Consider the following 72089-nt stretch of genomic DNA (forward strand, 5'->3'; position numbering starts at 1 on the left):
TCAGTGGTGAACTGAAGGCGTGGCTTCTTCTATAGTGGTTTTTTTGACTAGGCTGGATCGAGAAGGTTTGTCTCTTCTGAAAGAGTTTTGTTCCCCAGAAGTGATCTTTTCATGTAACCTCTGCTTCAGTGGGTTCTTTAATGGTCTTTCATTTGGACCCTCTCCAGTGGGATTTTCTTCAGTGGCTTCTTCTTCTTCTTCTTCTGTGACATCTCCATTTGCATTACAGATGCCTCTTCTTTAGGGCGCTGTTGCGTGGCTTGGCATTTTTAGTAACTTCTTCTTCGGTGGCTTTTTCCGAGGCCTCGTTTCAGTGATTTCTTCAGTGGGCTCTTCATTGGCCTTGTCAGAGATTTCTTATGCAGTGGATTCCTCAGAGACCTCTTCTTAGACGAGTTTTTCAGGGGTTTCTTCGTTAGTTTCTTCAGTGGTCCATGAAGACGCTTCTTTTTCTGTCTGCTTTAAAGCGTTTATCAGTCGATGGAAAGCGCATGGAAGACGGACTGAATGAGTCATTTAATACCATTGGCTCGCATTACAAACAAAGAAAAAATAATGAATTTAGTGGCCCAACTCACCAGACGCCCTTATACCCTTATACGATGAACACTTGATACCACGATTCAGCAATGGTTTTTTTGGACACGTTTCCCCACTGAGACCCTTGGATCCGATTTTGGAAACAGAATGAAAACATACGCTCACCACACTAAGCTGCAACTGGGGTTAGGAGGGTTGGTGGTTCAGCGTTGAATCTTCTTCCTGCATTCTAAATATATTAGAGAATAGAGATTTGAACATCTCATTGCTTAGTGGAATTATTCATCCTCATGATATTGCAAGCTCCTAAATGAACTTCGTTAAGGTTGCTCTAGTAAACAATGTCTTGGAAAAATCTCCTTAATGAAACAATGAAAAGACCTGTTATGCGTTAAAAAGAACAATCATAGATCCTGTTTCACTAGAGAAAATGAAAGAACGTCATCTTTGAACATCGGAGCTTTCATGCAGACTGTCGATGAAAGATAGTGCAGCCAAAGTGAAAGATGATAAATTGTGAATTAAAGAGATAAATCTACATACAACCAGGAAAAGATAAAATGGTTGACTTTCACTAAAGTTTAAAGAAAAAATCTAAGGCTAAATGATATGCGAGCAAGTAATGTGTCTTCCCCTTCTTAGAAAAAACTACTCTAAGTTTCTCTTCAGGCAACTTAAAAAAACGAAGTCTTACATCAAGAGATAAAAAAAAAAAAAAAAATGAAATGTCCTTTTTTCCAACATCGGGAATGTAACCCAGTTTGTCTTATAAAAAAAATGTCTTTGCATCCGAAAATGATTTAATTTCGTTCCTTATATAAGGAATCTCCATTTAATTTTTCCTTCGGGTTTTTTTTATTCACAAGTCCACTGCCATAGTTTTCCTTTTTCCTTGTGAAGAGAAAGAATCGCTTTCATTTCACACAACAGAATGTTATCTTAAATTTCAATTTACATGTATATCTTTTAATTGAGGAAAATTCCTTTTCTTTCCTTACATGGTGAAAATATACAGAAAAGTTTCAGTACACAAAATATAATATGCTTTTGGTGAGCTCAAGCAGGCGGAAGCCTGCTTATAATATGTTCTCAGGATGCAAATCCTGTAAAAGGCAGACTGCAAAATCCTGTTGTTGTTCTCCTGATCGCCTTTTGTTTTGGACACTTCCCTCAACCCCACTCCCCCCTCCCTTCCCCAACCACCTTTCCATCTTTCTTAGCGCTCTATGGAAGACTCGCTAGCTGGTGATATTTTGCCTCGAGTTATTGCTTGTGATTGCGTGGCTTAATCATGTGCGTGTATTTTACATATATACATACATACGTAGCCTACATACACACACACACATACATTACACATATATGTGATATATATATACTGTATATATATATATATATATATATATATATATATATATATATATATATATATATATATATATAGTGTATATATCTGTATTTGTAAGACGTGTAAGTATGCCATATATGCTTGCAAAAATAATTTTGGTTCCTATTAAGTTGTGAGTGAGAGAGAGAGAGAGAGAGAGAGAGAGAGAGAGAGAGAGAGAGAGAGAGAGAGAGAGAGAGAATTTGGCAAGGGATACATTTTTTTTCTATGACATAACAGCTTTTACTAGTAGTGAATACACGCAGTCATGGTGCATAGAAAATTAACTGAATTTTCAATTTTATCCTCGATATACAATTCTGAATTTTAGGGAATCATCCGGTAATTAGTTAAAAGCCTCTCTCTCTCTCTCCTACACACGCGCACTCTTGTTTTTGTCTCAATTATGCGCGCGCACGCACGTCCAGGCTTTATTGTTTTATGCTTCACAAGAGCCACAGACACTTTTTCTTTATGTTTTCTCTTTCTCTCTCTCTCTCTTTATCGCTTAACTTTTGACTGAAAATTTTATTTACAGTTATTTCCATTAACAGAAATGGTGTTGGTAGCAAAAAGAAAAAAAAAAATAATAGATTTGAACAACGTAACACGGTTCAAAGGTGGAATAATTTTTCCACTCGATGCTTTTTGTTTACAAGCTGGACGAGTCAAAACAAACTTCAGAAACATACAAAAATGGGCCACTGACACTTCAGCCACCTGGAAGGTACCGTAACCCTAAGCTGCGGATGAAACAACTTGCGGTTAACTATATTGGACACAGCCACCAACCCAAATTGTCTTCTAGAAACTGGCGCAAAAAAGAAAAAAGATCCCTCGTAAAAGATATTAAATTGCATTATACACCTGTTTGTTTTTTTGATCATACACATATATCGATCTTCACTTTCATTTTGCAAATCATTCGTCACAAAGTCCACTTGGTTGCACTCTGTAACTATGTTCATTTTCATTATATATCGCATTTATTTTCTTCGTTATTTCCACTATAAAAATGATTAGTGTCAAGATATTTTCATTGTAACCACATATGTTGAATTAAAGTAAAACTTTTCCATCACATATTCTATTGTCGTCATCATTTGAATAATTTTATTATGACTCATACATTTCACTAAATACAACTAACACGCCATTCTGCATATTTGTTTGCATAATTTTCACAAACAGTTATATTACACATTTCTATTATTCATTTGCGTCGCATAGTCTTTGTTTATATTTAATACATAATATTTGTAACACCTTTTTTCTTATACACGTAATGTTCATACACAAGTAATTCTTTTCATAAAATGTAACTAAAGAGTCGTACGGCAAAAACATATACACAATAATATTCTTACTCGCCACATATTTCACAGTTCATTAGGAACTTTTGTAATATTCATTGTATCAAATATTATATTCACTGGCTTAATACACGGTGCCATTGGCTTCACGTATATTTCCTCATTACAGTAATTTCATCGTTGCGCTCTCTCTTCTTTTGCAACATTGACAAGATTCACTCAATTCCTCATGTATAATATTCATTCATACCATGATACTCTTATTCCTCTTCTGTTTAATCAGCTGTACATCATATGTTAATAGCGTATTTAACATGACATGGATCATATCGCTTGTAATTAGCATGAACTTGATGTTCATTTACAAAGGTTTTCATCCCTTGCATAATATCCACCAAAGAAATTCAAAATGTTGTACATCATATCCATCTGTCTCATCAGATATTTATGCCACAGGATTTAAGTGGTATGAATGATGTCTATTTGAATCCTTAATCCATTTATATCAAATCTATTTAACACGTCAAAAATTACATAATTTTACCTTATGTTTCATTTTCACTAATAAAAAACGCAACGAGATATATTCATATACGTCATGTCTTCTTTAACAAATAGCTTACATGTCATGATTTCTGCTATCTATATGTTTGTGAGGTGCAGAGCTGTCGCCGAGACCCTAGGGGCATCCTCGCTTCAAAACAAAAATCTACACGACGCTCCGACACTCTCAGGAAACAATCCAGCGCTCCTGATTCAAACGATCTTTTCTGCATTCTTCAAAAGATACTTTATGTCCTTCTCAGAACTGTTTTTACTTATGTATGAAAGGCACTGCAAGCTTTCTAACCATATGTATTTGAAATCTCTTCCTAATTTGCATGTAGACTGTTAACCATTCTTCATGAGTGAGAAAACACATCTGATTGTATATGTTACAGGCAGATATGAAAAGCAAAGCAAAAATTTCTCAGGAAACAATGAACTGCCTGGAATTCTCAGGAAAAATTTGCGAAATGTTAACCATTTAGGGACATTTGATCCCCCAGGGGCTAGTATTAAACACTGCGAAATACATCTGACCCACCGGGGCCTAGTACTAAACACGGCGAAACAGTGTAGGTAAGTCACGGTTTTGGCGTGTTAAGTACTAGCCCCTTGGGGGGTCAAATGTGCCTAAGTGCATTTCGCTATCTGCCTGAAATTTCAGGCAGTTCGCGAAATGCCTGGTTTCGCTATCTGCCTGTAACATATAGACGCCCCTCTGTCTTCCCCTAATGTCAAATGCTACTTTTCCGCTCGCAAGAGTTCTTGACCTGTCAGAGATTCTGTCAATAAATTAGAATACCTTGAACCTGCCTCTTACTTGTCGCCTCGTTATATGTTCACCATGACATGACAAACGTCATATATCAAATATACCTCGTATATAATTTTCACAACATCAAAACAGTCCCAACGAAATTCATTCGCACTGAATATAGATATGCATTAAACATGCATTTCCATCTCACTTGCAACGAAACATCAAAGAAACTCAAGAAAGAATATGCAAATATATATATATATATATATATATATATATATATATATATATATATAATACTAGCTGACCAACCCGGTGCTGCCCGGGAAAACTCTAAATGACAGTCTACGGGTAGGGGGAGGGAAAAGGGAAGGGGAAGAGGGAGGGGAGGGGAAGGGAAGAGGGAAAGGAGATGGGAGGGAGACGGGAGAGGGGGATGGGGAAGGTGGAAAGGGAGGAAAAAGAGGAGGGGATGGAAGGGGGAATGGGAGGAGGGGAAGGTTGAATGAATGGAAGGCTAAGGTAAGGGTGCGCGGGGAGCAGAGGGTAAGGGGTAAGGGGGGAGCAGAGGGTAAGGGGAAGAAACAGGGGAAGGGAAGGGGGAGGGGAAGTTACGTTCCTGTATTAGAAGAGAATAAAAGGCATCTCTAGCGAACAAAGACAATAAATAAAAATATTGTATTTCTACAATACCTGCTCAGGTGTGTCTGTGTGTGTGTGGCGGGGGGGGGGGGAGAAGGTCTGTTTACCTTGCAACAATTGACGGACCTTTCATCAATTACGTGAAATGCACTGCGCGGCAAATCGGAGGAGAGTCGTGCAAGTATCCGACTTCATCAAAACGCACGAATTCGTAGTGGCTGAACGTACTGCTCACTCGTTACTGTACGAAACCTCAGACACTCAACGAAGAAATGGAAGTGTGATCATTAGGCCTAGTAGTTGAAATCGAAATGGTGGACCTATTTTCTTTTTCCAGGATTCTCCGAACAAATTTACTTTCAAGGATGCTCTAAAAATACTCCTCTTTCCAGGATATTCTGGAAAAACTTCTTTCTAAGGCACTCCGAAAAAACTGTTTCCCAAAATACACTAAAAATTCTTCTTTTTCCGGAATACTCTGAACAAACTTCTCTTTCCAGGATATTCTGGAATCAGCGACATCGATGACAAGAAGTTCACTTCCCTGAGCTATGGAAATGGCCCTGGCTTCAGACTTGCTTCAGACGGCCGGTATGAGCCCACCGAGGAAGGCATACTTAAGGTTTAATTTTATGTTATGTCGTTGATTTAATCTATTAGGTTTTTTGTTGATTTATCTTTGTTTGCTTGCTTTTTGTTAGGATTTGGTTCTGTGTTCACGCTTTCACCTTTGGACATTCAATACTATGAGTTCTTTATCTTGTATTCTTTTTACACGTGAACGTGTGAATATTTCGTATAATAATAATAATAATAATAATAATAATAATAATAATAATAATAATAATAATAAGAGACAAAGACAGACAAGGATGTCAAAAGCAAAGTTTGGTTTATGGAAGGAAGGAGTGTGTTAATGTCCTTATCTTACGAAATGACTGTCTGACAAAAAGGACATAAAACATGTAAATTCACTTAAATAATTCAGGAACGACAAAGGGAACAGAGAATTCCACTTCCTCAGAGTAAATAGTAAGAGGGAATGCTTAAACTAGTTTATCCTGAAGGATGTAAGATTTTGGGTAAAGACCCCACAGCTTCATCTACACAAGAGGTAATTATATCAATCTACACAAGAGGTACTTATATCACCCATTTCATGTTTCACAAGCGCTTGGACAACAGACAGAGAGAGAGAGAGAGAGAGAGAGAGAGAGAGAGAGAGACTAACTCCTCCACTCATTCTTGCAGAGGACTCCCGAATTCCAGTACACTTCAGGGATCCCAAGGGACTCTTCTGCACATGATGGCACCGATGTAGGAATCTGGGTTCACGGGCCATTTGCCCATCTACTCACAGGTGTCTACGAGATCTACACCCCTCACGCCCTGGCCTATGCCGCTTGCGTCGGCAACGGTGGCAAATTCTGCGTCAAGAAATGAGTTTCTGAAGGTTTTTAAAGTAGTTTGAGAACTCCCCTTCGCCATTTCTGTTTCCTCCGTAGGCTAAGATGCAATGATGATCGTTTAATCACATGAAGTCGTTTGTAGGTTTTTTAATGCGTAATATTAAGGAATTTCTGGATTCTAGCTTAAGAGTTACAGAGTGTTTTCTTAATCTGTTGAAATCTGAAGTTTATTCGTTCTTTTTTTTATGAAATGTGGAGTTTCTACACCGTATTGCACGCGCTTTGTAACTATATAAATTCAGAGATTATTATTCTTAGTATAAAGCATAAATGCTATACTTAAATCTTTTAAGAAAACGACCTTCAACGTTTCTGTAAAACACACGACGAGAATGATTTTCGACTGAGAAATTTGATTCTAAACTCGAACCTACTCAGAAGATCGTTAGTTAAGGCATTTCATAAGAAAACAAATATATCAGATTTTCACTAAATCTCCTTATCTTGTTTCAGTCATACATTTTGCAGGACGTTCTACAGTAGACATAAGATTACATGCTGTGCAGCGAGCTTTCACATCATATGATCAACGATGTTTGAATGTATCAGGATGCAAGACTCTGAATGTATCAGGATACAAGACTAAACTTGACATCTTACACGCTAAGCAATTTCCAGTCGTAAGCCCTAAGATAAGAGATCATCTATGAATTGAATTCCTTCGCGGGTTTATCTGTCCATTATGATTACCTTTTGTCATACTTTCATAGTTAATATTCCCTAATGTGAAACAGTTACTGAAATTGGGAGCCACGAGAATATTGTTGAAATTCTTTATAACACCAGCATTACATAACAGTAGGTTTTTTAATTGTACTACGTTGTTTTCGGCACATATTAAAAAGGAGTTGATTAACCAAGTACCAATATTTGATTTTCCAGTTATTGGTATTTTGTGATATGCTGGGTTTAAATATGTTGGTGAACAGCAGAATCCCGTCCTAACACAAATGCAAGACCTCAATTTTGACATGGATAGTGGCTGCCTGGGGATAAACCCAAGAAGCTATTTCTGAGAGAGAGAAGAGGTGGGAAAGATGGTGGAAAACACAGCACAGTAGATGAATAGAAGAGCTGATGAAAGAAGTTATGAAACCAAAGAATGTTGAAAGAAGTAAATTCTCGACCGCGTGACGGCACTGTTGAGTACAACCATCTATGGCGTTAAACTAGCAAAAAGAGGAAAGATTGGTGGATCTTGGGACCAGAGGTCTACACTAGGTTCTTGTTCCGCTTCTACAACAACTAAATTAGCTCCCACGGATCACGTTTGTGGAATGGAATGGAATGGAATGGAACGTAGAATTTAGGCCAAAGGCCAAGCACTGGGACCTATGATGAGGTCATTCAGCGCTAAAACGGACATTGAGAGTAGAAAGGCTTGACAGGTGTAACAGGGGGGAAACCTCGCAGTTGCACTATGAATTAACTGTCAAGAGAGGGTGGAAAGTAAGATGGAAGGAGAATATGAAAGGAGGTGCAGTAAAGGAACTAAAGGGGTTGCAGTTAGGGGCCGAAGGCACTGCAAAGAACATTAAGTCATGCCTACAGTGCACCGCACGAGGTGCACTAACGGCACTACCTCCCTTCGGGGTGGGGGTCACGTTTGTGCAATGCTTCGTGCTGGCATAAAGCCAGCCTAATCTAAACCAACGAAGGAAGAGGAAAAGAGCTAAATGGACAGGCTCATAAATACAATTAAATGCGCAGAAATAAATTCTTGGTAATTAAGATAAAGTAACAAATGAAAACCAGCTCTCAGATAACTTAATTTTTCAAAGCGTTATTCTATGACTATTTCACGAAGGTTTGCGTTCGTGTTTTTTATTCTTCGCAATGAACAAAAATCAGAAAGTTCAGGTAACTTTCTTACTGCACTACTTATCGTCTCAAAGCAAAACCGCATTTGCAAAAAAAACCTTCAATTCACATGGCGCAGAAATGCGAAAGCCTTACAGCTGTCAAAAAAGTGTTTATTTTAATTTTTTTCACAGAAACATTGTCACGTTGCTTTGCTCTCAAGGAACTTCATTTCACGAAAGGTTTTTTGCGAAGCAGAAACATACAATCCCCAGAGTTATAAAAAACTATTCCACACGTGTTTTCTGCCACAGACAAGGGAAAAACAAGAACTCTGAAATATCTTTTGTTTCACAAGTTTTTTTTTTTTTTTAAAGGCACGAAATTAAAAGAAGGACGCTCTAAAATCTCTTTATTTCGCCAAATGTAATTTGTTGACGCAGGTGCGAAAAGTCAAACGGGTGCAAAATTCTTTTATTCTGTAATGAGTTTTTTTTTTTTACAGAAACGATGAAACCAAAAAGCTGTATCTAGAGAAAGCTTCATGTCACTAAGGTAATTTTCTGACGAAGTCATGAAAAAAAACGTTCTAAACAAAGCTTTATTTTCAGAAATAACTTATGATGATTTTTTTTCCTACGCAAAAAAAGCCAGGTTAAAAGAACTTTACTTCATAAAAGGGCATAATTAAAAAAAAATAATAATTTCACGAACGCTTATTTGTCTTTCTCGTCGTCGTCGTCGTCGCAGAAAGTACGCCCGTGACCGACGCAAGCGGCGTAGGCCAGGGCGTGGGGGATGTAGTTTTGCTCGTAGACGCCCGTGAAGAGGTGCGCAAAAGGACCGTGGGCCCAGATTCCTACGTCAGTGCCATCATGCGTGGAGGAGTCCTTGGGGATTCCGGAGGGGTAGGAGAAATACTTGTCGTCTACAAAAGGAGAAGAGTAGTTTTTTTCTATCTTAGAGATTGGTAAATGGCAGGGAAAGAGCACTGGGTGTTTTTTCCATCTAGAAAGAATGGGTGTTTTATATTCTCCCTAAAGAGAGACATACAAACTTATTAAGCGGAAGAAACGTGTTTTTTTCTATTGACAGATATTTATATGGTTTAACAAGCATGGAATAAAGTAGTGTTTTCTAAAGAAGATATTTATAAAGGGCTTCTGGAAAGGATGGACTTATAGTAGTCTTCAACGAGAAATAGGCAGAAATTTCTACTCAGGGGCAGAGATTCACAAGTGTCTCTTGAAAGGAATAAAGTAGTAGTCAAATTGAAAGCAGGAATTTATAAATTTCTTCTTAGAAGGTGAATAAACGTAATATCTTTCTTATGGGAGACTCAAAAATGGAATAGTACTGGTGTAAACAAACAAACAACCACACGCAGAATCAAAAACATTCGAGTCAATCCAATTAACATTTCATGACACACACACACAATATATATGTATAAATATACACATATATATAAATATATATACAATAATATATATATATATATATATATATTATATAAATATATATATATACAATATATATATATATATATATATATATATATATATATATATATATATATATATATATATATATATATATATTTATATAAATATATTAATTATATCACACCAACACTGCTCACTAATTTTACAACCTATATATACATTTTTGCTTTATTTCATTTGCAAATCTCAAGCAAAAAGGAACAGGAGAGGTTGGAAAATAAAATGGAGTTTACCCCAAAAGAAGCTTTAGAAGATTGTCAGTCTTTTCTTGTTAATCTTTAAGCATGTAATTCTTCGTACTAAATTATTACGTTTACACACACACACACACACACACACACACACATACACACATACATATATATATATATATATATATATATATATATATATATATATATATATATATTATATAAAAATAAAAGATATATATATATGACCGGTTATTATTTTAGCCACTGAAAAATAAAAGATCGAAACCTGTCAGAACCTAAAAATGGTCTTACTTTTTTGGTAATTTGATTCAAGTCACTGACGAAGGAAATAATATCGAAACCTGTCAGACCTAAATATATATATCATTTTTCACCTGTGTATAATATATATATATGATAAACGAATCTCGTACAAAGTGATTATAAACATATGTATATGTATATATATATATATGATTCTTACTCAAGTCCTCCTCTGTAGGTTCATATCGACCATCTGGGGTTAGCTGGAATCCTGGTCCACTTCCGTAGCTCAGGGTCGTGTATCTCTTGTCGTCGATGTCACTGATACCGCCGTACCCTTAAGGCCAATAATCATACTTGTGTTATATTTGTTTGTGCACATACACACACATACATATTTGCATATATATAATATATATATATATATATATATATATATATATATATATATTTTATATATATATATATATATATATATATATATATATATATATATATATATATATATATATATATATATATATATATATATATAGAGAGAGAGAGAGAGAGAGAGAGAGAGAGAGAGATACAGAGAGAGTAAAAGCTAGATATAGAGAGAGATATATAGATATATATATAATATATATATATATATATATATATATATATATATATATATATATATATATATATATATATATATATATATATATATATATATATATATATATATATATATATATATAATATATTTTTTTTACCGAAAATATCCTCGTGCCTCTCCGCGTAACCGTTGATGTTGAGCGTGTGACCGTGATCGGCGGTCACAAGGATGATGGTTTTCTTTGGGTCCGTCAGGGAAAGGGCCATGCTGACGGCTTCTTCGAAGTCCAGGGCCTCGTACAGGGACTGACGAACCTCATTCCGGTGGTGCATGAGGTCAATGCTTCCTCCTGGAAATGTTTGAGGGAAGCTGAGTGGACCTCGTGTGAGGCTTTTTCGTGTTTCGTACAAGTCATTTCGTTCATTTTAATTTCTGTAAAAGAAAGCTATTGAGATGGCTATTTGTCAGTCCGTCTGCACTTTTTCTGTCCTCCCTCAGATCTTAAAAACTGCTGATGCTAGAGGGCTGCAAATTGGTATGTTGATCATCAACCCTCCAATCATCAAACTTACCAGATTGCAGCCCTTTAGCCTCACTAGTTTTTATTTTATTTAAGGTTAAAGTTAGCCATGATCGTGTTAGCCGTGGCTGAATGTTTCATGGGCTGCGGCTCATACAGCATTATACTTAGTACAGAAAACTCGATTGCGCCAAAGAAACATCGGGGCATTTTTTCCTTGTTTTATTCTTTACAGTCTTGTTTGTGTCGAGGCAGTGGTTGGTCACTCGTTGGTCTTGCTAAGACTCGTAAGTTCGTTCGTTCATCTGGCAAGCTCGTTGCCTTCTGATAGATATTAGTGATCAGGTTTTTCTTAATATCGTTAAGAGCAGAATTCACAAGGTTTCTTTTGCCCCTAATGATTCATTACTGGTATAACTCCAAACAGGTTTTGAGCGCCTGCGAAGCTCTCCATACCCGACTGATAAAATATATTTGGTCATATAAAATATTACAATGATTAACTATAAAACTTGATAAAAAGCTGACCACAGCTTAGAGTTAATGATCCTGCTCTGAAAATAACCTTCGTTTTTGTCAAAAAATCCTTTGGTAATTTTTTAACAAAACGAGGAAAGACCCTTTGTCAAAGTGGCTAATTCTTTTTATTTACTTTTCTGATATCATCCACATAATGAGATCAGGACTGCCAGCCAGTCTCTGAATCAGCGCTTCCTGTTGAATAAAATGCCTATCTATATTCTCTGACAGGTTTCCTATACCTTATTATTAAGTTTTCGGATATTCTTTTTATGAGTATACATACAGGGCGTAAATCATGGTCATTTTGTTTTTATAATGGATTCTACAAAGTAATGGCAACTCTCGCTCACTTTCTACTAAGCGCACACATTTACCATAAGTTATTATTACTTGTATTATAATGCCATTCACTCTTTTACAGTACTCGTCACCTTTACGTAAATTTTCCTCCTTTCCCTGAGGCCTCCCACAATTTCTCTTGGATACCAGAACATTACAAATTCATCATGTTTTCTAAACTGGACTATCTTGGAACTGTCTACTTACTTACCTTCAACTAAGAGGAAATATCCATTTGGATCTTTGGAGAGCATTTCGATGGCAAACTTAGTCATCTCCGGCAATGTCGGATCCATGGACACGTTTCTCGTGAGGACGGTGTCCATGTGAGAGTGGTCAAACAGGCCTAAAATGAAGGAAGTAAAGTAATGATAATTTTTTTTCTGCCAAGTTTTCATAACTATACCGACACATACGACAGGGTTACGGTTTTTTAGCAGGACAAACTTCCCGAAAAAATAGCCATTTTAGAATAACATGTATTTAATGTTCTAAACATTAAGAATAAAGCTTTCTATCAACTAATAATTATTAGCAGATACATAACCTGACCCATAAGACAGTCTGTTTTCTGTACGTCAACGTTTATGACGTCATCAGTGTTTCAGCAGCCAATTGGGTTAAAAAGAGTGCCTTTGACCTCTTTCCTCGATCTTCAAGGGCATCAAGATCCTTGACTTCCCAAGGAGATAGTCTGAAGATATACAGCGACGAGGTTTTTTTTTTTCAGCCAATTAACTAGTACCTACCACATTCATCCCGATGGCCCCTCGGGTCTCATTGTGACCAATTGTCATCCACACCAAGCCCCCGAGGTCTAAATGGGATGAGGTTGTTAGCCTAATGGCCAATCCAACACCATCTCGAGTTCTTAAAGAATAGAAAAATACAACCGAAAGGTGATCTTATTTTGGCAACTTGACCTACCCATGACATAATCCGTGTTCTGGAGGTCAATAGCCATGAGGTCCTCTTTGTTCCAGACGTAGGCGGCAGAGACTCCCATCTTCTCCTTCTCCTCCAGCCAGGCGTTGATGAGGTTCCTGCCATCCTGTCGGTATCCTGCTGAGCCATCTTCCACGTCGGGTTCCTCTTGGGGCGTGAAGCTGCGACGACCACCTCCCAGAACGACCTGCAGTTGGTTCAAAGAAAGGTTGACATTTTTTCTTTACTGAAGTCACGGATGAGTTGGAAAAAGAAAAGTGTGCTTATGTAGGGTAAGAGCATAAACACAATGCAAAGGAAGTTTATAACTGTCAAAGGGAAACTATTAAGAAGAAAAAGGAGAAGAAGACGAAGAGGAAGAAGAAGACCAAGACCGTTAATTACACAGATTTTCCTGAAGATGACCAAGTTAACATGTCTAGAGAAAAACAAAACAAACCGAGGGAAATGTATAAAGATAGGGGCAACAAAAGAATAAACAGAAAAAAAAACAAGGACAAAAAGGTGAAGCGGATAAGCCGTCAATTAAATTCCGAACATTATCAACCAAAATAATTCTCAGTATCCTACCTTCAGATGTCTTCCAGGTTTTCCGTACACCAGCTGTTCAGCGATGTCGTCACAGGTATTTGGGTCTACGTAATCGTCTAAAATCTAGGAGAAAGACAGGTGGAAGAAGTCAAAAGCAGCAGAATACAATTAAAGCTATAATAAAATGGACATAGTTTTTTTAAAGTGCATGTTTACTTACGAGCATGTTTAATATTTTGTTTGCTTGATATAACTGTATTCGCAGTCAGATTACATGCTGCTCTTGTTAGCCTTTGCTAATGAAATGCATGGATCATCTATGCCAGCAACAACAACAACAAAAACAACAACAGTATAACATCTGTCACTAATTATGAGTGCATAAATTTGCTCATTTTCAAAAGCTGAACTTATCTCACTTTTTCCAGATATAAGAAGTGAGGAAATTCTCTAATTCTCTTGGGGATGGCTCTCTATCTTCCACTGTTCTATAGTGTGGTTATGAACCTAAAAATAACAGCAATAATAATATTTACGTGTTTGTCATCTTCCCATTTTCTATCGGCCACATGAGCGTAAAGCCCGGCGGGAGTGGCGTGGGTCACCCTCGTTGTAGTGACCAGACCTGCTGACCTCCCGGCCTCCTGTGGATTGGAGTAATTGAAAATAGTTGGGTAATGGCATTTACATGTAGCCGTATGTGCTCTTTTTTAAATATTTACGTAATATTTCTTATTTATATTACCAGGAACCACTCGGCGATGGATGAGGTGTGGGTGGACTTGTCATTCTGGCTGGAACAGTTTTCATAGGTGGCGGTGGCGTCGAGTCCAATGATGGCCTGATTAGTTTTCACTCCCGACAGGTAGGCTGTGGCACTGGCTGCGCTGTCTGTGACTATGTCTTCCGTGTTGTAGGTCTGTCAAAGCAGTTGAAAATATGTTACTATTATTGCTATTAATAATACTGCTATTGGTGATAATAACTGCAAACGAGAAACTAAATGTATTCAAGTTGTTATTATTCTTGATATGGGCACAAGACCTCCCCCTCACCTTGCTGAGGGCAGCGAAGTCGAACTGCTCCCAGGAGAGAGTCTCCCTCTCGAACTTGCCCGTCTTGCTGCCCTTCAGAATCCTGGCTGCCGTGACGGTGCTGAGGGACATGCCGTCCCCGAGGAAGAAGATGACATTCTTGGCCTGCCTCTTCAACGGCCGGATCCTCAGCTGCCTTGTTAGGGCGTCCTGCGCGTCTCGCTTCCAGTACTGCTTGTCTGGGAAAGGTAACAAAAAACCTAGGTATTGGTGCCTTAGCCTTTTTGTAAAGCTGTATATAGAAAGGCCAGTAATCAATGATGGCAGTGTAATTTTTTCAACAAAGTGCAGAGTTACTGATGATGCACCGTGCCAGTATTAGAATATGAAGCATAAAAATCATATAGATCAAACGTATTATATTAAGAATGAAATAACAATTAGCGATTTCTAGCTTGTAAAACACACAAACACATAAACTATCCATGAAACATTTCGAACGGATTATTAATTCAAGCTAGACTGTGTTGTTCAGGGACAAGGTGATTTCCACAAGGTTTTCATGGAAATATACTAAAATAGCAAGGCATTTAATATATAAATAATATTTCTCATAGGCCCATATGGTGCGCATGTTTTATCAACAAGAATGATATAACTTCAGTACAACTGTAATTCTCAGTACCGAAAGGAAAACGACGTTGTTTGTGTTATACTAATAGAAAATGTCCTATTTTCTTTACACTTACGTGCAAAAGTACGCACGTTCGACCTTATATACTAACGTATGTACATCCCCATACTCTAGCATATTTTTTACAGATCCTTCAAAAGTAACACAGAAATGATGAAAAGTGTATGGGCGAATGTATTGTATACAGATTTCCAAATATTCTTGAACGTAGCCTAAGTTAATGAGAATAGCACAAGAACACAAGAATACGTTCCTTTGTAACATCTACATATGCCATCCTCCCGCCTTCTTCTCTCTCTCTCTCTCCAGGACTGACCTTCTCCCCTCATAACAATGGAAGGACGAGACCTGGGATGATAGTCATCTGGAAAATTGAAAGGTATGTCGAATATAGATACATGCAAAACGAATATTAGCAATTTATTTATCCAAATTCTCAATAAATTACCTTTACGTTTTATTAACTGTGAAAATGTTTACAGAATGTCAGCAGGAGAATAAATAAGCATTTCGTCTTTTATTTTCACTGAGAGGATTTAATAATAATAATAATAATAATAATAATAATAATAATAATAATAATAATAATAATAACAACCATAATAATAATAATACATTTTGTTGTTCTTCAATGAGAATCGGCGTGTTCTCTCATCTGACTGTTTTATATATAAAGCTTCCTTTTAAATCGATAACATTAAAGATTAAAATATTATTATGATCTCTACATTTGCTGTGAGAGGAAAACACTGTACTGTAAGTCACTTATTAATTATTTCTCAGTGATTCTTTTATGAAGACTTTGTTTTACCTTCATGGTATCTTGACGGCGCCCTCGCTTCCCCCTGAAGGCCTAGGGTCAACAATGTGCCGACAAGGCAGATTACGAGCTGCATTTTGTCCTCAAGCAATGAGTCACCCTGTTTAGAAACAACCTGGTGGGAAGATAATCCAAACGATTTTGTTTCTAAACACAAATTAAAAATGTATACTTGATATCCGTGTGAGCTTGAATGTACGCGAATAAATGTATGATATTTTAAAGCGATTACTCATATTAATACACAGTATATATATATATATATATATATATATATATATATATATATATATATATATATATATATATATATACATATATACACATATAATAATATATATATATATATGCCAGTAATACTTTTAACATTTACTTACTCTGCCCCTACTGTGGAAGGTAGCTGAACCTTCCAATATATAAGTCCCGTGCAAGATAAAAACCAAATTACTCGAAAAGTTGCCTTAAAGCTTAAGCACTGTAAAATGAATCTTTCTGTCACTGTCCACAATGAACTATTAACACGAACGAAAAATCCTGCATTTTCATCCGTTCTTTTGGAATAAGTACAGAGAAATTATTAAGAACGACAACAGATTGCGATTTAACATTTTTTCTTATATCTATGCTTTTTTCGTATTTGCTTGCTTTAAAATGAAAATATAACACGATAAACGTAACTGATAAGGGGCAGGACGCCCTAAGAATCTGGAGAGGTAAAGAGGGGAAAGGGGCTGGTGCTCGGGGGAAACCAACGACTTTTCAGAAGGGATGATCTGCTCACTCTCTCACGGACTCCAGTAATAAAATTTGGGAGAGTGCAATATAACCTCTTTTCCCAAAACACCCATGAAGTTTAAAAAATGTGACGACGCAGGCAAATGCACGTTTTGTTGTTGCGCAACTTACCGCAACAGTGTCGTAACACACAGCAACAACACCATGAAGATGGTAAGAACAGAAAACATCATAGAAGTATAAAGATTTCGAAAGCATTATTAAAAGGATTGTAAGAGGAAAATCTACATTTATTATTAAAATAATGCTTTCAGAGATCAAAATATTACGTAGTTTCATAATAAACCTTCACGTCTATGTGGCGACGTCTGGGATTTTTTGCAAATGTTTTGGCATTATTTCATTGTATTTAACTTTATTCAAAATAGAAATATGCAAATAGTCTTCTTTATTTATTCATTAAGTAATGATTAAAACAAAGGATTTTGGTAATGTAAACCATATTGTTTTCATACTCTTAAAATTAATAATGAATAAAACGTTCAAGTCACAAACGTGTATCCAAATCTATGAACACCAAGAATATGTCTGTGTAATATTTTTTAAATATACTGTATATAAATAATTACATGCATATATTTTCATGATGTTGCCTTGTACTATGTATATCATCCCAGTTTTGATATATTTACTTTTCTATTTCTCATGTATTATGTGTAATGATAATGATTGTTGAAATATCATATGTAGTGTAGTATCAGATCTCAAAAGAGTTAGTGATTTAGATAACCTAACAGCGCAATTTAGAATTAATAATATCTTTCTTGATAATAGCGTAGTAGCGGAAGAGAGAGATTCGAGTTTTAGACCAGATGTGCCATCTGTCACCAGTTAAGATCAAGCGATGACAGGTTGGGAATAACAATTTTTGATCCGTTCTGGAAACCAACTTAGGTTTTTTGTTTTGTTTTTAAAACATGCCAATCATAGTTACCAGTTGTTGTCTGTTTGATTGTGTAAAGATTTCCATAAAAGCTTTGTCCCATACGAGAAGAATACAAAGGTTTCGCAATGTTACAGACATTGCTTTGATCATGTATGTCCTTTTGAGAGTAGACATGTCTCAATCGATTACATCATCTTCCTTCTAGAAATTTTCTCTTGTATCTCGTTCCCAAAATGCCTTTATGACGTCATATGACTATTTCATTTCATACTGGAATCCTCAGATCTATTGATTCTAATTTGAGAGACTGTTAGAATTGGTTCCCCTCTCCCTCCCCTCTCTCTCTCTCTCTCTCTCTCTCTCTTCAAAAGAGAGCAATTTTAACACAATATATTTGTGGTCACTGGTGTTAATCTTAGCTTTTGAGATCTGACCTTAGGAAAACTTAACAAAAACTGTAACAGTGACTGATAAAAAAGTGTTTTGTGAATCTTAAGCAGCTGCAAGCGATTTTACAAAGGTTTTCACAAGCTTGTGTAAGGTAAAGTGAATTTTACTTATTATTACTATGGTATAATAAGGTGTGTTAAAAAATTTTTTGCCTGAGTAACATTATTATTGATAAACCTTTTGTGTATTTTTGTGTTCTTGTATTTGCAATCTCTTGATTTTTCACATTTTATATATTTGTGATTTAACATTTATTTAATTAGTATCTTAAATATTTCTTGGTAATTTAACCTTGCATACTTGATTTAATTTTCATTTATTAAGATTTTTGTTTTCAATCTTGAGTAATTCTTTATAGTTTAAATTTTGCTTGACTAACTTATTTTCTAGATAAATTAAAGTTTTGTGATTTAGTTTTGTTTAATAACTTAACCCAAGAATTAATTAAATTTTGCGTTGTTTTCAAGTAATAGTAAATTCTTCAGATTGTGAATTCTAATTATAAATTTTGAATTTAACAATAAATTTTTGTATTTAATGTTTTTTAAAATAAAAACAGTATTTTAGTGACCACCAGTGAATAGGATTAATTGTGTGCATAAGGCAAAGTGATAAATATGCTTTGCTCCTTTTGTTTTGCTAAAGTGAATTAAGACCAGGGAAACAGTTACAGTTGTTTGATGGAGTGATGCCCTTTTACTCTAGTATATTTCTTGTTTAACTGTTGCTACCTCACACTAGTCTTGATAAACTTAGTTTGATTTTTCATGTGATTATGATCTTTTGTAAGGGATCACTGTTACCTTTAGAGTACTCAGTCGTAATCCTTATTGTTATGAGAGTTCATGTAACTGGCTGAAGTGAGGTAAACTTTAGAATTTTGTGATTAGTTTTGTAATAACCAGGTACTTGGAACACATCATGACAATATATTATATATATATGTGTGTGTGTATTACATATATGTATAAATAAACAGCCACAAATCTTGTTTAATATCCAATTTGCACTACTTCGGGAATACCATCGAAGGGGAATTATAAGAGATAAATGGATTGGTACTTCTGTGACTCAAACCAACAACTTCCAGTAGACGTCGCTCACCATTAGGCTGGAGGGTGCAAGAGTCGGTGTTTGAGTCCTTAGGAATTAACCATATATCACTACTGTATAATTCCTCGGTGATATTCCTGAAGTAACTAGCGAAAATGATATTAAAATGACATTCACCACTTAATGTTTGTATATAAAACATTCTAACGGGGTGATGTAATAAAAATTCATTATAATATATATATATATATATATATTATATATACATATATATATATATATATATATATATATATATATATATACATTATATATCTATATATGTATATATACATATATGCATGTATGTGTGTGTGTGTGTGTGTACCGAGCGAATCTTCATTTCAAGGGAAGACACCTCAAGTTTTTTTTCCCAGATAAAACTTTATTATAAATTAACTTCGTGATATAAAAGTGATGAAACATAAATATAAACCCAAAGATATGATGGGTTATGTGGTTTGTGAGATTCAAGATGACAGGTCTGGGTTTAACTGATTTATTTTTTGGAAGCCAGGTATACAGTGAGGAATGCGGACAGAAGGGTGGTCACTGACCTGCGGATCCCATGTCACACATTTGGGCAAGAATTTGTGTTTGTCAGATGAGAGATATATGAGAATAATTTGAGTTTACATACAAACGTACAAAAGTGGTTACATACACTGGCGGAAAGGCGCAGTAATTAGATGGAGATATATAAAAATATGAAATAATAACAGGCATGGAGTATATGATATGATTAATGCATAAATGAAGTGGCGCTTGACGCTTTACAAGGTACCTCCCATAGACAATGATTACAGAGATAATTATTGGATGACATGAAAATTAATCACGTAGGTGCTGAGGACCAGGAGATGACCCCTTTTCTTCGAGAACTGTGGGTATCAAACGTCGACTGGTTAATCTGCGCCGGCCTCTGGGGCTTAAAGCCCCTCCTTGGGGGCGGCAGGTATGTCTGGGGTGCGTTTTGGTGGGACCTGGGATGTCTGCCTGCCTCAACCTCCTCGGATTTCGCTGTCTAACAGGAATGCTGGTTTCATTGTCGATGGAAACCCAATGCTCCCGGACGGGATGTCGATGAGATACGCCTTGGGGATCCTGTCGATGACGGTTACGGTAAGGCCCCTGTAGGGCCTGGTCAAGGGCGGAACAATGGGCTCTATCCTTCCACTTTTGTGCAGAATCCAGTTGTCTGCCGGAGCTTAGGTGTTGGTTCTGTCCAAAAAGGTCTTATGGCAGGGCGCAAACTTCTTTGCGAATAGATTCCCTCAACCTTGGGAGGGGGGTGTCTGTTCCAAGGCTTACGGTGGTCTTAATTCCTTGGAACAGCTAGCGTTTCTCTGAGTTTGTTGCGGGGACAAAATTGCCATCTGCCCTCGATTGCAGTTGCGTTGACCCAGCAGGACCCAGGGAGCTGGGCCTTCAAGTTTTCATCGTGCAATGTGCCATTAGAGCTGCCTTCAGTGAGTGGTGTGCCCTCTCTACCATGCCGTTTGCTGTGGGTTGTAGGTCATTGTGCTGATGAAGTGTCGATAAAACCATCAGGACGTTTGGGATTGCGGGAATTCTGACAGGAATGCTGAGCCCCTATCCATAGTGTAATGTCTGGCACCTTTGAAAGCAGCTGATCCAACTGGAGGGCTTCTCTCAGGATGCTCTTGATCTCCTCCATAGGTGTCACCTCCACCCAGTGGTGGAGCATCTATGAATCAGGAGGTACCTGGCACCCCCAGACTATAGTAAGCCCAACGACGTTTGTGGATGGCCGAAGTGCCGACGAGGTTGGGGAAAATCACCAATGCCTGATTCTGTGTGCCTTCTGATCTTGCTGGTTTCACACGGGATACAGCTCCTCGCCCACTGGCGGGCGTCCTTCCTGACGCCGTACTGCACGAACTTTTCTGTCACGCCCTGATGGATGGGAAAGGCCGTGAATGATGTCGAACGTCTTCTTCCTCCTCGAGGTGGGAACCAGAGGCGGGGACGGCCAGTGCTTGTGTGGAGAGCGTTGCACCTATTTTTAGGGCACGCCCTTCCAATTGAGTGCTGTCAATGCCGTCCTGTAGGCTGCGTTTTTCCGGTCTGAAGCTTACTCCTCACCAGGTCCTCGTAGTCTGCGCGAGGTGGAGGAATTGATTTCAACCGTGACAGGCGTCGGCCGCTAGTTCTTCCTGCTCGGAACGGAGGGATTGAGTGCAACTGGCCGGAGATGTTGACTGTCATGCCTGCTGCCCCTTGCTAACCACGCGTGCCTGCCTTCCCAACACACAGTGTTCAGGTCCATCGGATGGTGAACTGAGTACCGCCAAGCAGGTATTTGAAATGCCTGACAGCCTGGTAGATTGCAAGCATACTCTCTGTCGGGCGCTGTAGTTGGTCTCTGCTGGCAACAACTTGTGACTGTCTTGAGGTCGGGGCGCTGTCGACTATTTGCTCCAGCACTGCCACGCAGGCGATGTTGATGGCGTTGGTGGTGAGTCTCAGGCAGCGCGAGGGCTGTCTCCACTTTGAATGCCTGCTGCTGTATCCAAACGTCAGCTGTTTTTGGCTTGCCCTTCAAGACTACTGTCGGGAAATGATGGCAATGCCTGGGATGAAACAGCCATAGTAGTTCACCATGCTGAGAACTCTTGAAGGGCCTTGATTGTCTGGCGGCATCGGGAACTTTTCTATTGCTTTCCATTTTTGATATATGTTTTATTCCTGCTACGGAGATTATGTCCAAAATCTATTTTTTTGCCCGACAAACACATTTGTCGAACCTGACAACTAATCCATTCTCCTGCAGGCGTTTCACAATGGTCTTGGGATCGCCACACACACGCCAATAAGGTCTTCTCTGGGGACCTGGAGAAGATAGGATGTCACTTTGCAACAGATGCTAACATAGGTCCCAAGGATGGTGTCCATCAGGCCTTCCCCTGGCCCCATGTTCCTGAGCCGAAAGTGAGTGGAGAAGGTGTCAGTGTTTGAAACCATGATGATGGCTGTCTGCGAACGTCATACGAGATGCACAGGAACATGAAAGGGTATGATTTAAGCAAGTCCATCTTAGTGAAGAGCCTGACCCAGTGAAGGGCACTCGTCAGGTCTTGCATGTTTGGCAGGGCATAGTGGTCTGGTTGGTAGCTAAACAAACCCCTCCAAAGACAGCTCCAGGGTATCAACTTTACCATATCAGGGAGATGCCCACGGGCTGATGCACAGAACAGATGCCCATTTGTTCCAAATTGGAGAAAGCCCATTTGGAGTCCATTTAGTTTTTGGGGGCAGGCGACAGAACATGCAAGTTGGAAACAGTTGAGATGTGGTGGAAGAAACCAGGTGCTTGGCCTGGCCCCGTCAACTGGCGGAGCTCTGGTTTAAAATATGGTGGAACTCCTGGAGGAGGGTGGCGTGGTGAAATTGTTCCAGGCTGTGAAGCAGATGGAGGGCATCCCCGGTCAGTGGAGAGTGGTTGGGATTTTGTGGCAGGTTCTGGTGTCGAGGAGGTGTTGCCTGCCGACGTCAACCAGGAGGGTGTGGTGTCCCAGGAAATCGGCGCTCAGGAGTTATCAACACACCGCGATGACAAAGGTCAGTGGTACCTATTGGCCCAAGATGGAGATTGTCTGGGTCGTAAAAGGAAAGTTCCAGCAGCTCCAGGATCAGGGGTTCCATTCGCGGCTAACAGGGAGGGCATGGAGTCAGCTGTCGGGTGTAGTCCTCATAATCAACAGGAACACTGACACATAGAGCAAGTCAACCAGCAGGCGCCACTTTGATATTTCGTCCTGATGAACAATCCAGCTGGTATGCAGACGTCTTTCACGGCCACTGCTGTTCCTACAGGCCGCATCTTCTCAGTTTTGTACAGGAACAGGGGACTGCAGAGAGAATGGCACTGGGGCCAAATCTCCTGTGGAAACAGGCGCCATGCTGGGTACATCAGCCCTTGGCTCCTTCCTTGGCGGTGCCTCCTGTAGGTCAAGTTTGTTTTTCTGGCAGTCGTCCTCCGTCGTCGGCCTTCAGTCTGCGAGGGCAGCGGCGGCATGTTTGGAGGCTTTACTGGCCTCTTGGATTTTATGTGTAACGTCGACCAGCCTGTCCATGGGAAAGGCGTCTGGGCGCTTTAATTTGCAACCCTCACACCTCAAAAAGCGGAAGCGCGCCGAGGAATATTGCTTTGTCAGGCTGATTTCCTTCCAGACATCTGTCTGCGTCGACGGTCTTCCATGTTACCAGACCTCAGATTCGTCCCAGACGTCCCTGGGTGATGCTTCCTCAGGGGCTGAGTCAATAGGTTCAGTGTGCGCTGTGCTCTTTCGGGATGGGCATGGAATATGTTTTGTATTAGCAATCACGAAGGCCAGAGGACATGACCTTGTCTGGCTGTGATTCATATGGGGAGATTTTGTTGAAAACTCTTCAGGAGCGTCGTCATGGTAACGATCCTGGTCTTCTCATCTGTGATGCACGCCATGTGAAGTGAGCATCAGCGCTCAGGAAACTAAGATACTTGTTCTGGCGCGAAAATGGGGGAGCTTCGCAACATCTGGCAATGGGCGAAAGAAGAGGCACGCAGACGATTTCCGTAAACGAGTTTGCATTGTAATGGGTGACTCTGCCATCTTTACTGGGTACCAAAACGCGAGTACATGAGTATCTATTCCGCTAATGGTGTTATAATAAAGTGGTCGACGTGAGTCGCAAAAATGGCGAGGCAATGCCGTTCGAAATGAAACACTTATTCTCTAAAACAAGGACGCAGTTATTAGTCCGTTAATGGCATGGGGTTCTCTGAGGAAGTAGTTTTCAGAGGCCAGACTGTGTCGCCGTTTTGAGTCCGCTAAACTCTGAAGGTAAATGGAGCCTTATTTAGTCCGTTAATGGCTTGGACAACAATGCCTTAACCTGTCACTCCTCAGGTCACCAGTTGTGAGATTCAAGATGACAGGTCTGGGTTTAACTGATTTATTTTTCGGAAGCCACAGAATTGAGAATGCGGACGGAAAGGTGGTCACCGACCTGCGGAAACCGTGTCACGCATTTGGCAAGAATTTGTGTTTGTTAGATGATATAAATCTAGTAAAATTTGAGTTCACGATAAACGTCCAAAAGTGGTTAATACATCGGCGGAAAAGGCTGGACAATAATACGTAAGGAGAGAGATATATAAAATATGAAATAATAACAGTTAAGATACATGACGTGATTAATGCAGAAATGAAGAGGCGCTTGAGGTCTTTACAGGTTTTCATCTGGTATTATCCGTATTCACATAAATTCCATGTTGTTTACTCGCTTTTATCAATTCAACCTCCCACTAGAGAGATATGCCCTGAGCCATGTTTTATTGCTCACCAATTATCTACGACTTCCAGGTTAATCAATTTATTCATTTACTTTATTAAATATCTTGGACACGATAACTAGTCAACATCATTGAAGAACACTATATAAGTTATTTTACCATAGTCTATCACATAAAAAACACATCTTCATTATTGACCCACTGCTGTAAGATAAAGAAAACGTAATTTTAATGGGGAACTATAACTACTGAGGACTCTTTCCTAAAGTTTCACGAGGTGTGTAATATATTGAATTTCTTACGGATACTATTAACGAAAATCAGAGAATAAAATCATGGCGTAGTTAATAGCAGATAAACATGATTAAATGTAAGTATAAATGAAAGTATACACTATAAAACTTTTAAACACGTAACCTGATTGGAGCATTTCACAGAGTTCCCTTGAACTTTTATCATAAGTCCGATAACTTATGGGGCACTTTATCTAACGATAAGAAATTCCTCAAAAATTCGTCATTTTAAAGCGTAATACACTGCAAAATAGATAAATAAGAGCATTTCTGGAGACTGTATTGGGCGAGCAAACATAAGAATCACGATTAATTTTAGCTCTGAACGGTCTCCAGAAATTATTCATGGGGTACTTTAGAGAAAATGCTGCAAAAATAACAAAGTAACCATTAGGAGGCGAGAGACATTCTTGGACCTGAAGGGGTTTACAGAGAGCTCTACTACAGACCTACCTGACGCACATCTGTCAAAAACTGAAAATTCACTAAAGATTTTGCGAGTGTCGTGTGAACTGATAATTTTTAATTAATTTTGTTGACTTCTGTAAGAGTGAACGGGTCCAAACGAGGTCATAATTTAATGAAATAACACTAGGACACTGACAGATAAGCTATTATGGTTACCAAGATAAAACAAAGAGACAGCAATTTGATTAGTGCAAGGCCCTTCAAGACAGCCAGGTGTTCTTTTACCCAGGTAAGTTTGTTCTGCATTATCTGAAGTGGCTGAATTACAATGCAGAGCATTCATCTTACATTTCTTTTAATAATTTATATATATATATATATATATATATATATATATATATATATATATATATATATCCTATCAAATATACTAGTGTTTCAATTTAGAGCCCCCTCCCTCACAGAACAAATGGAAAGTTATGAAGTTTTCTGCTGAATAAGAAGCTATCTCCAAGTACATTATTTTAAGTTTCTAATAAGCTATTTTCATTTCACATTTCTTGTATTTTCAGACTGAGTGATGGAGTTAGATACAGCCATGGCTAACGACTCGTAGGAAATCAGATGGATTAACCGAATCTGGGCTATAACCTTCAGAGAGGCCAGGGATGATGGTGCATCCTTCATTTCACGTTCCTGGATAGCTAAATACATTAAAAGAGATTAATCCTTTGTTAAAAGAAACTGAACATAAACCCATATGACTGTCATCATCAAAAGAGTGAGAATCCTGGAGGCAGAGCAAGTCCTTTCTCAGCAGTCAAAAGACATCATAGCTGAGGCAGAGGGTAGACCAAGAAATTCTTAATTAAATTGGAGTTGAACTAGAAACAAAAAGGGAAAGAAGAGAAGTTATAGTGCTGTATATCGTGAGTTGAAAAAAATCTGGTATCATGCCATTTCATATTATCAGCAAGCCCAACATCACTCAGCAACAGAGAAGACCGTGCATGGTTTTGTGGTTTTCTTAAAGACCGGGATGAAGCTGACGTTCTCCATGTTGCCGCATCAGATGAATTCTTCATTTACGCAGTTAGGAAGCCAAATCATAAAAGTGACATCTTTTGGGCTGCAAAGTTCATCAGCAATGACGTGTGCTATCGCTAAGGTGTGAAATTTCCTGAATGTTTGAGAATTTTTCTCTGTTTCACAGCCAAACAGTTATATGGCGTATACTTCAGGGAAACTGTGCTTACTGGTGGAGTATTTCCTTTCCTCAAAGATCCTGAAAATGTGTTATCTGTTGAAGAAGTCACATTTTTGCATGATGAGGCACCATGTTTCAAGGCTCCTCAGACATAGGAGCTGCTTCGAAACAGTGGTATCGATTTCTTCTCGTCACGTGAATTTCCAGGCAGCTCCCCTGACATTAATGTGTGAAAACATTGGTAGTATCTTAAAGGATTGTGGTGAAGCGCGCACAATGAACTGTGATGGTATACCAAGCCTCGACGACCTGTGAAGAGAGGTGACTGAAGTGCTCAGGGAAATGAAGTTTGAGTCTCAGTATTTTTGCGATTTGCTGAAATCATACCCCTCAACAATGCAGACTGTGGTAATACAGATGGAGGCCACACAAAATATTAAATACTCAGAGAGAAACTTAAATAAATACCTGTTCTGAATTACTTCTGTGTTTATGTCCATATCAATTTTAGTTTATGCTGTAGATATTGGGGCTCTAATTTAAACACCCTGATATATATATATATATATATATATATATATATATATATATATATATATATAATCAGTAAGCTACAATGCGTCCTTTAATATCCAATTAAATGCTCTACCTCGGAAATAATATAAACAGAAATATATGTTACCGAAGGTGAATTTTTATTGATAATATGTTATGACGTCTCGTGGGTTAGAACCAGCTAGATGACAAGAACTCAGGACTACAGTGGATGCATTTTAACCAACGCGGCCTTCGGTAACATATGAAAATATATTATTTCCGAGGTAGAGCGAATTGATATTAAAGGACGTTTGTAGCTTACTGACTGAATATGAATCACGGTGATGATAAAAAAAGTCATATATATGTATATATATATATATAATAACATATATATATAAATATATATATATATATATATATATGAAGAGTCCTTACAGAGAGACAAAGAGAGAGAGAGAGAGCAGTCCTTCTAATCAATAACACACTGACAATGACAAAGAAAATGGCCTGTCGAATTATCTTCAAGGTGAAAAAAACGTACATATGGCCTCCGCAACAATGGCAGAATCAAACAGACTAAAATTAAGGCGCTCCACCTGCACGGTTTCCTTACTCTCGAAACTAGACAACGTAGGCTTCGACGTTATCAGTCTGAATTAAAAAAAATTTTTTTCCGATATTACTGAGCTTTCGGTATACTGGGTAGTCCAGAAATTCCTCATTTGAAACAGAAAGCCTTTTTTTATGTAAAAATTTCCGCACGTAACTTCCAAATATATTCCTTAATGATGGCACAAAATTCCTTAGGTTTATAACTTTTAAATAAATTAAAATGGTTATACTTATTATTATTACTCCACTACATATTGGTGAATGTGTGTGTGTGTGTGTGTGAGAGAGAGAGAGAGAGAGAGAGAGAGAGAGAGAGAGACTTCCAACTTTTTTTATTGCTTCTTCAAACGCTATAAATCACAAAATGGACAATGTACAGCAGACCTTCCCGCAATCCCAAACATCTATGGTTTATCGAGAGGCTGTTTATCTTCCTTTAATTTTTACAATGCTTTAGTGGCTCGACCCATTGAATTCCATCTATATAAGAGATGTTGCTTAATTCATCATGGAAAAAGAGGCTTCTGAGTTAAAATCAACGCAATGATGAAAATATTAATTTTTGTTATCAACATTCAATCATGTGTTCAAGGAATTAAAGACGATGATAAGCTTGAAGATATACGGGGATATTAATATATATCCAAAAATAGTAATGGTACTGAATTGTTATTTTGATTGAAGAACAATTTTAAAGTATTCATTTAACTCTTGCAGACAACTAAAGACATAAACATGGAAGGATAAAAGATATCTGTTCCCTCATGTAATATTTTAGCCTCTCCGGCCTCAGCGTAACCCGTTTCCGCTAACATCAAAACCCTACGAGATCGAGTCAAGTACCTCTAAGCACTGGACTTTTAGAATGAGTTTGCTGACCCAATGTGCAATTCCATGCTCCCACAGATGTGTAAGGGAGGTTATATTTTGTCCAGGATAACCCATTCAAGAATGACCGCATCCAATTGGTGAGCATATGTACCTTTGATAATTTATAAAAAAAAAAATTCCCCCGTTAACTGGTAAATTTGATAGCAATTTATGCTTTCTCTAAGTAAAATGGCTACAACGTAATTCCATTCGTGACAGATTGTGATACTATAATGAGTACATATATCTATCTATATGTATGTATGTATGTATGTATGTATGTATGTATGTATGTATGTATGTATATATATATATATATATATATATATATATATATATATATATAATATATATTTATGTATATATTATATATATATATATATATATATATATAAGTATATATATATATATATATATAATATATATATATATATATACGCATGTATGCTGCTCACATTGTGCAGTATATTATAACTATATGTATGTGTATATATATATAGAGTTATATATATACATATATATATTATATATATATATATATATATTATATATATATATGTATATATTATATATATATATATATATATATATGTATATATATAGTAATAAAAATAAATTGTGCCTGTATATATGCATATAATCAAGAAAAGGGAATATAAGAAACAAGGGTTTATTAGGGAGCAGATGTATGTATAATGTTTTAATGGGAAACTCATAATGCATAATGTATACTGTATAATATATGACTAATGTATAATGTATACTGATACTACTTAGGGACTGTCATTAAGACGTATGGCTTAATGCAATGAATAAACTCCTGTGCAGAGGAACACTGAGGAAAGATTTATTACAGAGAGAGAGAGAGAGAGAGAGAGAGAGAGAGAGAGAGAGAGAGAGAGAGAGAGAGAGAGAGAGAAAATTTTCATACAACTTACAGAAGTAGTGAAAGTTTCACTGTGCTGATACTAGCAAATGGGACCTAGTTTAGACTAAGTTTATGCAATTAATTGAATTGTTGTTGCTGCTGATTGCATATATATAGATTTACATATATATAGTATATAAATTATATACATATGTGTGTGTTTGTGTATGTATGTATATATGCATGTATATATGTATGGTTGGAGAGATTAAAAAATATGCATGAAATAAATAAACAGCTTAATTTACACACCTGAGCACAAAGTGACATTTAATATACAAGAAAAGTAATAACGCGTTTAAATTAAATCACGTGCATATCCGTGATTTTTAAACACGCAAACACATATCTATATATATATATATATATATATATATATATATATTTATATATACATTGTATGTAAACATATACAGTATATATATATACAGCATATATATAAATATATATGTATGCACGTATATCAATATACATTATATATATATGTATGTATATCTATATAAAAATATACTTATATATGTATATATATGCATATATATATTACATATATGCTTATATATATACATACATACATATTATATATACAGTATATGTATACTGTTTATATATATATATATATATATATATATATATATATATATATATATATATATAAGTTCTGATGTATTACGATATACTTTAAAGATTTTATTATTCCGGTATACAAAATCTTCCGATGTATTCATTGAAAAGATCTTATTATTCCGGTGGACAAAAAAAGGTACAAATGCAGAGTGAGTGAGTGATTTTGATCTTCCTTCCAAGAGGGGGAAAGTAGATGACAGGTGTTGTTGAGAAAATTACACATGTCAATAAGAATAAGCTAAAGATGATATGAGACAAAAGAAAATAAGAACAGAAATCGGAAAATATATAAAGAAGAAAAGACGAAGCAAACAATGGACAACAAGAAAAACAAAATAAATGAGATAAAATAAGAAAGGAAAAACTCCCACCTCCAGACGACTTCCCACAACCGCCGCCAACGACTTTTTACAATCAAAGTCATTAAAACCTCGAGAGTTTAATTACCCTTAGCGTCCCCGGCGTAAGCAAGCAGGTTATGAGGGTTAATTAGACCTGATAAGGACCGGCTTCGAATGGTGATGGTTTCCACGTTCCAAAACCGAATGGCCTCGTCGAAGCTCAAGTATCCTCTTTCAAAGGTCTTACGCCTCAGCGGCCGAGATGGGAACTGCCATATATTTCATTCTGGTTTGTAATAACATCATTAGATTATGAAGTAAAAAATACGTTAGTAACATCTTTCCAGCGGGTTCCTCTTTAGTGTGGGCTCTTCAGTGGTGAACTGAAGGCGTGGCTTCTTCTATAGTGGTTTCTTTTGACTAGGCTGGATCGAGAAGGTTTGTCTCTTCTGAAAGAGTTTTGTAGAAGTGATCTTTTCATGTAACCTCTGCTTCAGTGGGTCCTTTAGTGGTCTTTCGTTTGGACCCTCTCCAGTGGGATTTTCTTCAGTGGCTTCTTCTTCTTCTGTGACATCTCCATTTGTATTTTAGTTGCCTCTTCTTTTGGGAGCTCTTACGTGACTTGGCCTTTTCTGTGACTTCTTCTTCAGTGGCTTCTTCCGAGGCCTCGTTTCCGTGATTTCTTCAGTGGGCTCTTCATTGGCCTTGTCAGAGATTTCTTATGCAGTGGATTCCTCAGAGACCTCTTCTTAAACGAGTTTTTCAGGGATTTCTTCGTTGGTTTCTTCACTGGTCCATTAAGAGGCTTCTTTTTCTGTCAGCTTTAAAGCATTTATCAGTCGATGGAAAGCGTATGGAAGACTGACTGAATGAGTCATTTAATATCATTAGGTCGCGTTACAAACAAAGAAAAAATAATGAATTTACTGGCTCAACTCACCAGATGTCTTTATACCCTTATACGATGAACATTTAATAACATGGTTAAGCAATAATTTTTTGGACACGTTTCCCCCACTAAGACCCTTGGATCTGAATTTGTAAAGAGAATGAAAACATACGCTCACCACACCTGGTTTCGACTGGCGTTAGGAGGGTTGGTGGTTCAGCATTGAATCTTGTTCCTTCATTCTAAATATATTAGAGAATCGAGATCTAAACAGCTCATTGCTTGGGACACTTGTATTTACAGAGAAGGAAACATATGCTACCATGAAGTGGAATTATTCATCTTCATGATATTGCAAACTCAAAATGAACTTCTGTTAAGTTGCTCTATAAACAATGTCTTGAAAATCTCCTTAATGAAAACAATGAAAAGACCCATTATGCGTTAAAAAGAACAATCATAGATCCTGTTTCATTCAGAGAAAATGAAAGAACGTCATCTTTGAATATCTGAGCTTTATGCAGACGGTCGATGAAAGATAGTACAGCCAAAGTGAAAGATGATAAATTCAGAATTAAAAGAGATAAATCTACATACAACCAGAAAAAGATAAATGGTTGACTTTTCACTAAAGTTTCAAGAAAAACCTAAGGCTAAAAGATATGCGAGCAAGTAATGTGTCTTCCCTTCTTAGAAAAACTACCAAGTTTCTCTTCAGGCAACTTAAAAAAAAACGCAAACAAAAAAACGAAGTCTTACATCAAGAGATAAAAAAAAAAAAAAAGGAAATGTCCGTTTTTCCAACATCGGGAATGTAACCCAGTTTGTCTTATAAAAAATGTCTTTGCATCCGAAAATGATTTAATTTCGTTCCTATATAAGGGACTCCATTTAATTTTTTCCTTCGGTTTTTTTATTTACAAGTCCACTGAGATAGTTTTTTCCTGCGAAGAAAGAATCGCTTTCATTTCACACAGCAGAATGTTATCTTAAATTTCAATTTATATGTATATCTTTTAATTGAGGAAAATTCTTTTCTTTTTTTTCTTTACATGGTGAAAAAGACAGAAAGTTTCAGTACACAAAATATAATATGCTTTCAGAGGCAAAGAAAGTGAAGCCTGCTTATAATATGTTCTCAGGATGCAAATCCTGTAAAAGGTAGACTGCAAAATCCCAAGTTGTTGTCCTGATCACCTTTTGTTTGACACTTCTCAACCCTCCCCGTCCCTTCCCAACCACCTTCCATCTTTCTTAGCGCTCTATGGGAAGACCTGGGCTAGCTGGTGATATTTTTGGCTCCTCGAGTTATTGCTTTTTTCGTGATGGCGTGTGCTTTAACATGCGCGTGTATTTTTTGTTATATATATACATATGTTATTATTAATACATACACACACACACACACACACACACACATATATATATATATATATATATATAGCAGTTATATATATATATATATATGTATGTAAGTGATATATATTATATATATATATATATATATATATGAGTATATATATATATATATATATATATATATATATATATATATATTATATATATATATGTATATACGTGTATATATCTGTATTTGTAAGACGTAAGTATGCTATATATGCTAGCAAAAATAATTTTGGTTCCTAGTATGGAGAGAGAGAGAGAGAGAGAGAGAGAGAGAGAGAGAGAGAGAGAGAGAGAGAGAGAGAGAGAGAGAGAGAGAATTGAATTTGGCAAGGGATACATTTTTTCTATGATATAACAGCCTTTACTAGTAGTGAATACACGTAGGCACGGTGCATAGGAAATTAACTGAATTTTCAATTTTATCCTCGATACACAATTCTGAATTTTAGGGCATCATCCGGTAATTAGTTAAAAGCTTCTCTCTCTCTTTCTCTCCTACAAACGCGCACTCTTTTTTTTTTTTGTCTCAGTTGTCCGCGCGCACGCACGTCCAGGCTTTATTGTTTTATGTTTTACTAGAGCCACAGACACTTTTTCTTTCTGTTCTCTCTCTCTCTCTTTATCGCTTAACTTTTGGCTGAAAATTTTATTTACATTTATTTCCTTTAACAGAAATGGTGTTGGCAGCAAAAAAAAAAAAAAAAAAAAAAAAAAAAAAGTTGTTTTGAATAACGTAACACGGTTCAAAGATGGAATAATTTTTCCACTCGATGCCTTTTGTTGACAAACTGGAAGTCAAAACAAACTTCAGAAACATACACAGCTGGGCCATTGACACTTCAATCAGAAGGAAGGTACCGTAACCCTATGTGGTTAATTATATCGAACACAGCCACCAAACCAAACTGTCTTCTAGAAACTGGCGCAAAAAAAAAAAAAAAAATCCCTTGCAGAACCTACGGTAGTTCCAGCTGTGAAGGAGGTCAACTTTGTTTTGGTTATATTGCAGAACTTCTGATGATCTAAGTTGATACACTGATTACTGACCGACATAACGCAAGAGAGAGATTCAACCTGGGCTGGCGGCCACTGGAAATTCATTACCGTCTCCTCTAAAAGATGCACCTTCTGGGCATGCTCTGTGGCGAAGCGCTAGCCCTGGAATGGCATTTAAAAGATACACTTTAGAGTATCAAAGGTCATGAGAATAAAAATAATGACATTATAATTTTAATTCTGTATATGACCTTAGGAGATCTTCCATATCTGTTCACATAGACACACATATACATACATACATACATACATACATACATACATATATATATATATATATATATATATATATATATATATATATATAAAGTATATGTATATAATAGATATGGAAGATCTCCTTAGTGTATATATATATACATATATACATATATATCTATATATATATATATATATATATATATATATATATATATATATATATATATATATATATATATATATATATATGACTCAAGGAGATCTTTCCCATATCTGTTCACATACACACATATATATATGTGCATGAGTTTGTGTAAATCTCTGTATTTTAAAGTGCCCACTAAACGCACGTTTATGTATATATGTATATAGTAATATATATTATATTAAGATATATATTTACACACACACACAAACACACACACAGCTATCACACACACACATATATATATATATATATATATATATATATATATATATATATATATATATATATATATATAGTATATCAAATATAAGGAGCCCTTAAGAACTAAATGTATAAAGTTATTACATACTTCAGAGACCAACTGTCTCTCTCTCAGGCAAGTAATGAATGAGAAGGCTACAGAAAAGCAGTATTTATACCAAGAGGTCCATAGGTCAGCCGTTATATATATATATATATATATATATATATATATATATATATATATATATATATATATATATATATTACATATACACATATATGTGTGTGTGAGTGAGTGGGTACTTTACAATACTACACTACTATATGACAATAACATCCATACAAAGTACACACCACCACATGCGAAACAAAGCCCGTTCTCTTCCGGAAGACGTTATTCGACTTTCTGACAGGCCGAGCGAGCCGGAGCCACAAGATACGGAAACCACCACCGAGTCAAAATAAAAGGAGTAATTTAAATAGAATTGGTTGGCTGAGTTTCCCGTGGAGCTACAAAGAAGGCAAATCCTAAGTAGAATCCTCATTGCATGATAATACGGTCATCCTCTCGAAAAGGAAGAAGAACAGATCTTCGAGCAGAAGAATTATTTTGGCTAGGAAGGAAGGAAAGAGAAGGAGGAGGAGGAGGATTAGGGGAAAGGAGGGTGAGGGTGGGGGAGGGAGGAGGAGGAGGGGGAAGAGTGAAAGAAGAAGTAACAAGAGGCAGAAGAATTATTTTGGCACAGAAGAATGGAAGGCAGAGAAGGAGGAGAGGAATGATGAGGGAGGGAGGGAGGGAGGGAAGAAAACAAGGGAAGGGAAGAGTTGTAGGGGGAAGGGGGAGAGGAGGTGGCCCTCAAAAGAGAGAGAAAAAATGGGGTTGGAGTAGGATGATCTTCATACAAAGGGAAACGAAATAAATGTTCTGATCAAGAGGAACGGCTTGTAAGATCACAGGGTTCATGGCTCTCTGCTACCAAAAGAAATTATCATGAAAATGCCCTCAGAAAGAGAGAGAGAGAGAGAGAGAGAGAGAGAGAGAGAGAGAGAGAGAGAGAGAGAGAGAGAGAGAATTACTTGTAGCAAAGAAACTAGGCATCGTAGCAAAAGAAAGGCTGCAGAATTAATAGACGAGAAGGACCTCGAGATATTCACATGAGCGAAATTCATTTCGTCTTTCTTTTAGGAATTTTCTTTTTTCCCCTTTTCCTTTCTTTTCTTTTCTTTTTCTTACTTTTACTGGTTCGAGGAGAAATCTTCTTCATGCATTATTCATGTCATTTCGATAGCTCGGCTTTTCAAGTTTTTTTTTTTTTTTGAGATTAATGGGGTCGAATCTTCATTTATTATTTGCCTCTCTCTCTCTCTCTATATATATATATGGCTATATATATAATATATATATTTATATATATAATACATATATGTATAAATATACTTTAGAGAGAGCACACATATACATACATACCTCTTACACACACAATATATATATATATATATATATATATATATATATATATATATATATATATATATATGTATATATTAAAGATCAGGACAGTCAGCTAACAGAAAACTGGGCATAACCACAAAAATAGCAATAAACCTTTCACTTAAAGAAAAGTTTGTTGCAAATATTGCAAGTCAGGAAAATCAGGAATTGAAAAAGAATTCCAAAGCTAGGCCATGAGGGAGACGAAAGTTACTAAGAACTGTCATCCTTGTAAGATAACCGATTTCCCCTGACTGAATATTTGATTGGGCTTAGTGAATTCATAAAAAAAAATACAAGAGAGAGAGAGAGAGAGAGAGAGAGAGAGAGAGAGAGAGAGAGAAGCTCCCAAAATATAAGAGCAATACACCAGACATGGACGAAACAATATGAGAAAGTTTTAATGGAGAGAGAGAGAGAGAGAGAGAGAGAGAGAGAGAGAGAGAGAGAGAGAGAGAATTTGCATCATTTAACTAACACCTAATTTTTTCTTTAAGTAGCTTTAGCGACTTAACAATTAAAGTACTAAGCTGAAACAAGAGGTTCTAAACACTCTTCTACAATTAAAAAACAGAGAGGTTCTACTGCCTCTTCATACAGTTCGGAGACAAAAAGGTTCTATTTCCTCTTCATACAATTCAAAAACAAAGAGGTTCTATTTCCCCTTTATACAATTCAAAGACAAAGAGGTTCTATTTCCTCTTCATACAATTCAAAGACAAAGAGGTTCTATTTCCCCTTTATACACTTTAAAGACAAAGAGGTTCTATTTCCTCTTCATACAATTCAAAGACAAAGAGGCTCTATTTCCCCTTTATACAATTCAAAGACAAAGAGGTTCTATTTCCCCTCCATACAGTTCAAAAGAATTGGCTGGTATTGGACCCAGAGAAATAAGCAGAGGCTTTCTCTTGGAGGCACCGAATCTGGTTGAGTTACAGATCACCATTCAGAGTAACTCGCAAGGTTAGATTTACATCGCAAGGACAGGAGAATTCGAGATTAAGATTGGAAGCCAATCAATAAGAAAAATGGAGAACTGAATCATTCAGAGAGCAACACAAATACATAAGTATATCCTTCTAGGTGGCTGAGTGGATAAGTTACCTGCTATCCATGTATCAATCAGAAATAACATTGGTTCGAATCCTTGTCAAGGTGGGTGCAGTTGACATAAAAATTTGCCTTGCGGCTAGGTTATTTTCAAGGTGCAGTGAAAACTTTACTAATGGATCATTTGTGATTTAAAATTTGAAAGTACAAAAAATTCAGTATGCCAAATTAGTGACATTCTCTTTGACACAAAACACACACACACACACAAACAGCATTATATATATATATATATATATATATATATATATATATATATATATATATATACACATAAATATATATATAATCTTTTTATATATATATATATATATATATATATATATATATATATATATATATATATATATATATATTTATATTTATATAATAAAAGTATATATCATTAAGCTACAAATGTCGTTTTAATATCCACTTGACAGTACAACCAGCGACTTCGAGTCACGTTCAAGAATTGGATATTCCACATTTGTACCTTAATGTCTGTATATAAAATGTCACGGTGACGCAATCAAAAATATATAATACATACATATATATATATATATATATATATATACATATATATGTATATATATACATATACATACATACATACATACATACATACATACACACAAACAATGGAAGATTCTCGGTGTTCCTTCTCTCTCTCTAGATCAACTACAGCATCCTGCACCATATAATGTATTCGTTTACACTACAGTCTAATTGCTCATTGCATTTCATATTCATTGTCACTCTATACATACACACACATATGTATGTATATATATATACATACATACATTTATATGTATTACACACACATATATATATACACCGTATATATATCTCATAAAAGATATTAAATTGCATTATACATCTGTTTGTTTTTTATCATACACATATATCACTTTCATTTCCATCATACAAACCACTGGTCACAAAGTCCATTAGATTGCACTGTGTAACTATGTTCATTTTCATTATATATCGCATTCATTTTCTTTGCTATTTCCACTATAAAAATGATTACTTTGTGTCATTGTAACCACATATATTGAATTAAAGTAACACTTTTCCATTGCATATTCTATCGTCGTCATCATTTGACTACTTTTGTCATGATTCATACGTTTTACTATATACTATTAACACGCCATTCTGCATATTTGTTTGCATAATTTTCACAAACAGTTGTAATATACATTTCATTATTCATTTGCGTCACGTGTTCTTTGTTTACATTTAACGTTTCACAAGTATGTGCCATACATCATATTTCTATCTTTTTTCCTTATACAAGTAATGTTCATACATAAGTATTTCCCTTCAGAAAGTGTAACTAAAGAGTCATACAGCAAAAACATTTACACAATAATATTCTTACTCGCCATATATTTCACAGTTCATTAGGAACTTTTGTAATAATCATTTGCATCAAATATTATATTCACTGGCTTAATACACGATGGTACTGGCTTCATGTATATTTCCTCTCTTCTTTTGCAACATTGACAAGATTCACTCAATTCCTCATGTATGATATTTATTCGTATCATGATACTCTTATTCATCTTCTGCTTAATCAGCTGTACATCATATGTTAATAGCGTATTTAACATGACATGGCTCATGTCACCTGTAATTAGCGTAAACTTGATGTTCATTTACGAAGGTTTTCCTCCCTTGCATAATTTCCACCAAAGAAATTTAAAACGTTATACATCATATCCTTTTGTCTCATCAAATATTTATACTACAGGATTTAAGTGGTATTAATGATATCTATTTAAATCCTTAATCAATTTATATCAAACGTATTTAACATGTCAAAAATTATATCAATTTTCCTTACATTTCATTTTCACTAATAAAAATGCAACGAGATATACTCATATACGTAACTTACAAGTCACGATTTTTGCTATCTATATGTTTGTGAGCTGTCGCGCCGAGCCTCGGGGCATCCTCGCTTCAAAACAAAAATCTGCACGACGCACAGAGACTCTCAGGAAACAATCCAGCGCTCCTGATTCAAACGATCTTTCTGCATTCTTCAAAAGATACTTTATGTCCTTCTCAGAACTGTTATTAACTAATGCATGTAAAGGCACTAAAGCTTTCCTAACCATATGTATTTGGAATCTCTTCTAATTTGTATATAGACTGTTAACCATTCTTCCAGGAGTGAAAGCACATCTGATTGTATATGTTACAGGCAGATAGCGGCAGGCATTTACGAACTGCCTGAAATTTCAGGCGGAAAGCAGAAATGCACTTAGGACATTGATCCCTCAGGGCTAGTATTACTACTTACTGCAAATCTGTTCAAACCCACAGAACTAGTATTAAACGACGAAACAGTGTAGGTAAGTCACGGAACGCCGTGTTAAATACTATCCCCTGGGGGGGGGTGGCCGATCAAATGTCCCTAAGTGCATTTCGCTATCTGCCTGAAATTTCAGGCAGTTCGCGAAATGCCTGGTTTCGCTATCTGCCTGTAACATATAGATGTCCCTCTGTGTTCCCCTAACGTCAAATGCTACTTTTCCGCTCGCAAGAGTTCTTGACCTGTCAGAGATTTTGTCAATAAATTAGAATACCTCGAACCTGCCTCTTACTCGTCGCCTCGTTGTATGTTCACCATGAAAACGTCATATCAAATATACCTTGTATATCATTTTCACCACATCAGAATAGTCCCAACGAAATTCATTTGCACTGAATATAGATTTGCATTAAACATACATTTCCGCTTCACTTGCAACGAAACATGAAAGGAACACAAGAAAGAATGTGCAAAAAAAATTCATCAAGAAGGATTGTCACAGAACGCACACAAAAAATGTTAACGAAAAATATTCACCAAGAATGATCGTCGTGAAAACGGAAAAAAAACTGCCAAAATATAAAACGTAACCAAAAGACTTCAAAATAAAGTGTTGGTCGATCTAGAGAAAAGAAATGCCGACTCTGAATGATCAAAGCTTTCAAAAAAAAAGGAAGTGGAAAAAAAAGGAACAGAAAAAAAAATAGTAGAGGAAAAACGAGGGAGTCTTCCATATCTCTCTTCCTATTTCAAAGGGGACAGACAGCCGGGGTATCACAACGCCGCTGCTGCGAGGAATTTCGTATGCACCCAGAGAGAGAGAGAGAGAGAGAGAGAGAGAGAGAGAGAGAGAGAGAGAGAGAGAGAGAGAGAGAGAGAGAGACATGATATATGTAAATATATATATATATATATATATATATATATATATATATATATATATATATATATATATATATATATATATATATATATATATATAATATAAACAGACAGAAAGAAAGTGATGGAGAACCAGGGGCTGTGAGCGACAGACGGACAGACACGCACACAGACAGACAATCGGAGACACTGAAAGTTACAATACGAATAATGGAAAATCTCCGACCAACGCCAAATATATCGGCGGGGGTTGGGGGGCCTTTAAATCCTTTCCGGATTTGCTCCTCCATCCCTATCGTCTCCTGACGGGGCGCCCGGAGCTCTTTTGGTGAATAAACAATAAGCTCCATTAGCTCCGTCTTCAAATCCCTCCCCCGGCGTATCACTCCTTCCTGGAAGGGAGTAACGATACACCTGCCTGTCTTTAATGCCCAAGTAAATTTTGCAGGGGCTCTAAGCTGCATTTCGGCACAGGCTTATTATTATTATTATTATTATTATTATTATTATTATTATTATTATTATTATTATTATTATTAATTCATATGGAAATGGTTATTTTCATGCGGATACTTTTCAATATTATTAACATTATTATTATTAAAAATGTACGGTATTTCGAAAAGGCTACATAAATGGGATTACTTGAGAAACGCTTTTTTTTATTATTTCATATAACTTGATGAGAGAGAGAGAGAGAGAGAGAGAGAGAGAGAGAGAGAGAGAGAGAGAGAGAGAGAGAGAGAGAGAGAGAAATTTCCTTGAAGTAACGTTATATAAAAAACTATTCATACCGCGTTTCATTGCATTTATACAATACGTTTGACCTTTTCTTGTGTGAATCTAATTATTCCTCTGTGACCTTGAGAATTCAGGAAAAAAAGTTAAGTATACCTTAGTTTAACCAGACCACTGAGCTGATTAACATCTCTCCTAGAGCTGGCCCGAAGGATTAGACGTGTTTTACGTGGCTAAGAACCAATTGGTTACCTAGCAACGGGACCTACAGCTTATTGTGGAATCCGAACCACATTATACCGAGAAATGAATTTCTGTCACCAGAAATAAATTCCTCTAATCCTTTACTGGCCGGCCGGAGAATCGAACGCGGGCCTAGGAGAGTGCTAGGAGAGTACGATATCAACCCATCCAGTGAAGGGTTGAGAATTCAGGAGAATTCAGGAGTTTTACTGACTTTCTTTAGAGTATGCTTCCTCTTTCTGTATAAAGTTAACTCAATTACGCATTTTATTTCATATCAGGACGTGTTTATTTACGAGCCTCCATGATTCTCATAATTAAGCAGTCAGCATCTCTATTTGTCTTGCGAAACCTTTGCTTAATGAAGTCTGATTTTTTGTATACTGTCTGCTTTCGTCTATCATAAAATGTTTATTTTGGTTGTGAAATAAATTCTGAAATGTGGTATATTTTCGTAATTTCAGGCTTGCTTCATTTACATTTGAGTGAATTTCCTTTATATGTGATTGATATTCCTGTACATTTGACTGAAATCCCCTTACTTTTGGACAAAAATCCATTACATTTGACTGACAGGCCTTCAAATATGACCGAAATTCCTTCACCTTTGACAGAAATTCCTCGCCAAGCTCTCCTGTCGAGTCTTACCCTCCATGTCCCGTTTAAATCCCTTGATCACGCCTCGGATTTTGGTGTCGATCTCCCGTGGGTGTGACACAAATTGCGTTTCGCCATCTATTGCTCCCTTTTCCGGGGTTTTAGAATAACCGCCGTTCCCTGATGGAAGACACCCTCCCAGGATGACTGGGAAGCGATTCTCCACCTCTATCACAAAATGATTTTGCTCACTTTAAACCTCTCTGTTAAAACATGCCGACCTATACATGACATGGCGACTCTGTCACTCCAATGTATCTTGGCGCTCTGTGCGTCGCGAGGCTTAAAATGGCTGTGCGGAATCACAAAAACATTTCCTACCTATCCCGACACCGAAATATGACTTACCTGTACGTAGCGCGTTGTAGTTGTCAGTTAACTGTACCGGACGGCTGCTGTCCCGTAGCCGAAAGTGCCGTCTTATTAACGCTCGCTTCGTCGAATGTGATTTTCTGAAAAAGGACATTAACACGTTTTAGTTCAGTAAAACATTTTAAGCTGTCACATCGATTTCAGTTTCAGCGTCTGTCTTGCAATATCTAAAGCGTTTCGTCAAAGTATTTTTATCATTAATATTATTATTATTTCTTCATTTCATTAGATAAATAATAAGCAGCTGACCAAAGTTCATTTAGTATCCCGACGTTTCAGGGATGCCTATCATCTAAAAGGGTTAATGGCACCTGGGGATATATATATATATATATATATATATATATATATATATATATATATATATATATATATATATATATATACATATACATATATATATATATATATATACATATATATATATATATATATATATATATATATATATATATATATATGTTATAAATGATCTTCGGTCAGCTGTTTTATTGTAATAATTATTATTAACTACATGAAAATGCCATAACTTTTCTTAAAATTCTTGAACAAACGAATCAATGATATTTTGATTAATACTACCTATTATCTCGCAGTAGCCTTGACACTTTTCGCAAAGGGTCTCACTGAAAGCCACTACCACCCCACCCAGATTCCTGTGGCTCGTTAGAAATGTGAAAACACTGATTTTTGGAAAACGTTTACTACCCCAGGCCCATGTCCGACAAACAGCCACTGGAAGTGGCTTTTGGCTGTCATCGATTGTACATATTTTCTATGTTATGTAATTCTTAAGAAAAGATTTCTTCTCATTCTTACAAAGCGTATTATGGTCTTCAACTTGATTTCGTATTATTCCGCTTCTTTCTTTATTCACATAAACAATCGCGCAAAGGAAACTGGCCGGAGGACTGCGACCGCTTCCTGCCAATCCTCCCACCGCTGGAACTCTCGCTTTGTCTTGTTCCCTCTGGCGTCTCCTCTTCAGATAATTCCAGTGAAAGCAGCGCCGTCCGTACGAGCTTTTAGCCGTCATTCCCCATGCCCTTTGAAACCTAACAATTCAGAGTCAGTGCTTTGAATGCCTTCATGCTTTTGAACTCTCCGCCTGGCATAGCTTGTAAAGCCACGTTAGGTCTCAGTTAACAATTTGACGCTGCTCTCACTCACTTTGGATGCCCAGACCTGCTGTTTTTGATACCAGGTGCTCATGCCAGATTATTGGGGAGCGGTTGCTAGCCTCAAAATCATGCTGCTATTGGTCAGCATGGAGTCTGACAGGTGGTGGTGGTCACTCGTCTAAAGTGATTGAATGAACTTTACATGAGGAAAAAGGCTTACACACAGATACACACACATACACACATACATATATACATATATATATGTGTTGGTAAGGACAAATATATATATATATATATATATATATATATATATATATATATATATATATATAATATTTGTCCCTATACCAACACGTTTATATATATATATATACTTTTTTATAATCACAAATAGTAAATCACAAATGTGGATTGAAATCAAATATACAATACCTTGGGGATAGCTTACACCAAAAGGGAATTATACCTGACTGGTGCTTCTGCCCCCACCGGGATTCGAACCTGGACCTTTGGTTTAGGTACAACGATACACAGTCGACTCTGACTACTCGGCCATAAATTCGTAAGTGTATACTGTTATGAAAATATTGATAATAACAAAGTTTTAAATTCTAACTCTAAACATTCTACATTCTAAATAAACTCCAGTTTTGTACATCTGGTATTCGGTGAAAGAAACAAGAATATAAGCCATTTTTTTAAATCTTTTCTTTTTAAATCTCTAAAACTGCAAATCATTTTACTGCCATATCCATTTGGTTCTCACACGCCTAAGTGAATTTCAATCCGTGTGTAATTTCACTTTTATTCTCTCATCACACGAGAGGAAAAGGAGGAAAGAAAAAAACCTCACTGAGTAAAAAGGAGAGGAATCTTTTCTTCTACTTGGTTCGACAGACAGGCCCTTGTTGTTCGCAGTTTATACAGAGCATTCCAAAAATTTTCGAGAGAAGGGGGGGAACTTTTTCTTCCTCACCCTGTGGCGATCGGAGATGCAATTTTCAGTCATATTTTTAAAGACAGCGAGGTTTTGAGTTACCTGCGGATGAGCTGTTTTCTGTGATGCTTTCAACGGTAGCTGTTTTTAATTTTTTTTTGTTATTTTAAAGCGGCATTTTTTCAGTGACAAGTCTCGAAGGACGCTACAACGTTTACTACACTTTACTAAAGAGACGATATCAGTTATGTCGACAAGGAACAGTGGCTTGTCATGATGCAAGTAAGCTGTTTTCAGTGATGTGTTAAACCACTGCAATGCGTTTTACTGCTTGAGATGAAGCTTTTTCTGTAAAACTCATTCTGTCCTTTAGATTTTTTTCAGTTGAATTAATTTTTTCTTTCACGTATAATTTGTATTTTTACCTTCCGAGTATTTAAAAACTTCCATCATTCATATAATTTTTCTATTTTCTGTAAATTTTTTGTACACCACATTTTTTTCTATTTCGTTGAAGTTCATATCATCCTTCAATTCTCGCTGTGAATTTTACACATTTCATCCATTTTAATTTGAACTGATTCTATATGTTATATAAATTATCTATTTTCAGCGGAATTCATTCTATATTTTTCGTCTATTTTCAATTTCTGTACTTTACACATTTTATCAGTTTCGAGTTAAATGCATTATATGTATTGATGGGTTTTGTTTATGTCCTGTGAAATTGATTTTAGGCTTCATATGTTTTCTATCTTATACGAAACGCACTCAGTCTCTCAAATACTGCAGTCTATCTCTAGTGAAATGTATTCTATCTTTCGTATTTACGATGACGTTCATTCAGTCTTTCCTTTCTATTTCCTTTAGGGTGGGATAATAACCCTACAAGTAGAACAGAATTCCAAATTTCAAGAATCTCTACTAACTTCATCTTAATTCCTTTCAAGATTCTTAATCACTTTCCTTTATAACTTAAATATCCAACGTCCCTTTTAAATTACCAATGCTTGATTTTTACTGATTATTTTACTTGTGCTTTTTCTGTTTATAATTTGGAAGAATCTGAGATAATAATACACTGCTCTTGGCTATATTTCTGTAGTTGCAAGAAAGAAAGAAAAACGATTATTCCAACGAAAATTCATTAAACGTTTGCATGTATGTTTGTATGTATGTGTACACCAATCTATTTTAGATTTAAGTTAGCGTTCCTAGGGAACTGTAACAATATAGGACTCCTTCGTTGATGCAGAGAGAGAGAGAGAGAGAGAGAGAGAGAGAGAGAGAGAGAGAGAGAGAGAGAGAGAGAGAGAGAGAGAGAGAGAGATTCTGGGTGTCCTCAGCTTTGGCGGATTGAAAATTTTTGGTTTCCATTTTCATTTTTGGAAAAATTCATGCGACAAAGATGAGAGAAAATACCACTTGGACGTAGTCGAATTCCCGTGAATGTAAATTTTCCGTCGCTCTGTCTCTTCTTTTCGTTTCCCCCGTTGGACAAAGGGACGGGGAATTCTGTCGGATATCCTGTGGAAGGACGAAGAGAGAGAGAGAGAGAGAGAGAGAGAGAGAGAGAGAGAGAGAGAGAGAGAGAGAGAGAGAGAGAGAGCTGTTAATTGTTTTCAGTTGTTCTGTTGCTAGGCTGTTAACGTTGGCTAAGCCGCCTAAATTCGGCAAGACTAACACTGTTCGAAAACAAGGTTGGGGGAGACGATCGAGGGAAACAGGAACATGTTTGGGACAAAAGCCAATCAATTGTCTGTGTCTCCTTTTCTCAACATGGAATACAGACTTCGCTTGGCACCTGGTTTTTAAAGTATTTTGCAGGGAAGATAGATTTTTCGTTTTTGAGAATAGGTTTTGATTTTCTTTTAACAATTTCTCGAAGCCAAAACGATACGTAGAGTACCGTGACTTAATGTTTTTTTACACTGTAATGGAAAGTTGTCTATTTCCACATCAAAAACCAGTTAAATTTTTTTGCAGTTAATTCCCACATCAAAGAACACGTTAGGTTTTTTTTTCTGTCAATTCCCACATAAAAAATATAACTGTTGAGTTTTTGTATTTTATCAACGTCAATTCCCACATCAAAAAATACATCAACTGAATTTGTGTTTTTTAACGTCATTCCCACATAAAAAAACCATCAGTTGTGTTTTATGTGTGTGTTTCTAAGGTCAGTTCACTTATCAAAAACACGAGGTTTTATGTGCTGTTCTCATGTTAAAAGACAACAGTTGAGTTTTCTGTTTTTTTTAACAGTCGATTCCCACATTAAAAACACATCGGCTCAGTTCGTTTTTGTTATGGTAAAGTGCCACATCTAAACCACAACAGGTCAGTTTTTAGTGTTTTTTTGTTGTTGTTTTGAAGTCAATAACCACCTCAAAAATACAGTTGGATTTTATGTGTGTTAGGGTAAAATTCCCACATCAAAAACACATTACTTGAATTTGTGATTTTTTATGGTTAATTCCAACATCAAAACACATCAGTTGAGTTTGTGTCTTTTCTTTACAGTCAATTCCCACGTCAAAAACACATTGGCTGAGTTAGTGTTTTTTTTTTACTATCAATTTCAACATCAAAACTATGAGTTGAGCTTGTGATGTGTATTTTTTTACGGTCAATTCCCAAACCAAAAAACACATCAGTTAGGTATGTGTGCGTGTTTTTAGTTCCCACACGAGAGAAAAAAAAACCACTTGTTTACGGTCACTTCCAGCATTAACTACGGGAGAGAGCCGCAAGAAATCCGCACCTCTGGATGAAAACCGGGAGCGAGCGAGCGTAATCTGAGCTGATTAGGTCTCATATTGTTTGGCAATCCTCTTTCATAGCTGGTGATGACCTGGGCTTACGTCAAAAGCCGTTTAGGTCAACGTGTCGAGCGCGTAAACAGAGCTTAATGCCGCAGTGTTTTAAGCGTTGTGACGGTAGAGATTTTTTTTTTTTTTTTTGGTGCAGCGGAACTTCTGCTCCGAAGACTAAGATTAGCTGTTGTTTGTGGCCGGAAGTTTCTATTTTGTTGGTGAGTCGGGGTTTGACCGTGGTCGTGATTAAAAGTGGCTAGATGAGGCAGTTAATTGTGGCTTCTGTAGAGGCACTTCAGCGTATTTATTTTATTCTGTTACACTTCGAAAAATCATTATATGTTACTACTACTACTACTACTACTACTACTACTACTACTACTACTACTACTACTACTACTACTACTAATAATAATAATAATAATAATAATAATAATAATAATAATAATAATGATAAATAATAATAATAATAATATTCTTTAACTCTTCTCTCCTCTGATCATACCATCATTCGTCATATTCAGTCTCAAATGATTATACAAATCAACCACTTCCATTCCTCCACCACCTTTACTGACATTCATTGCTCCATCTTCTTGGTTTCCGTTTCCGAACAACTTACAAAAGCCCCTTTTACTCTCAATTCTCCTCTTTCAGACACTTGCAAACTCATTCACTGGTTTCTTCTCAGACCCATTTTTACGCCAAACCCGTCACTCTCCCACCTGCATATTCTAACACGTTTCACTTCTGGTCGGCACATACAGCTTTTCTCTTTTACTTTCAACATGTTTCATAACATTCTGCTATTTTTTTTCCCTCAACCAAAATTATACCATAAACCTTCTCTAGTATACTAGGTAACCTTATGTACTTGTAATATTTACCACCGCCTTCACCTTTATTCAACGGAATAATTATCACTCATCATTTTCATCAGAACCTTTCCTTCATCCTGACGCACTTTACAAACTTTGGTCAGCCACATAATCCCTTTAACACCACCACAGGGCAGCGTCTAACTTGCCCATCAATATCTGGCATCTTTACATTCTTCAACCACTTAATTTCCAAATATACATTCTCAACAAGCTTTCTCAACTTTACACGAAGTTTTTACTCTTTCGTCATTCAAAGTGGCCCCTCTGTATCCTCTACTCTTAATAAATCTTCAACATACTCACTCCATCGACCCAGGACTGCATTAACTTCGGATAGCATTGTTTCATTTGCGTCTTTTGTTCTAGAATCCACTTTTTAAAATTTTTTCAATAACCTTTTCCTCTGCACAAACTTCCCAGTGGAACAGCTTTTTAATATTCTCGTTTACCATCTGCCTCTGTTTCTTTGCCTTACTTTTCTATCTCCGTTTAATCTATCCAGTTGCATTTATGCACATGATATTCTCTTCTGTCATGCAACTGAACCTCCAATAATCTCTTTTTTATTATTTCTTCAATAACTTCTTTTTCCTCATTCCACCACATAATGTTTTCATTCTCTCCTCCTACTCTTTTGTATCCATAAAAACTTTCTGCCGCTCTCCATATAGCCCTGTACACGCACACACACACACATATATATAATATTCTATTTTAGATTCCATTTCACCCTTTAAATACAAGTATTAAATATAACTCAACAAAAAAATGCAAACATATGCGTAGCATTCACCTTTGGAAATTTCCCCTGTCAGTAATTCACGTGCGTCACAAAACCGCAACAACAATTCTGACATCTTACATTCTGCAACACTCTGCAATCATAATCTCTTCACTCCAAAAGGTCAGGAGGTCAAGGCAAAGAGAAATAAGATCAAATAGAATAAAAAAGAAATCCGGCAATATTTTTAACCGTCGCGGATTAAAAGGTATTATGTTTTACGTACTCCCCAAAAATAAATAGAGCGATATTATCGTTTGAAATTACGAAAACACACACACACATATATATATATATATAAATATATATATATATATGTATATATATACATATATATACATATATATATATATAATATATATATATATATATATATATATATATATATATATATATATATATATATATGTATATGTTATATATACATATATTTATATGTTATATAGCCTCGATGGCCAGGTCGGTTAGAGCAGCAGCTCAGACTTCTTAGAGGTCTGTGTCGCGGGTTCAAATCCGCAGCAGACCGGCCAGAGAGGCGGACACTTTGCTATCTGTGTAGACACCTCGGGATTACACATGTAATCAACGGATAGGTTTGCTTAAAGCAAATGGGTGTTACAGACTAATACACACACAAACAAAGCCACTCCAACATCTTCTAACAACATAACAGACACCTCACACGTCTCGACTGTCGACCTAACCATGCAACGACTCCTCGCTGCTGGGAGAAAGGGCGCTGGTGACTGGTGCAATACATGTACATACACTACCGGGATCTAAGCGATGACAGGCAGGGCAGCCGATCGAGACCACAGTCTACCCCAAAAGCCAAATCAAAGTCCTTCAAAAGAGGGCATCGTGCTTAACCCATATATATATATATATATATATATATATATATATATATATATATATATATATATATATATATATATATATATATATATATATATAGGAATGCTGTGATCATATGTTGGAAAAATGGGTAAATGAACGACGTTTATTCAAAATAAAGAAGTTAAATATTCAAATATAAAGCAAATTTAAATTGGAGATGAGTCGAAGACCTAATATAAAGAGGGTGATAATTCTGATACGGTACTGAATAAGAGAAAAAACTGGTTAGGCAGCAAAACATGAAAATGGAATGAAGTGATTAAATTAGAAATGGCCTCTTATATGGAAATTATACCTAAAAAGACTACAGGTGAAATATGAGTCATTTTGATCAACGAAATAATGTAAAGAAATTTCTCTAGAATGACATTTCTTTGGAAGTAAATTTAATTAATTATTTTTCTCCACTACTGAGTACTTGAGATTAATTTGCCATTAAACGAACACCTGTTAAAAAATAAGACTGAAAAATCACTAATTTTTAATTTAGTTCATATTCAATTATTTATTCATATTTGCAAAAAATTAATTGCATGAAATTTTAACAAAAATATGTGACAGGCGTTCCAAATAACTATCACAAAACAATGGAAATAAGAACAAAATTATGCAATGAAAAATAAAAATGATAAAGTGGAATAAAGGAGATCTGAGTTGTTAATCTCAGAGGAACAATATGATGATATACTTGAAATACATTATTAAAGGAAGCATTCACTCAAATGAATTTGCAATGCAGATACTTTCATGATTTAATATGTCAGACGGAAGTTGCAAAGGTTCTCTTTCAATGTTGTTGAATACTCTATAAAGCACTCGTCTGGAAACTACATATTATGTTTCCTAAACAGAATCCTCTTCTAAAAATCAAAGCGTCTGAATTTACATTAACTTTGGCATAGCTGAGGGTAAAGATTTTCATGCTATTTTAAGTGAGGAGAGATGTAAAACCGTCTTCTTGATATTGAAAACAACAAGATCTTTCGATAATTTTTTGGGCAATCACTTACACTTATCTAAGGGTTCTTCACTTTACTTCATGACACGTTTTGTTTTGAGATATTACATGTGTCTTGACAAAACAAGAGATCAGTGTATCTACTGTTCCATTATTATATAAGATACTATGTGATGTTAACACACACACACATAGATATATACATATATATTCTTAAGAATTTATCCCTCCCCCTCTAGCAGCCAGTGAGTAATTTAGTCAGGGAAGCATTTTCACCTTTCATTTGACTGTAGGGCCAAGAAAACATGGCGGACGAGGTAGGACCAAGCGTGTTTTGAACTAGAGAAAAGCGGTTAGCGCCTGTTTTTCACTCATGTAGGGATAACCTCCCACCTCAGCTGACCTGGGGTGGACAATAGTGACCCCCCCCTCACCCCCATCGCGCGATATGGGAGTAGCTAGTCCGTTATGGGCATGGGGACGTAGCCAGGCTGTGAGAGAGATAAGAACTTGACCTCTAAGTACTTAATCTTAAGACCTTTTTTTTTCTTCACTCTTTTGCTGGCTGTATGACTCTTGGCAGGTAAGACGTAAGCTGAGACTTTGAAGCAAACAACTGGGGAAGACACGCTCAGTTTTCCAGGAAAGCACTCCGCAGCTAATGCCAGTTCGAGCAACAAGCTCGGCGCTTCCTTTACGCTGGTGAAACTAACGCACACATTTACGGCCCAGGTACGTTCATCTGCAATTAGTCAATACGTCAGCCCTTTCCCTTCCCCTGCGAAATTCCTTGATTTTTCCATTCCTTCAAACTTTGATTTTCTCCCAAAAAAGCAGTCCCTTTGTTAAGTCTCCCTACTCTGAGCAGCCCGTGAATTGCCCCATGACTTGCTTTGAAATCAACCTAATATGATTCAGTGATAAGTATTCAAATATCCCCACCACAGTGCAAATTAAGGGCAAATTGGTTTAAGTGATTAAAGTGTTTGATTCCTCCCCCGTGCGGAGATTTATTGTTTAATTAATAGCAAGGGAGGTTTCCTTTCTCCCCCATGGTTGTACTAACTCTGACCTCTCTTACAGGAGCCATCTTATCCTGTCAGTCCGCAAATCTATGCCCGACTAGTTGCTGACTGCCATCAACTCTGTAACCATTCTGGTCGCACCCTGATTGCAGAATCTGTTGCCCACACAGAAATCATCTTATTACCTGATTGCCATTACCCTAGAGTTCACCCCTTCCAATGTATTACTGTCTGTGAATTGATGCATTTTTTAACATAAGTCATTTGTTATACCGGGGTATTGTATCTGTGACCCTCATATTTACATTGCTTGTTGCAAATTACTGCATGATTGATCTACTGTAAATTGTTGCATTTTTTTTTTGGTCTCGTATATTTGCCCCATTCTCTGTAAATAAACCCCTTTTTAATTGTAAAAGAATTCAATTCCAAATGGCGACCTTCATTATTTCCGTAAATCAGGAATAGATTCTAATAACTTGTTCCACTTCCCCCTTATACCGGCAGTTTATGAAAAATATATTGTTATATATATATACACCATATATATATATATGACATTATATATATATGTATGTATGTATATATACACTAGCCTATATATTATATAGACTAGAAACGAATATATATATATATATATATTTATATTTTTATACATACAGTACACACACATATATATATGCACATACAATTTGGCATAAACACTCCTTCCAAACTATTTTCTTAAAAAGGCAATTATCATTGATTTAATTACACTGAGGAGGGGAACTTCAGAATGAGCTGGAATATTTTGCCCTTCCTAACAATGCCCATGTATATAAACTACGCTTTCTAGGAAATTTAATCATATCTTCAGCGAAACAGGGACCTTTTCTTTAGGTAAAAACAGAGAGGTAGGCGCGAATTTTGTGTGACAAAATTTCCAGAGAGTAGGACAGTGGAGAGAGAGAAATGAGACATAGGCATTCCTCAATACCAAAATACTCGAACTTCTAGTCTGGTATCCAAATTGCTCGAGAAGAGAGAGATAAATTCTTCAAGACCAAAACGGCCACTAATCGTACGTATTCTCTCTCTCTCTCTCACACACACACATACACTCGTAGGCTAGGAGAAGTTATAGCGATCTCTGGCAGTAAATGGCCAGAAACGCCACTGGTTCTGTTGAGTTGGCGTGTCCGGATCGTCCAGGTTGAGAAATAAAACCTTTCGAGCAGCATTTAACCACCTCCCAGTGTATTAAAAAGTTAGAGTAAAACTTGCAGGTAGGAAGGACCACGAGGGCCTTGAGTAATTCCCAGGAGGGAACCCTGCAATAGTTTATCGAAGATTATTAGAGCGCTTTGTCTTTCCCCAATTTATTAAATCTCATTATCGACAAAGCCAACTAGCGTCACCTGGCCATTTCTGTTGACTCAGTTCCACACCTCTCTCGTTCACTTAATGAACTTGTTTTTCCCTAACGTCACTGTGAAAGATATGAATATTTTTAAACAATTTCGACCTTTTAGTCACGTGTTACTTGAGCTTCTTTTCGAGACAGTTCTCCTCCATGTAAATATAAAAGTTCATTGTAGAAGTTTGTCATATTTTACTAACATTATTTCGAATTTTTTTTATTTGCTCATTTCATTACAATGTCAATTGTGCAATGCATCACAATGTCAATTCTGCAATGCAAAGTTATTCTTCAGCAAGGAGAGAATTCAACCATTGTTCTTCAGCTTTGTCCTTTTATTAACACGGGATTTTCTCTTTTATCTATGATTTTGAAAACCAATACTCCACAAATCATAAAAGCTAAATAATCCCCATTTACTGGTGTAACTATTTTTCTAAACTTTAAACTCGTTACTCATTTATCATACTCAAGTGCGTGAAATTTACTTAATCACCTGTCGACTTAGCATTACATCTCGTATAATTTAACGAGACTTTTTGATCCTTAGCCCAAATCATTTCATACACGTAGAAGGTTTCGCTTATCTGACTTTTTCTTCTGTCGTTGTTCAATCTGTCGAACCAAGATTGGGTTTATCTCAAGGTGTCTCTTATACTCAAGTTCTAAACTGCATATTGAGTGCACTCCCCTCATCCTACCGTCCCCATGTCAGCAGCAGTTCTAGTTCTCTATCTAGCCACCCACTTGTGTCACGCCTCTGTTCTTTCCTCATAGTACCACTCACCTGTGGCACTGCCAAGCACCCAATCACTGAAGCAGCTTATCTTTCTCTGAGCCGTTCCTTTGGCATGAACCTTTCATGAACTGTAGTCTCTCATTTACTAGGTCGAGCTAGTTCTTTCTTGAAGGTGCGTTCTTCAGTCGACACCAGTGCCATAGGTAAATGCACTGTTCATTTTTGCATTTAACTGGTTAAAGCAAAGGGGCACCACAGTGCCAGTCTCAAAATAATCACTGCAAAACTGCAATGTACATTCTTTTGGTTGAGAAACAGAGTGCCATCACCAGTGTTTCCAGCCATAAGAACTTTGTTTTGGCACTCCCCTTAACAGTGCATCCACCCATATGACCTTTATAGAGCCTTAGGAGCAGTTGAAAATTATGTTTCTCCCACAAGGAACTCTAAATTCTGTTTTTAAGCATTTTTGTATGTAAAAGATCCCAAGGTCTCTCTTCTTTGTGCAAGTTCTATTCATACTTGTGAAATCGTTTTCCTTTTAGGCTTTACATAATTTCCACAGTAACCAGCTTAAAAGAATTTTGTACCCTGAAGTGGCAAATAAAAAAAAAACACTTTCATTATTTTATTCAAAACCCTTCTAAAACCTCCAGGCAATCATCTAGCCTTTTATTTTAAGATTTATCAATAAATATTTTGTCAACCTGTTAAGCATTTAAAATATTCTGAACCTATAAACTAGGGTGGGGGCAGGCTTTTTTCAAAAGTTTCTTAAGGAGCAGATTGTTGAAAAAGAATTTTCCAAGAAGACCAGAGTTGCCTTCAAGAAGAAGAAAGAGAAGAACGTAAGACTGAGTCAATTGAGAGAAGAAGAAGAACACTTTTTGTCCAAGATAGCGTTCAAAGAAGAAGAAAGGAGAAGACCAGCATGAACTAAGTGTTCTCCTCAAGGACTCTCTCTCTCTCTCTCTCTGGAGAGAGCTCTCTCTCTCTCTCTCTCAGAGCTTTAAGCACCCAAAATTTAGCCCCACCTCATCTGACTAAATCATCCTATCTGACAGTCAATCCCCTGGGTGTCAAATGGACAGAAGATGAGCCGAACAATGACCAAGTGATTGAACATTTTGAGTCGTCCATCAGCCCGGCTGAGAGGGCCGTTGCTCACTCCTCATCAGCGATGAAGGCTAAGATCGAAACCGACGCATTGGAAAGTTTCTCCTTGAAGTAACAGGGAGAAGACGAAGAGAGGTACGTCGCTAAGGCGCCTTGAGACAACGCGTTGAGAGGATAAATGTTCGATTATACATTCCCGGGATGGCTAAGAACTAGTGTTTTCTGGAAGAATGGGTTTGAAACAAGAGTACATTGGGACCCACTGGTTCGAATCTATGCAGTGCGACAGCTGAGGAGACGTTCAAGTGTAGTCCATGCTGGAGACTCTCTTCCAGTGTGTGCCCAGGAAAATATTTCTTTCCAGTGACAAGCAGCCAGGAAATATGTTCAAGGAAGATTAGTTAGCTGATGCAAATGGGAGACGTACTGCCACCCCATCCCACAGCACCATGCAAACACAGAATAGTGCCAATAGACATTTATATCGGGCTTCATATATATATACGGAAATGGACCACCTAACAAACCTCCATGCACCATATCTGTAATAATCGGTAATCAAATGTTAATCAGTATAAATACAGGGAAAATAATCAACCATTCGACCAACACTCAGCAGCCTACCAATAACCGAAGCTCTTCCTTTTTACTTTTTTTCTTTTTTTTCCAGCACACCATCACTGCCGCTGAGATCATCCTAAACTGGGACCCTTTCGAGACTGTGGAGCTCAGGGTCTGTAGACGCTGGGTTTTTCTCGACATGCCCAAAACATGGTCTCTCTTGTTTTTGTTTTAACCTGATCAGTGCTTCACCCTGTATCTTATTGACACCATTAAGAACTCATGTCTGGAGAATCTGACACTGCCCATCTTTCTTTATTTCATTCTGGATGGTTCAGCCCACCAGTGCACTTCTTTTGTCTGCCGAGGACTGGCTCAGATATTTAGCCTGATTAGGTCAGGAAATCATTTATAAACAGCCAGTGCCAAGTGTAGATCAGTTTATAATGACACTGTTGAGCCTTACTTAACAGTCCTTTGACTAATATCACTTCAAACTTAGCGTGAACACCAATTTGACTCATAAATTCTCTCAATTTTTCCTGCCGATCCGAAACCATCTGGAGTTCCTTTGATCGTATCCTCTGGGATGTTCTCACCCCATTAAATCTGTTGCCTGACTGCTTCTGGTAGTAAATCCTCAGGATCTTCTGAATACACAGACTCTTCATAGTTGGCTCCCTTGTGCCAACTTTCCGTTTATTACGACAATGATGCAACCCACCTATGTTTCATTCCAATAAAAGTTTCAGATCTATAGCACAAATCGGGTTTCAATTAAACTAATCCATCACGTTTGGATCTCGCCAACTACCACTCAGTACATGCAACATAAGAGGGTTTCAAAAGAGTCAGAGTGCCCCAGCAACAAACACAGCAGCCATTTCTAAAAGAAAGAAAGAGGCCCTGCCTCTCCCGATTCGAGACAGAATCGCTGTCCCAATCACACCAGGGATAATAGACGGTCTTGCTCCCGATCCCTCTTCTTCTCTGTCTATTCCAACCCCAATGCCAATCCCACTTCCAGCACTGGTCAGTGCCTAGCTCCACCTAGAAGCAGCTAATCAGCTGAAAACTAATGAAATAAATAGGACCCTGAGTTATGCCAGTGCCGGATCTAGAACCTGACCCAGATCCTCCTACGAGATCCACCAAACTCACAACCATGAACATCCCTGTCATTTTCTGTCTTCCCACACTCTCCGCCTGCCGAGGATTCCCTCTTCCTGTACCCTATTCCCACCACCCAATTCCAGCCAGGATGCAGACACTGGTCCCTTCCCACTCTGCTGTCTTACAGACAGCATCCGAAGTGAAGCCTGAAGGACTGAGGCTTGCCCTGATTCTGCTCTCGGGAAAGAGCCTTGGCCATTCTTCGGGGTCAGACTCATCGGGCACTAGAATCAGCCAGACTCGGAGGCCCTGGCTACGACAAGAGGGGCCGGAAGAAATCCACTGACTAATTACGAGCCATAAGCTTTCTTCTGGCACTCTGTGCCCCATTGGCACATTAGTGCTTCCATCTCAGAAATCCTGCACCTGCCCAAAGGAATGTAGCCTGTGTGGGACCTCTGGTCAGAAGTTTTAACAATTAACCACTTAGGCTTGTACCACTAACCTTTCCTTAACTCGTTCTCCCAACCCAATCTGTTCAAACTTTTCCATTACTAATTGTTTCTGGGATTTCCTATTAATCCGATTGACGAATTTTTGCATGTAAATCATTGCTGCCAATGATAAGCACAGTGCCACATGCCAGGTCGCTCATGCCAGAGTCAGAGGAATCAGATCTAGTTAGGTGGTTGTGCATTTGCCTAGTCACAAAGATTGTCCTGTTTTCGATAACAAAGTGTTAGCAGAAGTGTCGATTTGTGCTAGCTTTTTTGTAGATGTGTCAGGTGTCTTAGAACCCCTTTCTTTAGGAATGCTTTAATTTTTTTGTTAGTTGCTGACGATATTTGTTTTTTATGCTGCTTTGGTGAACATCATGGTGGCAGTAGCATTCTTTCGTCCTTGGGCTGGGTGAGGAGATTTGTTTCCGAGTTGTTCGTGGGACGACAGTTTGTGGGCGATGACTTAGTCCACTGACCAGAACGGATGAACTTTTGGAATTTTTCAAAGTTCATCTGACCAACTGACAGGTGATTGCACATGTGTACAGGTTGTAATTTTTGATTTTATCTTTGTTCACGTGGCAGATATGTTCCTGGGATTTTCTCTCTCAGCCAGTTGCTGGACCACAATTTGAATCAATCCTTGTATAGGCCTAATTCATTTTACTTTTAGACTTTCTGAGGCACTATCTGTAGACAATTTGAATTTTTATTATGATAACAAATTAAAAAATTAACTGTGACTAGGCAATTTATAGGTTTAGTCAGTGTCCTGCCTTTTTTTTAAAAGGTGTTATTAGTGAAAGCAGGCTTCACAACCATTTTTATATAAATAACTGAACCAACCCCCAGGTCCAATTCAACTCAAAGGGTGGGGTATTTTTTGTACTAAAATAAATCAGAAAAGAAAACGAGAATACAAGGATTCTGATGTTGCAAAGAAAAGATAAAAACAATAATTTAAATACATACACACACACACACACACACACACACACACACACACACACACATATATATATATATATAGTTATATATATATATATATATATATATATATATATATAGGTGTGTGTGTGTCAATATATATATAATATATATATATATGTATCCATTCTAGAAGATTTATATATATATATATATATATATATATTATATATATCCCAATTACTTAGTCTTTTCTGAATATACATACATATATATAAATATATGTGAGATACATAAAAATATAGAAAAATATAGCTCTGAGATATCTATACGACTATATATATATATATATATTTGGGAAGTCTTATACAGAAGTTTGTATATATATATATATATATATCAAGAACTATAGATATATATAAATATACGGGTATATGTTGTATATATTTATATATATGTATGTAGGAATATATATATATATATATATATATATATATATTTTGTACTTTGTTTATATTTATATATATCTATATATATATATATATATATTTATATATAGGTTATATATATATATATAGTTTGCTATATATTTATCATATATATGCAATTATATATAAATGGATATACATACATATATATAAATATATATGTATATAATACACCATACGTTATATATATATATATACTATATACTTTATATACTCTGGTAAAGGATATATATTATTCATAGGCCGATATATCCGAGAATACGGCACCTTTTGGAATATATATATATCTCGAATCCATGTATAATATATGATATATATATCTAATATTATATATTTATATATATATATATACACTGATTCAATAAAGTTATATATACATCGTTTGTTTTGAGTCTACATAGGCATATATTCTTAAGTGATATATAACAATAACATATGAACGTTCTTTGAAAAGGATATCTTTTATATATATTTTTCTATGATAGAAAAGGATTTAATGTTTCAAAGGATGATGTAGCGCATCATACATATAGATAGATAGATAGATAGATATCTCCCTCCAAACCCACGAGGGAAAAGTTTTACAAAGCATCTTTTGCTACATTTATATTTATTTCCTTTTAAAAATGCTTTGATTTTCGTGGAAATAAAGCTTTTAGAAAATCTGTACAGTTTCCAGCCGGGCGTTCTGGACAAGATCAACTTGAAATTATTATTATAGATAGATACATATACATAAATATATGAAACATATATATATACATATATTTTATATATATATATATATCCAATGTTGTGTGTGTATGTGTGTATACAGATATTTTTCTGGCGCTCTGTGCGCTTTGGACTCTGTCCCACTAGTTGGAAAATAATGTGGAAGACATTTGTTGTTGTTTTGAAATGGTAATTATCTCTGTCCAGTAATCCAGTCAGACTTTTAGAAAAAGTTCTTTTTTGTTTCATTCAAGGCTGTTGCAAAAGAAATTTTGATCACCTTATTAAGGAGAGAGAGAGAGAGAGAGAGAGAGAGAGAGAAGAGAGAGAGAGAGAGAGAGAGAGAAGAGAGCTGGTCGTGAGCAAGGAATGATAAAGTTTTTAAAAATAGCAGAGTGTTGGGGATATCTAGTTTTTTTATGGTACCAGCATCAATTTATAATAGTAGATCTTTGAAGGATACAGAGTAGTTTAAAGCTTGAAATTTAAAGAAAATTATCTTCGGAAGAAATAATTTTTTAGCTCTCAAGAACACAATTAAAGACGCACGGAAAACTTTTAAACTGAATTCTGGAAACCCAGTCACCATATACTTTGGAGGTTAAAAGGTTTGGATTTCTTTAAATCAAATTACCAGAATAACTGGGCAGAATTGTGTGGCCAATAGTACAAAATATGTGAAGTAGAAAAGAAAATGAAGAAACAAATCCACAGTTGTATATTTGCCTCTAAATATATGTACCTCATATACATAACTGTGGAATTGCTTCTTCATTTTAAGACTCATGCTATTATGCAGCACTTTTTTTTTATTACTAGTATTATTTTTTTTACCAATATGAACCGAAAGACTACGGGACAAGCTCTCATGACCTTATGCTGAAACTATTACTTAAATAGTTTGCAACAGAGTTTAAGGGACGGCTGTTCCATACGAGTCATTAACTGGAAAGAGCCATAGTGTGAAAACATGTTAACTAGTTATCACATTTTATGACCCATAATAATCATAGATGACCTGAGATATATTAGAAAAATACATTCAGCTGGTGTTGACCCTCAGAGTTACAGAATATTATTTTAGGAAAAAGATGAGAGAGAGAGAGAGAATGAGAGAGAGAGAAAATTTTATGAGAGTTTTTTAAGATATGGAGTCCCGCTTTTTCGAGGGGATTCTCCATCTCTATTCACCACATCCCATGCCCCCTTTGGAGGAAGTGGCTCTAGAGGGGTACAGCCTTCTGGTTTCCGCAGTAAATCTTAAGGGATGAGAGTGCTGTCACCACATTTACGGCTATATGGACTGGTGAGCTTCAGGACGAGAGCAGTCCACGGACCTAGCAAATATGAGCCGTGCGCTGTTCCTGCACTGCCACGAAAAATGTAAAACCAGCATTTAATGGAAGTGCAGTCTGTTTTCTATGAACATTGCACAATTCAGCCTTTAGATGATCACGTAGTTCAGGGTCAAGTGAAAGTCACACAGCTCTTTTGTTTGATGCACACGCAATGGGAGTATGTATGTATGTATGTATGTATGGAAGCTTATGTGATTTACAAGCAATATGAATCTACCACGGAAAAATGTATTTGATACACTCAAAATACGAATCTACCACTGAAAAACGTGCGAATGAATGAATGTATGTATTTATGTATGTGCGTATGTATGTAAACATGCCTTTAGCAGACTTCAGCCATCACCTTGGACAACACCTTTCCTATTACTCTATTTTCTACAGAGAGAATAGATGGGTGGTTGGCGGGGAGGGGGTTGAGAGTAAACTTTAGGAGAATCCTTAAACCTGAAGACATCAAAGGAGCCGAAGAAAGCCCCTCTCTAATGGAAAATGTTTTGTAGATGGGAAGCTAATGTACATGACACTCCTGATGCCAGTTTCCGAGGCCTACTATGAAATAAATATATAGCGAGATAAAGTACAGTATGTGTGTGAAAGTATGTGTATATAATATATACAGTCATACGCCAGTGAACTATATAGATGTATTATATATATAATATATATATATATATATATATATATATATATATTCATATATTTGAAATAAATAAACATGCATATGACAGTATGTAGTATGTGTATATAATATATATATATACATATATATATATATATATATATATATATATATATATATATATATATATATATATATATTTATTTATCACATCATGTGACAGTTATATATACAAACGTTAAGCTAAAATTGTCGTTTACTTGGGGAATATCACCGAAGGGGAATGGTAAGTAATAAAATGATTTGGTACCTACAGTAAGTGACTCGAACGCCCGACAGCACCCGTCAACCACTGGATGTCGTTGCTGGGTACTGTCTGGTGTTCGAGCCATTTAGGTATTAAATTTTATCATACCATGATATTCCTGAAGTAGCCCGAATTGGATATTAAACGACATTTATAGCTTAATGTTTTTATATATTATGTATACACACACATATATGTATGTATGTATGTATTTATGTATGTATATCTGCACATGTATCGCATTATTTGGAATATTACTGAAAGGTGCCTGAACGTAAAAAAGGGAAAATATATCCCATGGAAATGTAAGTACAAATACGAATGTATCACTGAGATTGGCACTGAAAGCAAAATATATGCATATACAAAAATGGACATACATTCACATTATTAAGAAGAATTTTACTGAAATAGGCTTATGTGTGAAAAATTCAAATATGCACTTAATAAAAGTATATATAATAAAAATAATCAAAATATTTCGCCTGTTACTTAAAGGCATATTATGTAAAAACATACACACAGAAAAGTATGACAGTACATATTTCTGAAGGTGTTTCGCGTGTATCCTATTTTCCTAAATTAACACCAAACATCTTTTCACTGCGATTCAAAGAAAGAATGGAATTCATCCCCCAAACATGAATATATGTTTTCTCTATTGTACAATATTCCCTGATTTTCCTTGCTTCCAATCGGGGAAATAAAAAAAAAAGAATCAGAAGCGAAGGAAGATAAAGATCTTCTCGTGTAGCACCGTATTTCCCAGAAAGAATCTCTTTTCTTCTTTCACGATTAATTTTCCCTTTTTTCTTTGTCCCCCAAGAGTCACTCGACTTTCTATTGAAAGGATTTCAAAAATGACTCTATTCTTTCGCTCTCCTGTTTTGGAGGAGCGGCGACCCTATAAAAGTTCCACCCAACTTTTCTGATATCTCGGAGCGAAGACTAATTAAAGCACTTCTGATTGTCGAACTCATTCAGGTTTTTTCTTTTACTTTTCACGGAAGAGTATACATGACCAAAAAACAGCTGTATGTACACGCATGAATATATGCATGAAGGCACAAGGCGATAAAGGTGCACTACACATGCACGACCGTATAGTCACAGTCACGAAACTACGTACAAATTATTATCTATCTACCTATCTCTCTCTCTCTCTCTACCTATCTATCTATCTATCTATCTATCTATCTATTATCTATATATATATATCTATCTATCTATCTATCTATATATATATATATATATATATATATATATATATATATATTATATATATATATATATATATATATATATATTCATTGGACCTCAAGAGACAAAGAGTGGGTAATGGGATTAGTTTTCATAAGGACAAGCACAAACGTGCTATTCAAACAAGTCTTTATATACATTTGCATGCATATTTATATAAATTTGAGTACCTTTCGAGTCAAATAAAACTGAGTACCTTTTGGGAAATCCAATATATTTCGACGCAATATCGTTTCAGGAAAGACCCGACGGCCTATCTTCAGGCAGAAGCTTCATCTCGGCGCAACTCGACCTACTGTAGTCTTTGTACGTCCGATCTCCTTTACTTCGACCTTGGGTGTTTTAATAAGGAGGATCTGAATATCTCGCTGTTCAAGCAATAACTTTACCGTGATCGGTATCCTGCAAGCACGGCTCCCTTTAAGGGGGATAGTACAATTTCGGATGAGCGGGAGGTGGATACAAGCTTGGAAGAAGGGAGGAAGAGACAAATGGAATTGAATTTTTCGTTAACAGGACGGGGCATGAAATACTGTTGGTATAAGTATTCCATAAAAATCAAGCCAAGTGAGAATCTGTCACCTTTGTCAGTCATGACGAATTGGCGAAGGTCATATTCAATTATAACAAAAACCATTAAAATCTATATAAAGGACCTTGATAGGAATACGCCTTCCCCAGTGTAATTATTACGCACACTAGTAATTTTAACGTTATCACATTGGTAAAATATCACTTCCCAAGTGAAGTTGCAGTAAAACGAATTACTTACTACCGGTATACTCTTATGAGAAAACCGACCAGTTGTATCACCAATGACAACGCTTAACTCTCCGGAATAATCACCCCATATTTAACGTACTTCAAGGCACCAAACGAGTAAGACTACGTAATACCTAATCCACGTATATCATACATTATGAAAATCATTATCTGACACAATAAGTATGAAATAATTAATGAAAGCAATTTTCTATTGTGTATCGTGAAACACGTCTCCATAGATTCTGACTATGAAATTACAGTTATAGAGTAAATTTCCGGGAGAAAGTTTGAAGAAAAAATACTGAAAACTTGGATAATAATTTATATTTCATTGTAATAATATGAACAACTTATATTTTGAAAAGATATTCAGGAAACTAAGGAAATTAAACAATGTTAAAGAAAACTAGGCAAACTTGAATTTCTTACAATTGAAAAACAAAACTATATTTCAACATAGGTGTCCTGATTCCACTGAGACTCTCTCTCTCTCTCTCTCTCTCTCTCTCTCTCTCTCTCTCTCTCTCCGTAGCTTTGCTGCACTCCCTTGACAGAGATAGGAATACATTTGCATGCGCAGTTTTCCAATATGCTTCTTAATCTACAGAAAGACGGGGTGATATTTATTCCTTCACTTTGTTTATTGTTCATCTCTGTAAAGGTTATCTATGCAAATGAATAATCCTCCTGCCTCATAAATTGTGTTTGTTATTTTGGCCTAAGACTGAAAGGCTTCCCTGTTTTTCCTGAAGTATTCTTGTATTTGTAGAACGGAAGTTGAGCTGCTCTTTGATTACAAACGAGGGACTGAAGCGCAATATTTAAACAGAGGTAAGAGAGAAACTAGGAATAGTCACTGGTAATTACAGATCAGTTGTACCTACTTTATTAACATTTTTGAAATTACAGGTAGAAATCTGAAAAAATATACCAATATATTACCATTTAATGCGAGGGTCTAGGAAGTATTGATCTCTAAATGTTAACTAAGCCCTCATTTGAAAAAGCAGTCTGACATCAGTGACTGAAACAAAATAAACAAAATAGTATTCTGTTAACATTTTCTTAGGTTTCCTATCGCAGTGATTACGCCGAGAGTGTTGCGAATATAAACAAATCACACACATTTATATATGTGTATAATATATATATATATATATATATATATATATATATATATATGTATATATATATGTATATATATATATATATAATATATATATATATATATATATATATATATATATATATATATATATATATATATATATAATATATATATATATATCATTTCATTTGTTGGTGATCAAGGCGAGTCTTCACGTGCTGCTTTTCATCCCTCTCCGGACACAATGACACCTATCCTTTGGTACTCAATTTCCCACGCAAGAGAAAATGATTCATTGCAAAAGGAAGGACAGAGAGAGAGAGAGAGAGAGAGAGAGAGAGAGAGAGAGAGAGAGAGAGAGAGAGAGAGAGAGAGAGCGGACGGGCAAAAGGGAGCGGCGTCCCCTCTAAAAAGGGAACCCCCTGTAAAATCCCGAAAAGGGAAAATGACAATCCCCAGAGAGGAAATGGTATGTTTTACAGCCGTCGCCTATTTCGAAGTGAGAGAGCAACGTTTTCTCTTTGTTCTCGGTAAAGTTCTGAGCGATGCCATTCCCCTACTCAGAGAGAGAGAGAGAGAGAGAGAGAGAGAGAGAGAGAGAGAGAGAGAGAATGTAGCATGCTTAAACTGCTGGCAATGAATAGATAGTAATTTTTGAACATACAGCAATCTCCCATGGGAAATTATCACTTAGTGTTCTCTCTCTCTCTCTCTCTCTCTCTCTCTCTCTCTCTCTCTCTCTATATATATATCTCTATATATATATATATATATATATATATATACATATACAGTATATGTACATATGTAATTATATATATAATTATATATATATATAATTATATATATATGTATATATATATAGTTATGTACACTGTACTGTATATATATATATATATATATATATATATATATATATATATATATATATATAAACTCTTATATATATGTATATATATATATATATATATATAACTCATATATAACTTATATAATATATATATATAATTTAGAGACCATGAAAACAATGCTATGGTATCACCGCATAGCTCTAGCTACAACAATATATCTTCCTCTTTCATTTCTTTTTATGCTGATATTCTCGCATCAAGGGCGAACTGGCCTTAGGCCGTGTAGTAGTTGAGGACGACGTAGATTCTAAAGTTGGTCTCGGTTTTGGAATTCTCACTGGCACTCGTCAGGGTGGGTGGAGAGGTGGGGGTGGGGGGAGGGGGGTTTGGGCCTCTGGAACGATTTGTTCGACGCTTGAAAGGTCTGTTAAAACATTTTGTCTGCGCCGCGTAAATTGGCCTTCACGTTCGAATAAATCGCTGCCGATCGTTGCCCAGTTCTTTGTACTTGCTTTGCAGTAATTGTACTTAAATGGGGTCCGCGGGTCTCTCTTTGACTTAGTAGAAGTGGCCACTACTTCCCTCTGTGTCTCTCCGATGGACGGCCTTCAAATGACGCTGCCGCCGGAAAGATAAGAGATATCGCTGCGCGTGCCAGAGGCGTTTTTTGTTTACTTGATGATGGAATCGAGAATCAGAGAGAGAGAGAGAAACCTTTGCTTCCGTTTGTTTCTTGACTAAAAAACAGATCGTAAAGGTTTTCAAGAAATTAATACAATTCTCTTCTGTTGTCACATCGGAAAGAGGTACCTTTATTTATAGTAATACTTTTAGAATCAAACTTTCATTGTGACTAATATATGAGTTACGTGATATTTTAACCAATTCTGTTTTATGAAATTGGACATAACAATATTTCCGTGCTCAGCGATATGAAGCTTAGCTAACCAAAGGACATAAATCTTTTTAAATTTCAAGCTACTTTCATAATGTTAAGTTTTCCGTAATACTAATGTATGTTATTTCCTGTCTGTCGATATGTTTGTCTGTCTGCCTCTGACTGTCTCAGTGAATAAGAATTTATATTTGTGATAACGTTTATTATTATATGGAGCGTCTAACTGCCAACAAGATTTTTCCCCAGGAATTACGAGGGTTATTTTACCTCCATGGCTGAAAAAAGGGGGAGGGGGTGGGACAAGAGCAAAGGGACAAAGGAGACCAGATATAGGAACTACGGAAACTCGAAACGGCGTCCCTGCTTCTATTTCTGGGCCAAAACGACTCATAATAGCTCGAGTTTGGATGGAAAATTCCGCCAAGGTAGCGGCATTAATTTTCTAATACCCTCCGCCTACCATCGGTCTAGGCTCGACCAACAAATCCAGGAAGGAAAGCCACGCTTTCATCGATCGTAAAGTACTTTAGCTGTGGCATTTAAGGGCATTCTACGGCTTTGTGGCGTCTGTCAGCTGTGGCTCCCTGTACGGCTAACACTGAAAAGGTCCTGGAATGATGGCTATGTGTTTTTCCATTTCCGGGGAAACGTTTGCGCTATTGGTTGCCCCGCTGTTACTTCCTAGGGCAGCAGCTGCTAGATTCTTTGCAGCTGTTTGTTTGACTACACTTCCTACAGTTATCTTTCAATTTTGTTGTTTACTGTTTTTGCCTGGTGTAGTCTCGTGTAACCTTTTGGCTATGGGCTCTTTTCGTCGCTTTTGGAGGTAACACCTTTTGTCGTACGTTCTTTTGATTTTGCGTTCTTGGGTAACTTTTGAGTTATCTTTTATTCAACTCTTTTTTGAGAGACTGGGTTTTTTTTTTTACAAAGTTTTCCCTCTAGGGCAATTTTAAAAAACTGCTACGTGATAATTACTTACCGTATTATCCCTAAACTTATTTTGTAAAATAATAAAACATATTTGGTTTTACTGAATACGGGACTTCCTGTAGTATAGAACAATAATATTCTCTTGTTTTCTGTGTGCAAAAAATAACGGATTTGAAATGTATATAATAAAGTAATCATTGACATTTAGTTAAAACAACTGCGAATAGTTTCGAAATGTCTTCGTAATCTAGTACGATATTATTACAAGGAATTATACTACTGGTATTAGCGTATTTCTGCTGGCCGTCAGATTGAGTAATACAATTTTTTGGTAAGGTTTTAATCTGATCTTGTACTTTTAATTTATTTACTTCTGAACACTCTCTCTTCAATATTGATTTCTACCTGTGAAATTAAGTTTTTCATATTATGAATTAATAAACTATATTCCGGTCAAAGTTATACTCTTTATGCCTTTAGTTTCAATTCTCTCTCAGAGAATATGCAACCGCTGATCCTGCAGCTTTTAATCCAGAAAGGGAGATCCCTAGAGCACTACCAATAATGCGCGAGTAGTATTATGAAGTTTCTCGCTTAGTATTTGTTGAAAACTACACGGAGCTTCTAAATTCATAGCAGATACCAGAATTCATAACACCCTGGAGTTCAGTAACTTCCAATTTAATATGCTTGACTTCCTGCGCCGAAATTCATGGGCTTTTCAATTTTGTTTTTGTCTCGGGTTGATGGAAAATTCCATGAAAAAAATTTATAAGAATTTATGTGCCCTGGCCAGTCCAAAGTTCTGATAAATGATTGAGGGTAGTGTTAACGACCCTGCACTTTAAAACACTAGGCATGAGGAATTTTGACAACAAACCTTCGTGGTTTGCAAGCGGTAGTGAATGACGATGAGACTGAAAGTAATATATATGTACATGAGTATATATATATATATATATATATATATATATATATATATATACACACACACACACACACGTGTAAATTTCACATATAATAATACCACACAAATGTATAAACACAACCGCACACACACACACACACATATATATATATATATATATATATATATATATATATATATATATATATATATATATATATACTATGTCTATGAGAGAGAGAGAGAGAGAGAGAGAGAGAGAGAGAGAGAGAGAGAGAGAGAGAGAGAGAAGTTAAACCCTAAGTTTTCTCTCATTCATGCAAATTAAGGAACAACAGTGACGGAAACAACGTAACATTTCACACACTGTGTGTCAGACAAACCCGAAATAATGAACGCCGGACAATATTATATAATATTTGGGAAGCCGAGTTAATTTGTCGTAGTTCACAGTTTATTGCATCATTTTCCAACCGCTTTGTTGACATTTTCCGCTGTTCGAAACATTTCGCGGGGCCAACTTTGAAAATGTAAATATATTCGGGTGGACGTCAAAGCAACAAAATATTCGCTCGCGGATATCATTTTGTCATGTCAGGCTCGACTCTCGCCCATCCTGTTGAAGACAGCTAAGGTAACATTTGATATGGGCACTGGAACTCGAGACTGCCAAAGGCTTTAAATGCATTTCGGGCGTAAATGTTGAATGTGCTTATTTAGTTTATCGCCTCTCGCACCAGACAGTTATGATTTGTTACAAGTTTCAATTTTTTTTTTGCATGGCAAATTTTGACATATCTGTTTCATAAGTACATACCTCAACTACATGCAAACGCTATAGTTTTTTTTAAATAAATATAAAGTTTCTTTATTTAGGTATTGTTACTCGTAGAGTTATAAATAAGGACAAAAAGAGATTGTCTTTTTATTGTGGTACATTCCCATACTTCCTGAACGTTTTGCTGTTCAGGATTTTTGTATCTAAATATTTCTGTAACCTAGCAATAACTCGACATTCCGAATCAAGAGTTTCACATATCTGTTATAACGTTATTTGTCTCAGTGGCTGAACAAACTAAAAATACCTTTCCTCCTACCAAAGGCATTTTCTACATATAATGCTCTTCCGATTCGCTTTCATGGACTGGGAGAAACAATGTTTGCGACTGAAATTTAGAAATAATACAAAATATATTGTGCTTTTAAATGGCTTGGTAAAGCGAAAACATTGCCAGAGTTTAAAGGAGAGGAAAAGGGGAAGGAAAATTCTAACTTTACTAACCGTTCATAAATTAATGTCTTCATATTTAGATCAATATTAATGATAACGGTTACATTACGTTACGGCCTAAAAGAAACGTGGCTACAAAAACAAAAGTGCTTCGATATTTGAAGAATTTCGAACGAATGGAAAATCAAACATATCATACAGAATAAATAGAGAAATGGAAGAACAAGTCACGAGAAATAAACAAATACAGTGGAAGAAAACAAACCCTACTGCGAAGATGACATATATTTTCTCGTTACATTAAAACGACAGAGCATCATCGTAAAGATATATCTCAACTTCGTCGCTATCAGCAACAAGCAGCGCCCAATCTTCTCCCGCAAAACCAGGAAAAAAGACAAGTAAAAAAAAATCGGGATAAAATATATCTCGAACTATTACCCAGATTGTATCGCATCTCAACCAAAGCAAAATCCTCCATTTTCGGGGGCAGAAATATTCTTCAGATAAAACTCGGCAACTCCAGACTTCATTCTGAGAAAATAAACCCCTTGAGCATGACAAGAAGTTTTTTCTTTTTTTTTTTTAATCTTTTCTTGTTAGAAAAAATATATCATGGGATTTATTTACCCTGTCTGTTGCACAGTGACGTCATACGAGACATCACCGAGGAGAATAATGTTCTGTTAGAATATAATAAGAATTTTTTTTTTTTTCATTAAAATGAAAACAAAGCTCTCACGGCTCACTTGGCACATCTCTGCAGTGACGTCACGAATGCTTCGTAGCCTCGCCAGATTGGGAACATCAACAATAAAGAGACACAGTTTGTTCAATCTCGCAGTTTTGTGTCTAAGTGTGTTTCAGTTTTCACCTAAACGGAAATTTTAAAATTTTAATTTGATTTTCATTTTGGATAATAACATTTAAAAAGGAAATTCAATAAAAGGGCAATTCATTTTGCATGGCCATTTAGAAAACGACTTTATTACATGTACAAAGCTTTTCGTTATAGATGCACGTTATAAACTTTTATAGGCGCTTCTTAAAATAAAATTCGTTACCTGCACATCTTTAAAAGCCTCTTTGTTTTACTCCAAATTGGAAAGGAAATAAAATTTTGTAATCGTAAAAATATGTAATTTGAGCATCTGCAGACAAACTTCGTTATCTCACAATAATATACTCGTTATCAATGCTACACTTAAAAAAAACCATGGTAATCAAATAGTTAAATAAAACTTGTTACTAACGTACCTTAAAATATATTTTCGTTATCTACACATCTTAAAAAAAAAAAACCTCTACTTGAATGGTGCACCTGAAAAAACTTCGTTACGAGCGTGACTTCAAAAACACTTGGCCGACTACGCACCTCAAAAAACACATTGCTAATCGTACCTATAAAAAAAAAAATCGTAGCACAACAAGAGTTCCACGCCGCGTTGTTTAATGTCCAGCGCAGAGCGAGGGACGTTCGAAAAGGGGATCCGATTCCTTTGAAAGAAGGACAAAGCAGAGCGCGAGAGTCCTTTGACAGCTTTGTCGGTGTAGATACTTAATGGCATTTCCTCATTTTCCCGGAAGCGCTGAGATAATAATTGCAAACACGGAAGAGGACGGCGGCGGTGGTGGTGGTGGTTTGCGTTTGATGGAAACTTAATCAGGTTTTCTTTGAAACTTCAACTTCTTTTGTTTTTCAGTCTTCTTATTTTCCCGTGTTTGTTATTCTTGTGGGTGGATTTGGTATATTCAAAGAAGGAAGGTTATACTTGAGTGGACTTATCACTTTATCAAAGACGGATGCTCATACTAGAAAATTTAAGTAACAAATCTTCTATTCCTATATAGGATTTTCAGATGAAGGCTGCTTAACATGAGATGGAATTCCTAAGATGTTTATACTATGCTTATCCTTTGATAAATTGAAACAGAGTGAAAATCACGTTGACATCCCAGTATTAGAGGGATATTCTTAGATCTCTGTAGTGAGGATGTTGTTCATAATTGCTGAATTTCAGACAATGCGTGAATTATCGTCAGTATTAAACAAAAGGAAACAAATGCAATTTTGTTCGTACAAGAGCATGCAGATGTATTTCTATATGCGTGTATGTATGTATGTATGTAAAATCATTTATGTATGTGTGTATGTACTTATGTAAAACCATAAGATTAAATGTATTTAAAACTACCCCAAATCATCGTTAAACTTCAATATTCGTCCTTATTTGATCAAGTTCCGACTATACCGAATACCAGGAAAGACCCCGTTTCGAAAGTTAACTTTCCCCACCAT

At 36.3% G+C, this 72089-nt stretch overlaps 1 protein-coding gene across 1 annotated transcript; it reads right to left on the reverse strand.

Moving 5' to 3' along the window:
- Nucleotides 1-8856: 8856 nt before the first annotated feature.
- LOC136846545 (alkaline phosphatase-like) lies at nucleotides 8857-16928 on the reverse strand. Its single transcript, XM_067117408.1, has 12 exons — nucleotides 16789-16928; nucleotides 16403-16526; nucleotides 15908-15955; nucleotides 14919-15136; nucleotides 14609-14782; nucleotides 14400-14507; nucleotides 13903-13986; nucleotides 13315-13519; nucleotides 12599-12733; nucleotides 11164-11355; nucleotides 10641-10757; nucleotides 8857-9385 (listed from the first exon to the last, which is right to left on the reverse strand). The coding sequence occupies exons 2-12, from the start codon at nucleotides 16485-16487 to the stop codon at nucleotides 9174-9176; spliced, it is 1578 nt and encodes a 525-aa protein (XP_066973509.1). The 5' UTR covers nucleotides 16488-16526; nucleotides 16789-16928; the 3' UTR covers nucleotides 8857-9173.
- Nucleotides 16929-72089: the final 55161 nt, after the last annotated feature.

The sequence above is a fragment of the Macrobrachium rosenbergii genome, chromosome 15, assembly GCF_040412425.1.
Source record: "Macrobrachium rosenbergii isolate ZJJX-2024 chromosome 15, ASM4041242v1, whole genome shotgun sequence".
NCBI classification, from domain to species: Eukaryota; Metazoa; Arthropoda; class Malacostraca; order Decapoda; family Palaemonidae; genus Macrobrachium; species Macrobrachium rosenbergii.

Bases quoted from the DNA above. Each gene is read 5' to 3' on its own strand.
- LOC136846545 (XM_067117408.1), bottom strand. From the start codon at position 16,487: ATGCAGCTCGTAATCTGCCTTGTCGGCACATTGTTGACCCTAGGCCTT. The intron at 14,783-14,918 runs GTGAGGGGGAGG...CTGCTTTGACAG, and splicing joins ACTTCGCTGCCCTCAGCAAG to ACCTACAACACGGAAGACAT. The intron at 9,386-10,640 runs GTAAGAATCATA...CTCCTTTTGTAG, and splicing joins ACCTACAGAGGAGGACTTGA to ACGACAAGTATTTCTCCTAC.